This window comes from Pseudorca crassidens, chromosome 21 (genome assembly GCF_039906515.1).
Source record: "Pseudorca crassidens isolate mPseCra1 chromosome 21, mPseCra1.hap1, whole genome shotgun sequence".
Classification (NCBI taxonomy): Eukaryota; Metazoa; Chordata; class Mammalia; order Artiodactyla; family Delphinidae; genus Pseudorca; species Pseudorca crassidens.
The window spans coordinates 16,095,417-16,160,403 of NC_090316.1; the positions used below are offsets into that span (position 1 = coordinate 16,095,417).

The 64,987-nt window shown below is 40.1% G+C and overlaps 1 protein-coding gene across 2 annotated transcripts; it reads right to left on the bottom strand.

Annotated features, from left to right (window-relative positions):
* Window positions 1-31,837: 31,837 nt before the first annotated feature.
* On the bottom strand, window positions 31,838-54,878 carry ERI1 (exoribonuclease 1). Of its 2 annotated transcripts, XR_010939491.1 has the most exons (8): window positions 54,601-54,878; window positions 49,874-50,052; window positions 46,510-46,720; window positions 42,933-43,016; window positions 41,504-41,613; window positions 39,170-39,284; window positions 34,826-35,127; window positions 31,838-32,329 (listed from the first exon to the last, which is right to left on the bottom strand). XR_010939491.1 is itself a non-coding variant. In XM_067721522.1 (7 exons), the coding sequence occupies exons 1-7, from the start codon at window positions 54,706-54,708 to the stop codon at window positions 34,885-34,887; spliced, it is 1,050 nt and encodes a 349-aa protein (XP_067577623.1). In that variant the 5' UTR covers window positions 54,709-54,878; the 3' UTR covers window positions 34,327-34,884. The 2 variants fall into 2 exon arrangements, 1 of the variants encoding a protein (XP_067577623.1); XM_067721522.1 differs by lacking the exon at window positions 31,838-32,329 and having other exon boundaries at window positions 34,327-35,127.
* Between the last annotated feature and the right edge of the window lie 10,109 nt (window positions 54,879-64,987).

The window sequence follows — 64,987 nt, forward strand, 5'->3', positions numbered from 1 at the left end:
AGATGCCACCTTCTCATTGAGGTCTAGCCCCACCACCCTATTCAAAATTGCTGCAGGTGCCCCTCCTCCCCAGTGCTCTCAACACCCCTCACTCAGCTCTTCTTTTCCCCCAACACTTACGCCTTCCAATGTGCAAAATAAGACCTAATATGTTTACTTTCTTCCTCTCCTCACTAGAATGTACACTCCATAAAGGGAGAGATTTTGTCTGCTATTTGTCTGAAACAGTGTGCAGTACATAGAAGGCCCTCAAGAAATATTGGTTGAACGAGTGAATGAATATCATCGATGCCTAATCCTTGTCTTGCACAAGGATTAACACAAATTAGTTAACAAGTGTGATTTCTAAGCATGGACCCCCAAATTATTGGATTTCTGAGCTGTATGCTGGGTCTTCTATGTGCCCACTGAAGCGTTTGCCTTGATTCAACACGCACTGGCCTCATTCTGCAATTGATTCAACACGCATTGGACACGTTTGCCTTGATTCAACACGCATTGGCCTCATTCTGCAATTAGAAGTTATGAACGGAAGAATGGTCCAGAGCTGGGCAACGTATATGAAAAGAATAAACAAGTGGCTAAAAGCACATGAGAAAAGACTATTTTAACTTCCAAGACTAATCGAAGAAACCTATATCAAAGCAATAAGACCAATTTTCAAGTATTATGTTAGCAAAGGTTTCAGTATATCATAACACTCAATACTGGCAAAGCAATGGAGAAAAATGTACTTTTAGACACCACCCTTTAGAAAACAGAGCCGTTTCGGAAAATTATTTGGCTAATGTGTCTAAAGCCTTAAAATATTTAGGAATTAATTGGTACAGTTTTATCCTAAATGTGGAAATAGCTTTATTGGGCAAAGATTTTATCACAGCTGTATTTGTGAAAGCCAAATTTGGAAGCCACCTAAATGGCCACTGTAAGAAAATGATTAAGCGAACTCTACATGGCTCATCAACTCCATTCCATTTTTAATGACTCGTTAGTAGTTTAACAATGTGGGAAAGTCCTAATGTGATGCTATAGAACCTCCACCCCAACAGATTAGGGAAAAAAGGTGGGAAGGAGGTAGGTTGAATATAAACAGAGGCAGGCCCATGACAGAGCAGCGCTCCTGGATTCCAGGCTGTTTGACCCCATCCATCTGATCCCAAATCCTCAGACAGCGTCTTCTGCTTTCCTGCACCTGAGAATAGTAGTTCCAATGCCCAGAAACCTTACTGTTTCCAAACTCTTAGTCACTATCCCTCCTCGGGGCCCCAGGAACCCTAAGCATGTGGGTACCCTGTGATCTGCTCTGAGACCGCATTGTTGCTGAGGGACGGGTATGAATTACAGTGGCCTCACTCCAAATACATAAAAAATAAGCGCAAACAAAAATGTAAGAACAGGGGTGTTAAATAGACAACAAATGTATCTGTAGAAACGTAACGTTGAATCCTATAAAAGAGTAAATCAGAATCAGGACTAACTGGGCACATAACGGTATACTTTGATGGACATAATTTGGCCCTCAGAAGTATTTTGCCATGGGAGTCTGCCAGGCAGATAAGTTCAGTCACAGGTACTTCTAAAATGCCATTACCACTACAATTTATATTACCTTTGATACATCCAATTCCATGGTGGTGTTTTTACACAGTAAGATAATTGGATCCACTCTGGAGCTTCAGCAGGAAAAAACCACAAACCGAATAAATTTCATATATGAACGTGGCCCCGGGCAGGAGCTCATTATCATACCAGGTAGTATATGGGGTCTTAGAACTTGGTAAAGATGTTGTTTACTCACCTATCAATGCTCTATTTTCTTTCACTTCAGAAGGATCTGTTGAAAGTTTTGCTCTGTCTTTAAAGGTTTTGAAGTACTTTCCTGGAGGCAATAGAGGACTGAGTGCTTGGCTGCTTTGCAAAAGAGACTTCCTACAGCCAGTTCCTCCAAAGTTCTTACCTGGTTCCAACAGCGAGTCACTGACACCAACAGGATGTCCTACAATTCAATCCAATGCTGACATTAACTAGCTGGAGTAAGCACTAGACCCTACAAGTGAAGGATTCTGTCTCACGAGACTGCCCCCCTTTCAGATGCCAGCACAAGTGGGGTTGTTAAGCAGGTAAGGTAGGGGGTCCCCAGAGAAAGAGAACCAGGCATAATTTTCTTGACATAAGAGAAGCCATTTTTGGCCTAAGCCATTTTGTGATCTACGCCTGGCTGCAATGTTTGCCCTTGAACACATCTCCATAATTAATAATCTTAAGGGAACAAAGGAATGCAGAAACAGAGAAGTGGTCAAGAAACAAGCCTCCTCATTCCTCCTTGAGGGATATACGTAATGATATGTATCTGATACGTATCTCTGAGTTCCGCAGGAACTAAGGCCCCTGTGCGGAAGATGGTAACTACCTGCTGAAACCCCAGACTGGTCGGAACCTGGGGGATTATGACGTTGACTTCTTCTGACCCTCGTGACTTCAATCAACCAAAGCTTGACTCTGTCCACCGATTCTACGCTGAATTCTCCTCTGCTTAAGCCCCTTCATGAGTATGCATGTACCCTGAGCTTAAAACGTCTATTTTGCTGTTTGGGGAGACACTGGTTTGGGAAAGATCCCCAGTGTTCTCCTTAATTGCTGCAACTAATCAATCCTTCTTTCTCCCCAGTTTGGCTTGGTTGTCTCTTTTGGCTTGACACCGACCAAGAGGCAAACCCAGTTTTTCAGCTAACAGGGTTCCCAGGGCACCAGCACTTCTGTCTTGCTGACTACAAATCTGGGAGTTTCTATACAAATATCAAATCATTATGTCATATACCTGAAACTAATATATGTCAATTATACCTCAATTTAAAAAAATAGTCCAAAAAATTGGAGGGGTTTCCAAGACCCCCCTCAGGTTTGATAATCTGCTGCAAGAACTCAGAGAACCCAGCAAAGAGCTATATTTATAATTACAGTTTTACAAAAACAGCCAAATGAAAGAGATGCAGAGGGTAAGGGGTGGGGTGGGGGTCAGGGCACAGAGCTCCCATCCCCTCCCAGATACTCCACTGTCCCAGAACCAGGATGAGTTCACCAACCTAGAAGCATCTCAGAACCTCACTGTTCAAGAGTTTTTATCGCGGTTTCATTACTTAGGCATGATCGATTAAATCACTGTCCATTAGCGACTGAACTCAATCTCCAGCCCCTCTCCTCTCCCTGGAGGTTGGGTGTGAGGCTGAAAGTTCTAACCCTCTAACCTCAGGCTGGGTCTTTCTGGTGTGGTCAGTCCCTCCCCTGAATCTATCTGAGGGTCCCACCACGAGTCATCTCATTAGCATCAACTCAGATGGTCAGAAAGGAGCCTGGTATGAACAATGAAAGATGCTCCTATCACTCAGAAAAATCCCAAGGAGTTTTGAAGCTCTGTTCCAAGAATCTGGGACAAAGACCAAATACATTTTTTATTAAACCACAGTTCTGAAATGTGTTTTGTGGTGAAATCTCTTTACTTCAGCTTTCTAAAATGTAACCTGAAGTTAACACATTTAACTTCACGGGCAGCTATGACCCAGGTTTCTGCCACTCTGGTTTTACCACAATGCTTAACACAGTTCTTTGTGCAAAGAATGCACCTCAACATGGGTTCTCAATTAATAACCTGATAGTGCTGGTATGTGCCACTTACACCACAACCCTGCTGGTGTTAGTGAGAAAGTATTGCCAGGATCCCAGAAGACCAAGGGCTCGGAAAGAGTTAGACCCATTAAATTAAGAATAGGAGGTGACTGTTCCGACCTAGTGGTGTTCTTCCAGATTCTATTGGCAGCAAGAGACAGAAACTGGACTCAAATTTGCTTAAGGGAGATTTATTGCAAAAAAACCCCAAATTCTCTCTATATAATTATATATATATATATACACACACACATATATATATAAATGTATGTATACGGGTAGCTCATAGAACAAAAAGAAGAGCTCTTTGTTCAACCATAGACAGAAAACCAAGGAACTTCTGGGACTCCAGACATGGGAACCATGTCTCCAATAGCATTTGGTCTCTGTCTCTGACTCTCATGGTCTGTTTCTCTCTGTCTCTGTCTTCTTCCCTCTCTCTTCTCCCCTGCTTTCAAATATTGTTTATTTTTGTACACTTTTTAAATTTTCTTTTTATTTTTGTTAGCTTTCTCTCCTTCTGTTGATCAGCTTCTTCCTTGACACAGCGGCAACAGCTTTTGGGACTAGAGGGCAAAAGAGTCTTCCTGCCATCCCATCTTTTTTTTTTTTTTTAAGATTTATTTATTATTTATTTATTTTATTTTTATTTTTGGCTGCGTCGGGTCTTAGTTGCAGCAACCGGGATCTTCGTTGAGGCATGCAGGATCTCGTTGTGGTGCCCGGGCTTCTCTCTAGTTGTGGCGTGTGGGTTTTCTTTGCTCTAGTTGTGGCGCGCAGGCTCCAGGGTGCGTGAGCTCTGTGGTTTGCGGCACACAGGCTCTCTAGTTGAGGCGTGCAAGCTCAGTAGTCACCCTGGGGCATGTGGGATCTTAGTTCCCTGACTAGGGATCGAACCCGCATCCGCTGCATTGTAAGGCGGATTCTTTACCACTGGACCACCAGGGAAGTCCCCCACCATCCCATCTTAAGAATTGTTAGAAATACCCAAGTCTTGGGCTCCAGATTCTTACTCCTTGATCAATCACTGTAGTTGGGAGATGGAGGGAGGGGTCACATAAGGAGAAAATAATGAAAATATCTAAGATTTATTGAAATTTACCATACGCCCGGCATCATTCTAATCTTTAGTTACCAAACTTATAAAGCACTCGGAATGTGCCCTATTTTAGGTGTGCTGTAAATATTAACCATTAAATCCTCACAACAACCCTTAAGCAGGTGCTATATTATTTCCATTTTACAGGTGAGCCCACTGAGGTGTGAAGAGCTAAGAAACTTGTTCAAGACCACGTGGCTACTAAGTGGTAGAGCTGGGATGTGAACCAGGCAATCTGGTTCTTGAGTTTATGCTTTCAACCACAGTGCTACATCCTCCCCGCACTCTTCATGTTTTAAACTGCACGTGAGGTAAACAGTCTACTTGTCTCCAATTCACAGAGGAAGAAATGAGCGACAAACTGAATCCATAAGGTGGTAGGGTCAGGATTTAAACCCACAGAGTCTGAATCCAAAGCCAGTGCTGTCATGGATTCTGCTGTGCTGCAGAGTTGGCGGCCGATGGGCACAGTGCCTTAAGTGTGGAGACATAAGCAGACACTGCATCCTTTGCACGTAGGACAGAGTGCAGAGCCAGCCACTCTTAGGAATTCTTAGCAGCCCCAACCCTAAGCTGGGGAGTCAGGCATGCTCAGCAGTAGAGGAGCTGTGGCCTCTACAAGGCCAAGTCGAGGTCAAGGTCAAGGAAGAGAGAGCCAACAGAGCCTTGGGAGAAAACCAGGGCTAGGATAAGGGCTGGAGGAAACCCTCCACAAAGAGTGATCGGCCTGGGACGCTGATGGGTACGGCCACCTCTCTGTGAGCGTACATGCAAAAGAGTCCCGAAGGCTGCAGTCAAGAAACAGCTGGAATTCTTTCCGAGCTCCTACTGCACAGGTCTGCCCTAGAAAACCACAGGACTGCGTCAACTTAGAGTCCCTGAGAAATGCCTTCCCTAAGTTATAATTGAATGTCGCGCACTCAGCTTTTATCAAGAATTCAGATAGGAAATAACCATTTAAGGAACATCTTGTATTCTTCGAAAATCTGCCACTGAATTCATTGTTCTTACTTCTTATACAATGAGTCCAATATTCTGCCCACAGTTTAGAGCCAGAGAAAAATTCGCCTCTCCAGGCAAACATGCGTGCTAATTTTTATCAGACAATGTGAATGAACTATGTGGTACAACATGTTTTCCTCTCTGCATTGGCCCCTGCAAACCATAAGTTAAATTTAGTGCTGAATTGTTCCTGTATCATCCTAGGCTCCTGGATGCCTCCAAATGAGTTCTGATTTCCCTTTTTGTCTTGAACCATCTTGGTGTTTTGTTTTTAACTTTTTAATTGTAAAGTAGAACATACAAAAACAAAGGAGTGTACGAAACAAAAACATACAGTACAATGGCTATCTCAAGATAAATACCCACACAACCACCACCCAGGTCAATACACAGGCATTGCCAGCACCCCCAAAGCCCTTTTGTCCTCCTGCCAAACACCACACATCCCTGAAACCGAGCAGACCCTGTGGGGCTTCTGGGCACAAAAGCCTGTGTCCCCCATTTCTTGATTATAGGAGATAGGCTTCATTCAGCTTCCATGCCCTTCCCTGGTTCCAATGGGTAGGTTCAAACAGTTGCTAATCAGGGAAGAGAGGGGATATGGAGACAAGGGAGGAGCGGTCAAGAAACAATAGTGCAGCCTTGGGGCAGGGTCCTGGCTCCCCCTCAAGGAAAACATATAACAATATCTTTGAGCTCTTTTGCAGTTACTGAAACCCCCATCAGGTGGGAGAAATTAATGCTGTGCTGCCCACAAGCACATAGATCCCAGACCGGCTGGAACCAGAAGGTTGATGTCAACTCCCAATTACCTCATCACCAACCAATCTCAGAAGAATGTCCACAAGCTGATCACACAGCCTCTTTGAACCATTATGATAAAAGTCCTCACTATTCCCTCCAGGTCAGGACACACAGTTCTGAGGGCATTAGCCCACTGTGGCCCCCTCTGCCTGGGCAAAGCAATAAAGTTATTCTTTTCCACTTCACCCAAAACTCTGTCTCCGAGATTCAATTTGGTACCGGTGTACAGAGGCCGGATTTCAGCATCATCCGCTCTCCCCACTACCCCTCCCTTATTATTCTGACTGCTTTGTTTCTCTTTCTATTCCTACTACCTAAGAGCTCATCTTTCAACACTATGGTTTAGTGTGGCATTTCTCCTTTTAACTTCACCTAAATAAAATCATGCACTATGTAGCCTTTTGTGACTGTCTAATTTCACTCAATGTTACATTTGGGCATATATATGCAGTCCATGTTATTGTACATATTTGCAGTTCATTCATTTTCACACCTGTATAGTAAGCCGTTACATGATTAGATCACAATTTAGTCATTTATTTTATTGTTGACAGACACTGCATTTTCAAATTTCATGTTCCTTTATTACTAATGTGGCTGAGGACCTTTTCATATGTTTATGGGTCATTTGGAAATTCTCTTTTTTTTCTTCCATAAATTTATTTATTTATTTTTGGCTGCGTTGGGTCTTCGTTGCTGTGTGTGGGCTTTCTCTAGTTGCGGCAAGCGGGGGTTACTCTTTGTTGTGGTGCACGGGCTTCTCATTGTGGTGGCTTCTCTTGCTGCGGAGCACGGGCTCTAGGCACACAAGCTTCAGTAGTTGTGGCACATGGGCTCAGTTGTTACAGCACTTGGGCTTCCGTAGTTGTGGCTCACGGGCTCTAGAGCGCAGGCTCAGTAATTGTGGCACACGGACTTAGTTGCTCCGCAGCATGTGGGATCTTCCCAGACCAGAGCTCGAACCCATGTCCCCTGCATTGGCAGGCAGATTCTTAACCACTGCACCACCAGGGAAGCCCCGGAAATTCTTTTTGAACCAAGAAAACAGATTCTCCTGTAGAGCCTCCAGAAGAAAGACAACGCTGCCAACACCTTGAATTTAGCCCATGAGACCCATTTTGGACTTCTGACCTCCACAACTGTGAATTTATATTGTTTTTAGCCACTAAGTTGTACTGAATAGTAATTTGTTACAAGCAGCAACAGGAGGGAGAAAGACCTCCTGGAATCAGTCTTTCTATATAAGCCTTTCCATTGCCACTGCAAAGAGAGGAAGACGACAAAAAAATAGAGACAAAAACATTGCCAGGAAGTGTGATAGGGAGCAGTAATTGGAATTTATAGAAATTGCCCCATAGAACAAGTTTCAAGCTTCAGAATTGCACAGACCAGTGTGACAGCTAACATGAACAGGGTCAACACAATACCGGTTAACATTTATTGAGTGGTTACTATTCGCTAGGCACTTTATAAACACCCATTCTTACACTTCTCCCTACAACCCTATGAGATCAAGGCTATTGTGCCCCATTTAACAGAGGAAGGCCACTTACTCGGTGGCACTGCATGACATCAGAGCCCATGCTCTCAGTCAATGCCCTGCACTCATTCTCTAATGATGGCTGGAACATGACTCTGCCATTCAAGTTAAAGTTTGAATTATAAGCACCTACAGTCAAAATTATTGAAAATTCTCATGAATTCGTGCATGAGCTTTGAGAAAAAGAAGTGGTCCTTCAAACACATACTCATGAAGAATATGTAACTACATGGGACTTTTAAGAAGATCAAAACATACAAACTCAGGACAGCAAAAGAAGTAGTTGTACTTCTAGGATGAGGAGGAAAACATTTCCCCAGTTCCCTATGGGGAAGTAATATAGTTAAGGCCAGAACTAATGTCTGTTCTCTCTACTTAGAATAAGAATTTGGCAAATAGTAAGTAGTTCATTCCAGGGTCCAAATTTTGTTACTCTCAATTAATCCTTTCTGCTATCATTTTAAAGTCCTGAATAAAGAATCTACTTCCAAGGATTACTGAAGTTCAGTATCAGAACCAGGTGAACTAGTTCAAAGAAATGAGCCCACTTCAAGAATTAGACCTTAACAAAGCGTATTTCCATCTGAGTGGGCAACTCTGAGTGGGCATCTGAGTCGCTCTTGCACCATTTTCTCTTTGATCCCACAACAGGAGAACAACAAGAAAGATACTAACATTTTTATCCTCATTTCATAAGGAAGAAATAAAGAGGCCCAGAAATGTGAAGCGACATAGCTAACTTACACGGCTAACAAGTCCTACACCTGAGACTAGAACCCAGGCTTCTCCATCTCTTCTCTAATCCTGACCTATTTTAGTGACAAATTCCCAGATTTATAAGCAACAAAATTGACTGATTTGGCCCACCCTCTGGTGAGTTATCAGTGAGCAGTGAAATATTCCAAAAGTGGGCTGAGATAAGAAGGTAGAGCTTCTAGAACAGACTTAGAAATGGAATCATCATATAATAATAAATGCCATGTTTTTAGCACTTAGAATGTACCACGCAGTGTCTGAAGCCATTTTCATATATGATGTCATCTCTCCTTAAAACATCCCTGTGAGGAATGTATATTATTGGCTCTACTTTACAGATAAGGGGAACTGAAGGTTAAATGGGTTAACTTACCAAGGGAACAGTAAGGAGCCTTATGACGGGGAATTGTGTGTTCAGGTCCAGAATGCATCCCAGCCTCAAGAATCAACAGACAGGGCCTCCAAGGCTGCCCCTAGTGACAAGGGCTGATCCTGCACTCAGCTCACCCTCTCCCTACCCTCTCTGTGCATGGTTTTCCTCTCTCTCTCTCTCTCTCTCTCTCACCTGCAGGAAATCGCATCTAGGCCTCCATGAGGCTAACATTCTGATGCTTCTGTGTTATTTCCCTCCCTCAATTCAGAAGGATCTGAACAAGCCGAAAAGAAGTTGTTTACTCTTCTTGAGTAAACGATGGGGCCACAAAATTTAAGAAAAATAATACTTTTGTGCAATATTTTTAAAAATCAAAATTAATGCCAAAACATCCATGGGACTTCCCTGGCAGTCCAGTGGTTAAGACTCTGCGCTTCCACTGCAGGGCGCACGGGTTAGATCCCCGGTTGGGAAACTAAGACCCCGCATGCTGCACAGTGTGGTCAAATAAAAACAAACAAACAAACTCAGAAGATCCAAGCCTACACTTGCACCACTCACGCCACTCCCCTCACCCCAGCCCTGTCGGATCCAGTCTATATTTAAATCCTTGACATTCTGTTCACTGTGGGTGTTTTTTGCATTAGTTTTTATTTTTTTAGTATGGCACTAAAATAGTGTTTATCTTGATGACTGAGTTTGGGTTTTTTTTTTGAGTCCCCTTAAATTTGTGCCCAGGGTGAGCACCTCAGTCGCCAATCACAGTCCTGGACTGGGTACATAGCATTCGGAATCACAGACAGTGGGCCCTGATTCCCAGTTTATAGTTTTCCTGCATCCTTTCTCTCTCCCCTACACGTTAGCTGCTCTCCATGCAGACCCACTGAAGTAGAGACCACCACATGCTCTCAAGTTCATAGCTGAGCAGTGGGGGAGAAAGAGGAGCCTGCCGTGTTTCTTTCTCTTTCTGAAAGGACATTTTTTACACCGTCAGTTTTTGCCATGAGGGAAATTCCTATCTTTGACACCCTCAAATCAGTGTTGACATGTAATCTTAATTATTGAATTCCTGTCACTGTTTCTCTAATGCAATGGCTCTCAATCTTTAAAACACAAATCCCTAAGCCCGGGCTGCTCCCCTGATCCAGGAAATCAGTATCTCCGGAGGCGTGAGCCTGGAGTCGGTAATCTTTAAGTCTTCCCAGATGGTTCTGACGTGCAGGCAAGATGGCTTTAGTGAAAGGCTGACACACTATTTTCCTCCCTCCGTTGGTTTTCCCTTTGGTCCTTTCCAGAGACCAATAACAGTGAGGCTCCAGGGTCAGAGGGAGCAGAATTCAATTCCTGGCTTTCCCATATAATAGCTTTGTGACTTTGGACAAGATGCTTGACTTCTGTTTTCTCAATTGTGCTCTGGAGATAACGATAGAACTGTTTGAAGGCACAAGTTAAGGCATCTAAAACACCAAGCACAGTGTCTGGCGTGTGTGCCTGCAGTTCCTCATGCACCTCCACGCCCAGTATGAGCTGTTAGTATTATTAGTTAAGTGTCCATTCTTCCAACCAAATGATGGCAAGTCCAATGAATAAATAAAGGCAGAACTGCTTTTGGATGCCAGGGGTTGGGAGAGACTCAGACCTCACTCTCTCTTCCAGGGGTCTGCAAACCCTTAGGGATTCTAGGAAATAATTTGAAAACCACTAGTATGGGACGTAATGACATTACAGACCCAATTTCACTCTGTTTGGGGTGGCTTTTCCTGCCTTAGAACTGCTGTGGTCCATTTCCAATCTCTCTTCTGGTGGCAGGATCCGGCTGGCTGGATTCAGGGACAGCTCTGTGGCCAGAAGAGCCAGCAGAGTAGGGCTGCTTGGCCAAGTGTCCTCTGTAGCCTCAAGCTCATTAGTGGAATAGGCAGCCACTAACTTAGCCCACTGACCCACCCAAGAGACGCTGCTCTAAAACACCGATCCCCTGGCTGGCTGGATGTCTCTGCTTGGTTTTTAGTTGTGTGGTGGTGGCTAGGAGGCTTGAACCATTTCCTGTTCAAGAGTAGGAGAGCATTTAAGTGCCCTGTGCAGAGAGAGCCTGCGGGCATCCTGGCTTGGCAAGGATGCTCCCTCTGGGAAAGAGTAGTTTGCCTGTTATCCCAACTGAGAACAGCTGTGCTCTATTTGATTCTTGGACAGTGTTGATTGTTTTCAACCCCATGGGTCAAACATCCCGGCCTGGCTCAGGGACCTCTGCCAGCCTTGGTCTGACTCAGAGAGGATGAGGCAGAAGGTACAGATTTGGATTAGCGTAATGGAGGCTGGCTTGGCCTCAGAGATCGTCCATGCACAAAACTGGCTGTAGTCCCCTTTTCCCTTCTGGAGGGCCGTCTGGACCCTGCTGGTTCATGTGTGGCTTCCATCGCTTTCTGTCATTTTCTCCTACCAATATAGCCTCTTTTTCTTTCTTTTTTTTCATAAAGGAGTACTACTTGTCCCAAGTTAATAGCTAAATAAACCACGCAATAGTAAGAGTGGTTTGGTTTTTTTCCTCCCCTGAGCCCATTTCCAGACTTGTTTGAAAAAAGGCTGATATTCTGTACCTGAGCATGTTTAAAGTGTATGCTTGGGGGAGGGATAAAGTAGGAGTTTGAGATTAACGGATACTCACTACTATATATAAAACAGACAAACAACAAGAACCTACTGTAGAGCATAGGGAACTGTATTCAATATCTTGTAATACCCTATAATGGAAAATAATCTGAAAAAATATATATATATAACTGAATCACTCTGCTGTACATCTGAAACTAACACAACATTGTGAATCAACTATACTTCGAAAGAAAGGAAGGAAGGAAGGAAGGAAGGGATTGATTTCTCGACTGTTCTTTAGAGAAACTATTTTAGACTCCTAGTTGTTGGGCTCTTTAATTGCAAGTAACAAAAACAATTTGTGTGGGCTTTAGCCATAGAGGAGAATTTATTATAAGGATAAAGGAACATCTCAGGGAAGCAAAGAAAGGAGTGTGGCCAGGCTTCAGGAAGGGACAGGGGACTGGAAAGCTGCCAGGACACGTCTGCAATGTCTCATCTGCGAAGCTTTGCATATGAGCTGCTTTTGTGTGTCTCTGCTCACTGGCTTCTCTTGCCTCCACCTACGAGAAATGTTGCTACCACTCAGAGGTCAGCACCACCACTTCCCCTCAAGAGCATGACTAGTGTCTTTCGGTATCCATTCTCAGGAAGAACCTGACTGGCCAGGTTCCATCAGCAGCAGTCACTGGACAGTTAGCCCAGTGGCCGTTTTCTCAACCAGGGTTCTCAGATCTGGCTGCTGATTCGAGTCACTTGTGGGAGATTTCTTTTGTTTTAATACAGACCCAGGCTCCATCCTAGCATCTCTTGAGTAGGAGCTGAAACTCTGCATTAAAAATTCCTCAAGCAATTCTGATGATAAATTATATTTGAGAGTCACTGAAACGCAAGACTCTGGTATCCATTAATCTTTCCACTAAGATCTAACGAGAGACTGCCTTTTAAGCTGTCTACTATTTGTGGAGGCTATTACTGTAGGGCTTGAGTGAGCGATTCATTTCAGTGCAAATATACGTGAGTGGGGCGGGGAACTCCCTGAGCCACAGAACACTTGTTGTAGAACCAGTCTAGTGGAAATCTGAGACACCAGCTCAGAGCTGGATCTAACATCACTATTCTTAAAGGCTTCATGGTCAGGACTTTTAGACAAGGTTTCAAGAACACTTCTTACCAAGTGAAATCTGCCTTAATGTTAGCCAAGCAGATGATGCAGGTCAGTGTAAGAGTCCAAAACAGGTTTAGACCCTAGGTCATACTAAAGAAAAATGGAACTCCACTGCGAAAATACCATCTTAAAGAATCAAGTTGTGTTTTACGTTCCCACACCTTTCTTTCTTACACATACTGTTTCTGCTGCTTGGTAATATTGCCTCTTCTAACGTCTATTGGTTTGTTCTTTAAGACTTCACTTGTGTTCCCACTTAGAAGCAGCGTTCTCTGACTCACTAGTCCGTTTATCTTGACTTGTGCCCTTATACTATCCTCTGTGTGCCTCAGCCACATGGATTTAATCATTTTGCGTCTCCATCACCTCCACTTGATGATGCGTAGCTGGCACTTCAGTAAATGAATCTACTTGTATGGGGGTTGGTGGGAACTGTCCTTCTACTGAACTGAGGTAGTGATGTGTCTGCTAATCTGGCCGCTGGCTTCCTTCTGTCCCTCACATCCCCCTTATTCCCACAGTCAGAGCCATTTTGCTTTTGCCAACAATCTCAGTATTATTCCAGGCTCTGGGATCACTCATCTCTTAATCATGGAAAATAAGGTGACCTGTAGGCCTGCATCCATTATGCCGGGCCAATCAGGATTACCCTTTAACACCATGATGAATTTTGCAGATGTTTTATTTGTGTTTTACTCTACAATACTCTAGCTACATCGGCCATAATTCACTAGGCATGATTCAGATATTACCTCATTTAACTCTTGCAACAGGCCTACAAAGAAAGCTTTATACGGAACACTGAGAGTCAGAACGGTTCAGTAACCTGCCTCAGCCACACCACCAGTGTCAGGACAAAGACCAAGACCCAGATCTGACTCCAGATCCTTATGCTCTCAAACACCAGGCTGCACTTGAGGCGACTTGAGAAACCCGCTTTACAGTCAGCTATCTTTCCCTGTGTATGCCTTAATGTCCCAATTAAAATGAAATATTCAATAAGTATAATCATATTGTTATAATTATACTTATTAATTATGGGTATAATTATATATATATATACCCATATATAATTATGGATGGGATGTCATGACCTGAACTCAAAAAAAGAAGTGCCTAACCTTCTCTTACCAACTGCCAAGCGTGGAATGACTTCCTAGAAGCGTCTTTCTTTTCCTCCGTGCCATGCCGTGCAGCATGCAGGATCTTAGTTCCCTCACCCACACCCCCAGCAGTGGAAGCGTGGAGTCTTCAGCACTGGACCGGCAGGGAACTCCCAAGAAATGTCTTTTTAAAAGTTTCCAACAGAATGTGAGCCTAGGCCTATTTGCATCCCAGCTACTTCCCATGGCTGAGAGAAAGAATCCTCTACAGTTGCCTTCATTTTTCATAAAGCATTCTTGAACTCCAAGGAAGCCCTACTTCCATGGTGCTGTTTGTTTTAGGTGGGGCGCTACGTGGTAGTGTCTGAAAATGTGCACGTACTGTATCAAGACAGGGTGATGGGGCCAGTGATGAATCTCAGAGGATTCATCACTGAGTCACAAGAGTCACACATGCCAAGTCTGGAACTGGGCATGGGGGGAGGGCACCACATTCAGTTTCCCAAATATACCATCTACCTACCTGACAGCTCACACAAGAAAGCACTGACCACTTGTCTTAAAGGGGGGATTTTTAAGAAGCTCTATGGGATATCATAAATGACTGACATCAATTATAAGCAGAGAAATACAAAGACGATTTTAAAAAGAAATTCGAATTATGCACCCCCTCCACACCCAAGCATGGTTCAAAGGCCAGAAACCTAAAGAGATGCACTTAGAGTAAAAGCAGAGGCAAACCCCACCTATTCCAACAGAAGAGATGAAAGGCAGACCGCAAGGAGGCAGGGGCCGAGCCATTTCTCTCCAGGGGCTGCAGAGCCTTGCAGGGATGACAGAGGCTCTGGGCAGACAGGTAACACCACACCTGGGAGCAATGGAGTGGGGGCTGATTGGAGCAGGCTCAGGCATCGCCTCCTAAAAGCACAGCACTTCCCTCCAGCTTTGTTAGCAAACTTTTCATTCTAGATGCAAAGGGTGATCACATCTAGGCTTCCTCCAAGAGCAGAAAGCCACAGCAGGCCTGCACTGTGATGAATGAAGCAACCCTTAAGCCCAAAGAACAGGAAACTAGCAGTTTTGCCACAGATTCTGAATGAGTGATGAGCAGGTGGCAGAAGAACAGGCTGGGGTGGGGGGTGCAGAATAGCCATGTGTTTTGTTTTTTTTTTAATGTATTAAACTAAAGATGCTGGTGACACTCATGAAGAACTTATAGAACTCAAGAGAGGTCAGGGCCCTAGATTTTAGAACCTTTTACAGGAAGGTGATAAAATCTTGTGCATCCCAGGCAGAAAATAAAGCAAGGCAAGGACCACGGACACAAGCTTAGGGAGACACAAACTGGATGAGGCACTCTGGTACCCAGTTCCCAAGTCCTTCCTCTTCTTTGTACAGAGAATCCTCTAAGCCTTGAGCAATTCCTAATGCTTATCTTATTCTATTTCCTTCTACCCTGGACAAAAGTAGGAAATTTTGGGACTTTCTTAGTGGTGCAGTGGTTAAGAATCCACCTGCCAATGCAAGGCACACAGGTTCAAGCCCTGGTCTGGGAAGATCCCACGTGCTGTGAAGCAGCTAAGCCCGTGCACCACAGCTACTGAGCCTGCGCTCTAGAACCCACGAGCCACAACTACTGAGCCCACACTCTAGAGCCCATGAGCCACAACTACTGAGCCCACGCGCCTAGAGCCCGTGCTCCGCAACAAGAGTAGCCACCGCAATGAGAAGCCCGTGCACCACAATGAAGAGTAGCCCCCGCTTGCCACAACTAGAGAAAGCCCGCGCACAGCAACAAAGACCCAACGCAGCCAAAAATAAATTAATTAATTAAAAAAAAAAGTAGGAAATTTTCATCCCAATCCTGACAGTCAAATAGAGCCTTGGAATAAATGACTTTACTCAGTAAGCCCATAAAAAGTCTTTTGTAAGAGTGTGGTCTTTGAATGGATTAATAAACTTTCTCAAAAATAAAGAACTGTGTTATCTAAAACAGCATAAGATTCTTATTGTGCACCATTAAATCCAAATATTTGTGCAAAAAATCCCTTATAAGAATGTTTGAAATTATTAGTTGGACTTTTACTAGATTCACTTTTTTAAAGCTCCCCTTCCTTCTCTCCTCCGCAAACACTATTGGTAGAACACAAGGAAGTTGCCTGTATAAGGAATGTAGGATTTAATGGAAGTTTTATGACTTAAGGTTTATTTATTTTATTTTACCTGTCTTTCCTGAATCATCATTAAGTTACTATTTGGAGTTGCCACATTTTTCTCACTATACACAGAGAATGAACAAAAGTCACGGTCATTGTTCCCTGCAGTGCTCTTTACACATTTTAAGCAAGCGAGCAGAAGGGCAGTGTAATCACCAAAACGCTCAGCAGAGTGAGTGATTGTGTTTCAGCTGTCTGCACTGAAAACTGTTTCTTAACATTATGCCTTGTATGTATGCAGTTTCAACACAGCTCCGGACTGAATAAGCACTAGACTTAGGTGGAAAGAATGCTATAACCCAGGTGTTCCTGACATTATCTGATAAAGGGAACTCAAAAGGCTTAGTGTTGCCCAGTTGAAGGATAAGCTTTATGACAGTAATGAGGAAGGGGCAGGTTAGTTTGTTTTACACTCCCCTACGAAAGACTAATCCAGTTTTCTCAGTGCTCACTAAGGAAGTCCTAAATAAGAACTTTCATCAAACGGGAACTCAAAAAAAAAAATAAAAGCACAATGTCACTGATGAAAACATTTTATGAACATATGGAAATAAGAACAGAAATCTTCAACACTCTGGACCAGAGTGTTCATATGGGGTATGTCTAACCCTATGAGGGGCCCTCAGGCCCTTTCAAGGGATCCCTGAGCAAAAGGGTAATTTTAAAGGGAACTTCCTCCACATCTTTACCTTTTGTACACAACTTTCCCTCAAACTGAGCAATCTAAAACACAACAAAATACTGTATCCACAATGTTTCTTCCATTCTATACACTAAAGGCACACTACTCACCTTCCCAGCTCACGCTAGGTTGCACTGCCCTGAGGCATTCAGGGCTTCAGGGTCCACTAGTGTCAGTCCTTGGGGCTGCCTAATGTTCCCTGTTCTATATTTCTGTTAAGGGAGATTTAGAGACGAGATATTTGGGGAATTGTTAAGATGTTCAAAATTTGGATACGTGGTAAAGTGGGGTACTATGGAAGTAATGCTGATTTTTCTTTAACAAGTTGGCTACTTCCATTTCCAGATTCATGCCAAGGAAGAAATAGATCACTCTTGATGGAAACCCTACCAGCAAAGCAAGAAGTACCTGTAAGAGACATTGAATGCTACAAACAGTTTTTCTCATGAGTACTTTACTATTTAAAACATCCTTAGAACAATCACTGACCCCCTAAAAAAGTACCTTTGAACAGAAAAACAGGAATAGTTTAGTAATGCTGATTATTTTAATTATAACTTGGGATATTTTTCAGGACTACCAGAATTTTCATGATGCGTTGAATAAAACCTACAGACAAAACTTTTCATGATCATATCATGAAATACATATTCTAAATAGTCAAATCTCAATTTATTGAATTTTATGAAATGATTAATATTTCCCACCACCTAGTAACAAAATAAATTAGATTCTAGCTGCCACACCAGCTGGTTTTTAGTACCCTATAGAACATTGTATAGAAAAATCTGATCCTAATAAAATTAACGTTATTTTTTGATTCCTAATTCTACCAAAAGCCAAACACACTAGTTCAATATATGCACATACCTTTATTGAAAGATTATCTTGCCTTGTCAACCTACTTCCTTCCTAATAACTTATAGTTTTAGCTAATAGAGGATTGTGACTTGTTAAAAGTTAAATAATGAGAAATTGTATATTGAGTTACATCGTTTTTAAAAAATATATGTGAAGTTTATGGATTTTACACCTTGATTGCTTTTAGTATCTCTTACAAAAGGTGTTCTATGATGTTTTTAATAAGTTTTATAATATTCTTCAAAATTCTTTAACACAACATTTGAACTGTCAAGTCAGACTTTTTCTGACAGAAAGGAAATATGATTTGGTTATCTGATTTAATGATGAAATGGTGGATATTTGACTTGATTTCATTATATGGTAGACATTTAACATAAATTGAATGATTAAACCTGTGGCTCAAAGGTTTTGAATGAATTATACACTTAATGAAATATATATTATGGTAAAACTATATTTAAAGAACTGTATCAAAAAATATTTCTGAAAAGGTGTTTTGAAAGTAACAGGTTGGATTTTCCAGCAGGATTAAATGAAGTTTTTCTAAGTGAAAGAGTAACGGGTATGATTAATAATCATTTGATAGTCTTGGTAAAGCTGTTTGGGTTTATGCCCCCAAATTTGAGAATGAATAACTCTAAGTAACAAACAATTCTAAAAGTTAGAGCTACCAATTCTCTGTTTTCAACAAAAAAAGAACAATAAACTAATCATATTGTCAGTTGAAGGATGATTAAAAACACAATGTGATCTTTGGCATGGAATTTAAAGAACTGAGTAAAATGGTTTCAATAAAGCTACTTCCACACCCATTTCTTTATTTAGGGGCTGTTGTTCAGCATTTACATAGAAATGAAGGACAGAAACAGAACTGACATTCAGCCCTCTTTCATTCTAGCAATGTCACATTTATCCAGGGATAAACTAATCAGAAAATTACTCTCATTAAAAGAGGACTTTCAGGGCTTCCCTGGTGGCGCAGTGGTTGAGAGTCTGCCTGCCGATGCAGGGGACACGGGTTCGTGCCCCGGTCCGGGAAGATCCCACATGTCGCGGAGCAGCTGGGCCCGTGAGCCATGGCCGCTGAGCCTGGGTGTCCGGAGCCTGTGCTCCGCAACAGGAGAGGCCACAACAGTGAGAGGCCCGCGTACCGCAAAAAAAAAAAATTAAAAAAGAGGACTTTCAACAATTTCACATTTCATTATTAAAAAGTATCAAAATTTTAAATATGTTTTGATCAATTATGTAAAATAATTTTAACAACTCAGTATAGAAGAAATTTAGCACAGCCTTAAGGTCACAATAAATAAATTTTAGAATGTTAATTTACATACTTTTTTTTTGTCAAAGATGTATGACAGTATGATCAATATTACTTTGGGGTGTAAAAATATATAGTAAAATCGTATGTCAACGAACTCGAAGAATATGAGAATCTGATCTAATGGACTTGGCCCCATCCTCCAGTCCAGGCCCCTATTCCCAAACGTTTAAGCTTCTCCAGAGAAGGCATGTGCTGGTGGTGGTTAGAAAGCGACTGCCAAGAATTTCCCGGCGGTCCAGTGGTGAGGACGCCACACTTTCACTGCCAAGGGACTGGGTTCAATCACCGGTCGGGGAACTAAGATTCTGCATGCCGTGCACGGCAGGCCTTCCCCGCAAAAGAAAGTGACTGCCTTGTGATCACTGGGGACTTGCTCAGTTCAGTGAATGGTCGGTCAGTTAGTACAATAAATTTCACTACTTTTACTTTTGTCCTCTGTGTGACAATACAGACTAAAATGTACTTTTTTTCTTTCATTATAATTGCAATAACATGACCCTGCATTTTCACAATTAGATTTTTTGTATCCCATCTAGGCATTATGTTGTATTATATTAGGATAAAATTCTGTGGGGAAATTGCAATGAAATACAAGTTCAAGGAGAAAAAGGAAAGATGTAAAATTTTCAATATCTTTATGTATCTTTTATATGGTTGATGGTATTAAATTTCTATGATATTTTGCCTCCATTGGGTATATGTGAAAGAGCAATGTTTTGTTTTAAAATGTCAATATTTATACTATGCTGGAAATTCTATCCTTTGCCAGTATTTAAACTTAGGAACAGCTTTAAATGTACAAAGGAACAGTTTCCTTTTAAGACGATTTCTAAAAAACTATTAGGGAGTACTTGTGCAAAAAAGTTTGCAAATCACTGTTCTAGACGGAAAAGGTTAGCAATGACCTTTTCAAGGCCAAGGATATTTGGAGCAGATTTTTTATCACCAGTGCATAGAGTGAACAACTAAGAAGGAGAGCTTAGCATTTGTTTGCTTTTCCTGGCATCTAGAGGGAAAGCCAAGCATACAGAGGGATTAAACATTCCTGCTATTGAGTCAAAGGCCCTAAAAACTGATTTATGGCACACTGTAAGAGGAAAGGGAACAGCTCTTATCCATAACTCTGCCCAAGCAATAACTTCTTGACCAGAGACTAGACAAGACTTAAACTCTCTCTTTGCAGTTTCAGGAAAAGGTACTGATTTCATGGAATGAAATTTCATGGAATATGTTTTACCACCACTAATTATTTTCAACTGAGCATCCCTTATGAAACAGAAAAAACACTGAGATAAATATGAATCTGTGTAGCACAAATTAAGGGTCCAATGGCTATGATGAAACTGAAATGAACGAATAGATGGAGTTATTGCCAAAGGTCAGGGTGGTCTGGGAAGGAGAGGGCTGGAATCAAATTAGGTCTTAAAAAAAACAAAAAACAACAACAACAAAAAAACAGAATCAAGAGAACAAGATTGATGGGCTAACTTGGTGGGGGCAGAAATAGGACGGTGTAACCCTCAGAATGGGACAAAGTATTTGCAAACGCATCAATGGACAAAGGATTAATCTCAAAAATATATAAACAGCTCATGCAGCTCAATATTAAAAAAAACAAACAACCCAATCCAAAATTGGGCAGAAGACCTAAATTTCTCCAAAGAAGACATACAGATGGCCAAGAAGCACATGAAAAGTTGCTCAACATCACTAATTATTAGAGAAATGCAAATCAAAACTACAATGAGGTATCACCTCACACCAGTTAGAATGGGCATCATCAGAAAATCTACAAACAACAAATGCTGGAGAGGGTGTGGAGAAAAGGGAACCCTCTTGCACTGCTGGTGGGAATGTAAATTGATACAGCCACTATGGAGAACAGTATGGAGGTTCCTTAAAAAACTAAAAATAAAATTACCATATGACCCAGCAATCCCACTACTGGGCATATACCCAGAGGAAACCATAATTCAAAACGACACATGCGGGCTTCCTTGGTGGCGCAGTGGTTGAGAACCTGCCTGCCAATGCAGGGGACACGGGTTCGAGCCCTGGCCTGGGAAGATCCCACATGTCGTGGAGCACTAGGGCCGTGAACCACAACTACTGAGCCTGCGTATCTGGAGCTTGTGCTCCGCAGCAAGAGAGGCCGCGACAGTGAGAGGCCCGCGCACCGTGATGAAGAGTGGCCCCCACTCACTGCAACTAGAGAAAGCCCTCGCACAGAAACGAAGACCCAACACAGCCATAAATAAATAAAATTTAAAATGACACATGCACCCCAATGTTCATTGCAGCACTATTTACAATAGCCAGGTCATGGAAGCAATCTAAATGCCCATCGACAGACGAATGGGTAAAGAAGATGTGGTACATATATATAATGGAATATTACTCAGCCATAAAAAGGAATGAGATTGGGTCATGTGTAGAGATGTGGATGGATCTAGAGACTGTCATACAGAGTAAGTCAGAAAGAGAAAAACAAATATTGTATATTAACGCATATATGTGGAACCTAGAAAAATGGTACAGATGAACTGGTTTGCAGGGCAGAAATAGAGACACAGATGTAGAGAACAAACGTATGGACACCAAGGGGGGAAAGTAGTGGGGGATGGGTGGTGGTGTGATGAACTGGGAGATTGGGATAGACATATATACACTAATATGTATAAAATGGATAACTAATAAGAACCTGCTGTATAAAAAAATAAATAAAATTCAAAAAAAAGGAAATAGGATGGTATACGTGTGATGCAGGTATGACGATGATGGGAACAGTGATTAGCCCAGAACAGATGGCTGCTATAAAAATTGGAAGGTAGCTAGAAACCAGACTGTGGAGGGTCTTAAATGCCAACGAAGAGCTGGCTCTTATCTCACGAGAAATGTGAAGGTTTCTGAGATCACCGTGAGACATTTTAGAGAGCTTTTTTTATGACAGTAGAATGTAGGAAGAGAGAAGAGTCAGTTAAATTTTTAGCAACAGTCTGGGGAACTATGGAAGCAGAGACTGGGGTAAGGATATTGTGACTGGAAAATAATCAAACGACAATTTGCTAAAAGGGGAGGGGGAACCACAAGTAATTCCAAGGTTTCAAGCCTATGTGACTGTGATAATCATGGTCCCACTGACAAAAAACAAATCCAAAGGGAAAGCAGCCTGATGTTCGAAGGAGCAGGGTCAACAAGCAAGAATGGACACATGAAGGGGAAAGTCCAACCTCCAACTCATCTGCCATCACCAGCTCTATGGGAAATCATATGCTTTCTCCCACGTCCTCTTGTTCAACAGGGGAAAAAAGAATTAGTATTCTAAACTGGTAGTGATCATACTACGTGACTTTCTGATTTATTGGTATTCACCCTAAAGGATCATACTGCATGAATTAATGACCCTAAAGAATCAGACTATATGACACAATGATTTACTAGCATTCATTCTAAAGAAATCTAAGGAAAATTTCCTTGAGTATACTCATTTAGCAGTCCAAACGCAGATCTAGCTTAAAGCCTCACAATCATCAGCCTCTTACACAAGTCTTGACACAGAATCCATAAAACCACCACCTCCACCTTCAGCCCCCTCGTCAGCCAAGCTTAAGCCCTCTGACCACTATGTCTCATTACAGACTCATTATAGTCTTTGCCTCCAGAATAATGGGAAAAATTATAAACATAAATCCTTTCCCTTGCTCACTGACCCTCATCCCCAACAAGCCTTCCAAGCTTGTCATCTGTGAACAGTATTTTGTATATTTGTTCCATCCAAAGAATGAACTTCAAATTCTTTCCTGGTATGTAATATTTAGTACAATCAGACACTGGAAATGTCTAATTTAAACTGCAGCTGGAGGACGGACTTCCCTGGTGGTCCAGTGGTTAAGATTCCACACTTCCACTGCAGGAGGCACCGGTTCCATCTCTGGTCAGGGAACTAAGATCCCACATGCCGTGCAGCGCCGCCAAAAAAAAAAAAAAAAAAAACCCAAACTGCAGAAAGATGTTCACACAATGTAGGACAACCTATCTGTTCTTAGAATATCAAGGGAGCTGAAGTCTATAACAGGAGGTGGCATAGCAAAATGGTAGAGTGCAAAGGCTCAAGGCAGACTCCCTAAGTCTCAAACTCCCACTATGTAAACTTTGGCAAGTCAACCTCTCTGTACCTCAATTTTTCCATCTGTAAAATGGAAGTGATAATGCATAGCCTGCAGGCTTCTTGCTAAACATGGAAAGTGCTTTCACAGTGTTCAAAATCAGGTACAATTCTTATTATACCTGGACATCCAGCTCTAGGCGATCATTTACCACAGTTAACTTATTTATTGATGGAACTTACATATTGCTCTAGATCAAGGGGTAGGGGTAAGAGTAAGTGAACTTTTTCTGCAAAGGGCTAGGTAGTAATATTCTCAGCCTTGCTGGCTAGGTGGCCTCCACTGCAACTACTCACTTCCACTATTGTAGCACAAAAGCAGTCAGAGATAACATGCAAACAAATGAACATGGTAGCTGTGTTCCAGTAAAACTTTACTTAAAGTTGAATTCCATATAATTTTCACGCTACCCAATACTTATTCTTTTGATTTTTTTCAACCATTTAGAAATGTAAAAACTATACTTAGTTCGAAGGCCATACAAAAATAGGCAGTGGGCCACACTGGCCCAGGGGTTGGTAGTTTGCTGATCCCTGCTCCACAGTAAACTTAGTAAGTTGATGGGCTTTGGAAGTTTGTGGGGGCAGGCAGTTCTGAAATACGGGTTCGGTCTGTGGCACAGAAAAGGAAACTTCTAAGTATAATAGAAAAAGGATATTTAATGCTGTCATTCACTTATTAACACCGGACTCAGTTATGTGCAGAACATTTTTGGACTCACGCACCGTTGTAGATGTCACAGTGCAATCAAAGATGCAGAAGTCAAAGTCCCTGCTCTCAAGGAGCTTATACTCCACAGTGGCTTAGAAACTGAAAGCCTTCCTTCAAAATACAATACCTCCTATCAGGCTTCTGCAGCATACACAGGCACGCTCAAACAAGAGGCTGGGAGTGTCTTTGGTGACTCCACCCACAGCCCATGCCAAACATGCGCGGATTGTGACCACCCTGCTTCCTCGTCTCCTCAGTAATTTTACGACCAGCGCTCTCCCTTGCCTTCAAATTACTCTGTTTTGCATGATCAGGTTGGGGGTAATATTCATTATGAGGTACTAAAGAGAGCAAGTCAATCAGTCCTGTCTTTAAAAACTGACCATTTAAACTACTCTTCAAAGATACAGTCTCCCTTCTAATAGGTACCATGTTAGTGATTCCATAGTTTTTTACTTCAATCCAGGTAGAAACCTACCCCTGGGAAGCAGGTTAAACAGGTCTATCTTCAGGCAAAAGAAAAACTTCAGGAAAAAGATTTTTCACAGCAAGTGTTTTGAAGTATATTATCTAAAAGAACACAAAATAAACACAGACAAAATACAGTGCTCCCACATACACCTCAGCTGGTTCTAAAGATTGTGGATTTGAAATAATACAGCAGAAACCCAGTATGTCAGTATGTAACCATAAGTGAAAAACAGAGAGCAAGAAATCAACATAGCTAATGATTAGGGAAAAAAACAAATAGTTGTTTGTAAATAATAATTATTTTAAAATATTAACATTCTAGTATATAGTATATATTACAATAATATCATTAATAGAAAACAAAAACTGACAATAAAATATTCCTAATACTGTTGATTTTTTGGAATACTAAACAGCATAAATGCTTAAGAATAAGCATTTTCCGGGCTTCCCTGGTGGCGCAGTGGTTGAGAGACCACCTGCCGATGCAGGGGATGCGGGTTCGTGCCCCAATCCGGGAAGATCCCACATGCCACGGAGCGGCTGGGCCGGTGAGCCATGGCCGCTGAGCCTGCGCGTCCAGAGCCTGTGCTCCGCAACGGGAGAGGCCACAACAGTGAGAGGCCCGCGTACCGCAAAAAAAAAAAAAAAAAGAGAATACGCATTTCCTTGCAAGAATTAGCAGTATTGAATACTTTAAAAACAACAGACCACAACAAAAATCCAAAACAGTACTCTTGATGTTTAAGATCATCTCATCAGAATAGGCAAGATTAGTCTCAACAAAATCCCCCCAAAAAGCCCATATGATACAAGGCATATCACATTGGAGAGGAGGGCAGAGCCTCAACAGAGCAATTAAAAACGGGGTGGCGGCATGAGTAAGATAGAGGGCTAGAAGGTGCTCCCACTCATCTCCCCCAGGAAAACAATAAATCAATTACAAATCGACAAAAACAGGGAAAGCTATGTTTCCTTAAAACAGAGAAAGCTCTGGACTACAACAAAGCAGCAGCGAAAACCCTGTAGAGCTCAAAAACCAAGGATGACCTCACAGAAAAGTGAAGGGAACATTTTAGCTGCGTCCCCTCATCTCTCAGCTCAGAGCAGCTTGGCTCCAGGAAGGAGGCCCTCGAAGGACTTTCACCCCATGGGGAAAAGGAGAGCAGGAGAACCCCAGCGAGCCTCCCTGCCGTGGACATCTGCAGCAGTTGCTACAGAGTCTTCGCCAGCGCTGTCTGGAGTGCCCCCCACTGCATCGGCTCCTGGGGCTGGCACTGCGGTGAGAGCTGCCCCCAGGGAACCCAGCTGTTGCTGTGCCCCACTCTCCAAGATCGGATGCCACAGGGCCTTGCCATATACAAACTAGGGCTGCCACAGCTCTGCACCCGGCTCTCAGCTCCCAGTCACAACTCTGTCCCACCATTTCTGGGATGTCTGTTGCTGTTTCTGCCCCCACCCCACATCACAGCTCTGACCCGTCATCACAGAGGTCAAGCTCCTGCTGCTCAGCAACTGTCCCACCCCCCCCCACTGGGTCCCGGACACATGGCTTTAACAGGCCTCCACCAGGGACATGCCGCTGCTATTCTGAGACTGTCCCCTGGGGCCAGAGTTGGGCTTTTGACCCACTGTTCCCAGCTGCTACTGCACTCTGCTCCCTGGACCCAAGCCACCACTGCACCCCATCATCTCAGGGCCTGTGCTGCTTCTGTATCTCTCCCCCAACCCTGTCTGAGTCACTGAGATGAGCCCCAGAGACCCAGACCTTGGTTCCACAGGATATGTGCACACACCTGCACTTTAGATACCAGCGCCACAGACCCTACAGATGCACCTGGGCCTGAGGACCCAGGCACTGCAGTAGTTCCACATGTGTCTGACCCCAAGACTCTACTCCACTACTAATCTGAGTGCCAGCATGCCAGATCAAATGCCAAGAGGTAGCCCCTTGGCTAGAACTTTCTTCCATGGGAAAAAAAAAAAGAGAGAGAACAGGATGACCCCAGCAATCTTCACCTCTGAGGATCCCAACAGCCCCAGCCACCACAGGACCTCGGCAGCCTTGGCCACAGAAGATCCCATCAGTCTGCACCACAGCTGACTTCTGCTAACAGAGCTACACAGAGACTACACCACTGTGCTCTCCCAGGAACCCAAGATGCTGCATCCCACCCAGTTGGTGCCTGCACAACCAACTTCAGGTGAAGGTCTTTCCCACAGAAGCTAGGCCAAAAAAACTGGAAAAGGTGACTGCTCCCTCAGTGCACAGACACCAAAGCAAAGCCATCAGAAACATGAAAAAGCAAGGAAACATGACACCACCAAAGGAACACAGTAATTTTTCAGTAACTGACACCCCTGAAAACTGAAGATCTGTGAGTTACCTGAAATAAAGATTCAAAACAATCATTTTAAGGAAGTTTAGCAAGATTCAAGAGAACACAGATAGACAACTCAGTGAACTCAGTAAAGCAATGCATGAACAAAATGGAAAGTTCAACAAAAAGAAATCATAAAAAAGAAATAAACAGAAATTTTGAAGCTGCAGAAGACAATGAATGAAATGAAAAATCCATAGAGCTTCAACAGCAGGCTCAGGCAGGCAGAAGAAAGAATCTGCAAACTTAAGACAGATCTCTTACTATTATCCAGAGGATAAAAAAGAAATTAGAATGAAAAAGAGTGAAGACAGTTTATGGGAATTATGGTACATCATCAAGTGAAACAACATTTGTACTATAGGAGTCCAAAAAGAAGAGAGAAAGGGACAGACAACTTATTTAAAGAACCAATGACTGAAAACTTCCCAGATCTGGAGAGAGATATGGCCATGCAGATACATAAAGCTTCAGAGATCCCTAAACAGATTCAACCCAAAGAACTCTATAATAGAGATCTCAAAAATCAAAGAAAAAGAGAAAATTTTGAAAGCAAGAAAAAACTTATTATATACAAGGGAATCCTAATAAGGTATTATCAGACCTCTCAGCAGACACCTCATAGGTTAGAAAGGAGAGGGATAATAAATTCAAAGTGCTAAAAGAAAAAACTGTCAACCAAGAACACTTTACCAGCCAAGCTGTTCTTCAGAAACTAAGGAGAGATACACACTTGCCCAAACAAAAACAGGGATTTATCACCACTAGGCCAGCCTTACAATAAATGCTAAAGGGAGTTCTTCAAGCTGAAATGAAAGGGTGCTAATTGCGAACACTAAAACATATAAAAAATATAAAGTTCACTGGTAAAGGTAAACATATACTCAAATTCAAAATACTCTAATACTGCAATGGTGGTGTGTAGATCAGTTTGGACTCTAGCATATAGATTAAGATATAAAACTGTTAAAAATAACTATAGCTACAATACTTTGTTAATGGATACACAATACAAAAAGATGTAAAATGGAACATCAACAACATAAAATGTGTAGGTGGGGCAAGTAAATGTGAAGACGTTTTTATGCAATTAAGTGCAGCTGTTATCAGCTTGCCTAAAATAGACTACTATACCCATAAGATACACAGGTGACCCTTGAACAACACAGGAGTTACGGTTGCTGACCCTCCGTGTAATTGAAATTCTGTAACTACAGTTGGTCCTCCATATACTTGGTTCCTCTGTATCCACCATTTCACATCTGTGGATTCGACCAAATGCAGACTGTGATGTACTGTAACATTTACTATTGAAAAAAAAATCACTTGTAACTGGACCCACACAGTTCAAACCTGTGTTGTTCAAGGATCAATTATATAATGAAAGCCTTATGGTAATTATAAAGCAAAAACCTATAACATAGAATGGATAAAGAAGACGTGGCACATATATACAATGGAATATTACTCAGCCATAAAAAGAAATGAAATTGAGTTATTTGTAGTGAGGTGGATGGACCTAGAGTCTGTCATACAGAGTGAAGTAAGTCAGAAAGAGAAAAACAAATACCATATGCTCACACATATATATGGAATCTTAAAAAAAAAAAAAAAGGTCATGAAGAACCTAGGGGCAAGATGGGAATAAAGACGCAGACCTACTAAGAGAATGGACTTGAGGACATGGGGGAGGGGGAAGGGTAAGCTGGGACAAAGTGAGAGAGTGGCCCGGACATATGTACACTACCAAATGTAAAACTGATAGCTAGTGGGAAGCAGCCGCATAGCACAGGGAGATCAGCTTGGTGCTTTGTGACCACCTAGAGGGGTGGGATAGGGAGGGTGGGAAGGAGGGAGACGCAAGAGGGAAGAGATATGGGGATATATGTATATGTATAGCTGATTCACTTTGTTATAAAGCAGAAACTAACACACCATTGTAAAGCAATTATACTCCAATAAAAACGTTAAAAAAAACCCTATAATAGATACATAAACGATAAAGCGAAAAGAACCAAAGCATACCACTACAAAAAGTCATCAATTCACAAAGACAAACATAAAGAGAGGAACAAAGGAATTACAAAACAATCAGAAAGCAATGAACAAAATGGAGATGAGTTCTTACCTATCAATAAGTACTCTAAATGTAAATGGTTTTTACAATTAAGACGTAGAGTGGCTGAATAGATACAAAAACAAGACCTAATTATATGCTCACTACAAGAGACTCACTTAAGCTATAAGGACACTCATAGGCTGAAAGTAAAGGTATGGAAAAAGATTCCATTAAAATGGAAAACAAAAGAGAGCAAGAGTAGCTATAATTATATCAAACAAAATAGACTAACTCAAAAGCTGTAACAAAAGACAAAGAAGGTCACTATACAACAATAAAGATGTCTGAATTAACTTCAACAGGATATAACAATTGTAAATATGTACGTACCCAATACTGGAACACCTAAATATACTAAACAATTATTAACAGACCTGAAGGCAAAAATACACAGCAATGCAATAATAGTAGAGGACTTCAATATCCCACTTTCAACAATGGATAGATCATTCAGACAGAAAATCAGTAAGAAAATAATGGACCTGAATGACACTTTAATCAAATGGACCTAGTGCATACATATACAGAACATTCCATCCAACAGCAGCAGAATACAGGCATACCTCATTTTGTTGCATTTTGCTTTACTGTGTCTCACAGGTACTGCACTTTTTACAAACTGAAGGTTTCTAATAACCCTGTGTTAGACAAATCTATTGGTGCTATTATTCCAACAGCATTTGCTCACTTTGTGTCTCTGAGTCATATTTTGGTAATTCTTGCAATATTTCAAATTTTTTCATTGTTATTATATTTGTTACAGTGATCTGTGATCAGTGATCTTTGATATTACTACAGTAATTGTTTTGAAGCACACAAACTGTACCCATATAAGACAGCGAACTTAATAAGTGTTATGTGTGTTCTGACTGCTCCACCAACCAGCTGTTCCCATCTCTCTCCCTCTCTTTGGGCCTCTCTATTCCCTGAAACACAACAATATTGAAATTAGGACAATTAATAACCCTATAATGGCTTATAAGTGTTCAAGTGAAAGGAGGAGTCACACATCTCTTACTTTAAATCAAAAGCTAGAGATGATTAAGTTTAGTGAAAAAGTTATGTCACAGGCTGCGATAGGCCAAAAGCTAGGCCTCTTGCACCAAACAGTCAGCCAAGTTGTGAGTGCAAAGGAAAAGTTCTTGAAGGAAATTAAAAGTGCTACTCCAGTGAACACATGAATTATAAGTTTTATTGTTGTTTAAGTTTTAGCGGTCCGATAGATGAAACTAGCCACAACATTCCCTTAGGCCAAAGCATAATCCAAAATAAGGCCCTAACTCTCTTCAATTCTATGAAGGCTGAGAGAGATGAGGAAGTTGCAAAGGAAAAGTGTGAAGCCAGCAGAGGTTGGGTCATGAGGTTTAAGGAAAGAAGCCATCTCCATAACATCAAAGTGTACAGTGAAACAAGTGCAGATATAGAAGCTGCAGCAAGTTATCCAGAGGATCCAGCTAAGGTAATTAATGAAGGTAGCTATACTGAACAACAGATTTTCAATGTAGACAAAACCACCTTCTATTAGAAAATGCCACCTAGGACTTTGACAGCTAGAGAGGAGAAGTCAATGCCTGGCTTCAAAGGGCAGGCTGACTCCCTTGTTAGGGGCTAATGCAGCTGGTCACTTAAAGCTGAAGCCAAAGCTCACTTACCATCCCGAAAACCCTAGGGACCTCAAGAATGATGATAACCTACTCCGCCTGTGCTCTATAAATGGAACAACAAAGCCTAGAAGACAGCACATGTTTACAACATGGTTTCCTGAATATTTTAAGCCCACTGTTGAGACCTACTACTCAGAAAAAAAGATTTCTTTCAAAATATTACTGCTCATTGACAGTGCACCTACCTGGTCACCCAAGACCTCTGATGGAGATGTACAATAAGATCCACGTTGTCTTCATGCCTACTGACACAACATCCATTCTGCAGCTTATGAATCAAGGAATATTTTGACTTTCAAGTCTTATTCTTTAAGAAATACATTTCCTAAGCATACAGCCGCAATAGATACGGATTCCTCTGATGGCTCTGGGCAAAGTCAACTGAAAGCCTTCTGGAAATGATTCACCATTCTAGATGCCATTAAGAACATCTGTGATTCATGGGAATAGGTCAAAATATCAACATTCACAGGAGTTTGTAAGAAGTTGACTCCAACCCTCATGGATGACTTTGAGAGGTTCAAGACTTCAGCGGAGAAAGTAACTGCTGATATGGTGGAAATAGCAAGAGAACTAGAAGTGGAGCCTGAAGATGTGAATGAACTGCTGAAACCTCATGATAAAACCAATGCATGGGAAGTTGCTTCTTATGGATGAGCAAAGAAAGTGGTTTCTTGAGAAGGAAACTACTCCTGGTGAAGATGTTGTGAAGACTGTTGAAATGACAACAGAGGATTTAGAATATTACATAAGATTAGTTGATAAAGCAGTGTCAGGGTTTGAGAGGACTGACTCCAGTTTTGAAAGGTGGGTAAAATGCTGTCAAACAGCACTGCATGCTACAGAGAAATCATTTGTGAAAGGCAGAGTCGATCGGTTTGATGAACCTCATCACTGTCTTATTATAAGAAATTGTCTCGGCCACCCCAGCCTTCAGCAGCCACCACCCTGATCAGTCAGCAGCCATCAGCATCAAGGAAAGACCCTCCACCAGCAGAAAGGTTATGACTCGCTGAAGGTTCAGATGATGGTTAGCATTTTTCAGCAATAACGTATTTTTTAATTAAGGTATATACATTTTTTAAGACATAATACTATTGCACACTTAATAGACTACAGTATACTGTAAATATACCAAAAAATTCATGTGACTCACGTTACTGTGATAGTCGCTTTACTGTAGTGGTCTGGAACCGAACCTGCACTATCTCTGAGGTACAATTGTACATATTCTTCTCAAGCACACAAAGAACATTCTCAGGATAGATCACAGGTCATAAAAACAGTCTCAACAAATTTAAGATGGCTGAAATCATATCAAGTATCTTTTCTGACCACGATGGTATGAAACTAGAAATCAATAACAGGAGGAAAGCTAGGAAGTCCACAAATATGTGGAAATTATACAACACACTTCTGAGCAACTAATGGCTCAAAGGAGAAGTCAAAAGGGAACTCAAAAAATACCTTGAACAAAAATTGTACACAAACACATACACACACAGAGGAATGTTATTCAGCCATAAAAAAGAAGGAAGTCCTACCATTTGTGACAATGTGATGAACTGGAGGTTTAACTGAAATAAGCCAGACGGAGAAAACAAACACTGTATGGTATCACTTATAGGTGGAATCTAGAAAAAGAAAAAAAAAAAGCACCAATTTCATAGAAACAGAGAATAGAACGACGGTTGCCAACGGCTGGGGACGGCAGAATGGGGCAACAAAGGTCAAAGGATACACATTTTCAGGTATACAAAGAATATTTTCTGAGGATGTAACATACAGCATTATGACTATGGTTAATAGTACCGTACTGTATACCTGAAAATTGCTGAGAGTAGACCTCAAGCATTCTCACCATCAAAAAAAAAAAAAGCTAACTAAATGAGGTGATGTGTCAATTGATCTTGGTACCATTCCACAATGTGCATCAAATCACTACATTTATACTTAAACATATACATTATATTTATCAATTATTCCTCAGTAAAGTTTAAAAAATGTATCAGGACAGTAAAGCATCACCAAATAAAATATTTGGTTGAGCCAAAAGGATACTGAGAGCTTATAATGTTGAAGGTCTTAAAAAGAAATATAAAATGAGCTTGTTTGCACTTGGGTACTTGGCAAAAAGAAAAACAGGCAAAAAGATTAGCAGCTTGACTTAAAAACAAAATAAAGGAGGAGGGCAATGTAGTGGTTCCTTGCCATAGTCAGATTTCCCACTTGCAGTTTTTACCTCTTGTGAGCAACCCTGGAAGCTGGTGAGAGAGGATTCCAGCTTTGCTGCAGCATGAATTTGAATTCTGTGGCGAGGTGGCTATGTGAAAAAGTCGCCTAGGGAGTGTGAGTGGACTGCCCAGCATCCACACCTCACTAGTGATTTCCTATTTTCTACTACTTGGCCCTGGCACAGTACCTCTGTAAGGATTTGAAGGAAATGCTTTAAAACGTCCAGTAATACTTTATGGTATATTGTATGGTGCTATCTGGGATTCACAAAAATCTTAGCATATACCTATTTCACCCCAAGAGTTTCCTGTTTAAACCTAAAACATCTCGATGTCCTTGTTTTACTATAATGTGTATTTTGTCCACCCTTGTGCCTTCTGTTATCCACTTATTTTTTTATTATGCTGATTCTATAACTACTGCTCAAAGGCAGAAATTCATTCTTTTAAGTTAAAAAGCTACAGCACTGGGCTTCCCTGGTGGCGCAGTGGTTGAAAGTCCGCCTGCCAATGCAGGGGACACGGGTTGGTGCCCTGGTCCGGGAGGATCCCACATGCCGCGGAGCAGCTGGGCCCGTGAGCCACGGCTGCTGAGCCTGCGCGTCCGGAGCCTCTGCTCCACAGCGGGAGAGGCCACAACGGTGAGAGGCACACGTACCTCAAAAAAAAAAAAAAAAAAGCTACAGCATTGTGTGGAGAATTCTCATACCAAGAAAAATGCCTAATTTTCTCCTATGCACCAGGGTTGGAAGACCTCTATAAAATTCATTTGATTATAATGTATAAATCATTAAAATAAAGTAGCATCACAATTACTATTAGGAAGTAAACGAAAAGAAGCAAACAATGTTAATGAAATTGTTCTAGGAAAGCTATAGGGGGAAATCCAATTCTGAAAACATGTATTTTTAGCTTCTAGATAAGGAGAGTTTTACTTTCTCAACTCCATAAACACATTTTTGTTTTTAGTATTAGTTAAGAATTAACTATTCAACATTTAGTGGTCACTGTGTAAAATCAGTTTTTAGTAATAGAAATGTAAGATATGGTAGAAAGCATTATTCGACTTTACTAACCTCACTCATAATGTTGAATACAAATGCAAAATTAAGTGGTGACCTTTAATTTTAAATCTAATTCAAAGCATGGTCTCTTAGACTTAAGAAACAAGACAGATAGATATATGTCACAAGGGGGAGGGGAACCAAAAAACCGAATCCAAAAAATCCCAATGATTTATCTATGTATTATAAAGTTCAAGCTGTAGCCCTTATATTCCTTTAAATGGTATTTTCTTTTGAATTTCCATTAACCTCATTAGTAACTGAATTTTTAATCAGACCCTATAATCTATCATGAATCTTCCAATTATAAATTAAAAAAAAAACAAAGGCAGATATGTGTACCAAGTACTTTATGAAATTCACCACTCACAACTGACCTTCACATATACATTTCAAAAATCAAAAGGACACTGACATTCTTAAAACCCAAAGGCTAGATAAGGCCCACCTTTCCAATCTTTTCTGCATTTTAAGAAATGATCTGATCTAATGATGTGTTAATGTAGAAACACATTATATATTTTAACATCAATAAGGTATGACATTCAAGGGGGGAGCCAATAAACCTCTGTATTTTAAAACCAAAAGGAACACATCTTGGACACCTTAAATTACAAAATTCAGTTCTAAGCAGGAACTGTTACTGTGTAACAAATACTGCTCATATCAAAAGTGCTGGTGACAAAGAATTCAACAAAGAATTCAATATGCCCTCCCCACAGAATCTGTTCACATACATATGCATATATCTATAACTGTAACAAGATTTTAAATGATTAAGGTGCTTAAATTTTGCACTGCAGGACTAATTCAATAAGTATTCATCTGCTACCTCTTTGTAGCAGCTCCAGTTAGAGTGAATGATCCACGGGCAAAAGCGCAAAAATGCTGTTATTTTCTGGAATGCGGCATTTGTGGCGCTGGAGTGCCCTCTATTGGTAGTGAAGAGGACACACTCATTAGCTGCCCTGCATGCATCTTCTCATTAACCCGGAGTTCACACCCATCCTGCAGCATTCTAACTGCTATTCGGGCGATGTTCTTAGAGTCATCAAGACCACTGTGAGGCCGCCCATCGTAATCCATTCCGAGTTTTTCAAGCATTATTGTCAGCTTGGTTTGGCTTCTAGGAACCTGAAAAATAAACAGCTCAGTAAGTAATTCTTTAGTATTCTATAAGTCATAGTGAAGTGGAAAAATAAGCTGAAAATGAACAGTAATAGCTAAATAAAGTTAGGCAAAGGGCAAGTACTCTCGGGTCAAATGAAGCAAATAAATAAACCTTCAGAGCTTTAAAAAAATGATCTTAGAGTTTTAGATAAAAATACATATAGGGCTTTCCTGGTGGTGCAGTGGTTGAGAGTCCGCCTGCCGATGCAGGGGACACGGGTTCGTGCCCCGGTCTGGGAAGATCCCACATGCCGTGGAGCGGCTGTGCCCGTGAGCCATGGCCGCTAAGCCTGCGCGTCCGGAGCTTGTTGCTCCGCAACGGGAGAGGCCACAACAGTGAGAGGCCCGCGTACCGCAAAAAAAAAAAAAAAAATACATATAAACAGATGGAATCCTTAAAACATCTAAAAAGTTTGCAGTTTTATAACTTAACAAATAATTTATGAAAGGAAATGCGTTGTTTTGAACATCTAAATTTAACCCAAACCAGTTTTTTGGCATGGTATTTTTCTGTAATGTATTATTTTACTTGACTGACAAAGTTTATAACTTTTATCTATCAAAGGACACTATCAAGAGAGTGAAAAGGCGGCCCACAGAATGGAAGAAAATATTTGCAAATCACATACATGGAAAGGGATTACCATCTAGAATATACAAAGAATTCCTAAAACTCAACAACAAAAAAAGCAAACAACTTGATTTAAAGAACTTGAATAGACATTTCTCCAAAGAATGTAATATACAAATGGGAAGAGGAGAAGAAAATTTTTAAAAAGGAAAATGTAAGTTTCCTCAACTTACACTACTAATCAGCATTATAATTGGTATCTAGTACAAAGGGGGGAAACCACCCAGAAAAGAGCAGCCTAAGAAACTGACCAATATAAACAGATCCACAGAAAAATGTAATTCTCTACTCAAAAAAGCACTGGCAATTCTGCCTTAACGTATCTGAAACTTTCTGATCACTCTAATGTACTATGAGCTGTAGATGTTTTTATGCAGACCTGAAAATTCTTTTATGGTTTTAGTAATTGTTAATAATTATCCTTAGAATAAGTAAATTATTCCTCTAAGTTAAAGGTTGGAGAAAGACCCCTTACATAAGAAAGCATTACCACCTGGGAGTTGTAGCATGAAAAGAATCTAAAGCTGATCAGCCCCTACAAATTTATATGAAATTCAGAGGACAGAGGCACATTTGCAACTATATCACAGGATACAACAAGCAAAATCCAGACTATGGGAAACTATAGGACAAATGGCTCATGTTAGAGGGGGGGAAAAAAAAAACAACTGCTAAAAGGAAAAAGGAGGCGGGAAAGGAATTTATAAATTTAAAAACTTAGGGCTTCGCTGGTGGCGCAGTGGTTAAGAATCTGCCTGCCAGTGCGGGGAACATAAGCTCGAGCCCTGGTCCGGGAGGTTCCCACATGCCGCGGAGCAACTAAGCCCATGCGCCACAACCACTGAGCCTGGGCTCTAGAGCCCGCAAGCCACAACTACTGAAGCCCACGCACCACAACTACTGAAGCCCACGTGCCTAGAGCCCATGCCCCGCAACAAGAGAGGCGACTGCAATGAGAAGCCTGCTCACCGCAACTAGAGAAAGCCCACACACAGCAACGAAGACCCAACGCATCCAAAATAAATAAAATTTATTTTAAAAAATAATTTTAAAAAATTTTAAACTTACGAGACATGTCACCCAACTGCAAATGTCACCCAACTGATCCTCATTCAACACACAAAGGGTAAAAGAAAACAAAATATTTATGATATTTATGATGATTTGATAACATTAAGGAATTACTGTTAATTTTTTTAGGTGTGATAATGGTGTGGTGGTTATATTTTCTAAAAGAGTCATCTTTTGGGGTTACATAATGAAATGTTTACAAAGCAAATGAAATAATGTTTAAGATCTTCTTCAAAATAATAAGGAAAAGGTAAAGTGGGTATGGTTATAGATGAAACAAGGTTGGTCATGAGTTAATAACTGTTGAAACTGAGTCATGAGAGTTCATTGTTATCTGTCTACTTTTGTATATGTTTGTAATTTTTCATAACCAACTTCTTTTAAGAAATCACAAAATTAGTGAAAAATCCACAAAAAAGGAAAAAATATTTACCAAATATAATCAAAGGAAAGAAATCCAAATGACTAATAACATAGGAAAAGGAGCTCAGTTGCATGAGTAATTAGGCAAATGCAAATCAGAACCTCAATGAGATGTCATCACACATCCACCACACTTACAAACATTTTAAATGACTGGCAATACCAGATGCTGGCAAAGACGTGGAGCAATAGTAAATCACACACTCTTCTTGTGAGAGTGCCAACTGGTACAACCACTTTGGAAAACAATTTTTGCATTATCAAGTAATCTCAATGTGGTACATATTCTATAACCCAGCAATTCAACTCCTAGGCTTATACTCTGGAGAAATGAGCATGCAAGGCACCAGAAGATATGCACAGGAATGTTTATAGCACCACTGTTCATAAAAAGCCCCAAACCAAAAACTACCCAAAGTAGATAAACCAACACAATGGAATACTACACAGCAGTAAAATAAATGAACTTCAGCTATATACACAAGAAGGATAAACCTCAAATATAATGTTGAGGAAAAAAGCAAAATAAACAATACAGCCAGTATGATGCTAATTATATCATTTTCAAAACCAGGCAAAACTAAACCATATGCTATAAAGATCAACATATAAATATTAAAGCTATAAGGAAGGGTGGGAGGGAGGCTCAAGAGGGAGGGGATATGGGGACATATGTATGCATATGGCTGATTGACTTTGCTGTACAACAGAAACTAACACAGCATTGTGAAGCAATTATACTCCAATAAAGATGTATAAAAATAATAATTAAAAAATAAAGCTGTAAGGAAAAACAAGAAAATTATCCCCATGAAAGTATGGATTACAGGAGCTCTAGGAGGAAGGAAGAGGGTTAAGTGGGTGGAATTTACAAGGGATTTCACTCTAAAAACAATCTGTCAAAATCCACTTTTCTGTACACATAGTTCTCAATTTTAAAATGCTAAACAAAAAAACAAAAAAAAATGTTTTGAGAGAAAAGCACCTTTTCTCAGGAAAGGATGTGCTTCACCAAAATGTGGTTGTAAAGGGAAAAAGATGACCCAAGATCTAACATGTGATAGAGAAGCAAAGGAAATCTTCTAGGATGATTTTTGAAGAAGCCTGAAGAACAGCTCAGATTAGAACAGGATTAAAGGTTCCAGAAAGCTAGTCTTCAAGGTAAAAAAGGAAAAAAAAGAAAAAAGAAAAATTGACACACCACCTGAGTGTTTTGAGTACTGAAAAGTGATTTACAGTTTGAATGGAGAGTAACAGCATAAGAAAACAACTAAAGAAGTCAATTATTAAATCTGGGGAAAAATGAATGGTAGCTGTTTAATGGTGCTGAACCTTCACTTTGCATTGCAGGAACTCAATAGATACCTCAGACTGAAAATTCAAGAAAGAGCATAAATATATAATCCGGAAACAGGAAAGTTAATATGAGAAGAAACAACTTTAAAAAGTTAAAAGTGTTTGGGAGAATAGGAACCAGTACTGGTGAGGGCCATGGTGGAAGACTGCCATTTGTTATGAGACTTGCAATATTATTTTTAAAAATTTACACTACACACACGTATTAACTTTGATAAAATTAGAATGAAAAATCAGTGGGGAGCATTTGTTCCACAAACAATCCATATATTGAATACCCCTACAGTTTCAAACCTCTGTTACTGAAGATCATACATATATAGTTACCCTATTTAAGTAACAGGCTGAGTGAGGAATATAGCTTATTTTTCTAAACTCACATGAACATAACTATTTGGAATCTGAAGAATAACAACTAATTATATGACCTTTTTCTGTGAAAAGTACCTAGTAAATCATAACTTTATGTACATGCAAAATATAATAAATTTATCAAGAGCAGTATAATCAATATAGAAATCTTACCTTGTAAAAGTTTCCATATGACTTTCGAATATTGATCCACTTTTTGGCAAAAGGTGGATATCTGAGCCTGCTTAGCTGGCACTGAATGTTCAGGAACTTACTCATATCCCATGAACTTAAATCAAAAGAGGAAAAAAATCTGGATTAAATAAATGCTATACCATTCTTAAAAATGAGGATTTTAAGTCATTCTATTTGTTTTTATTTAGACATCACCTTTCTTATATTCACACGTAACATCAAGCTTAGAAAATTAACTTCTCTTCCTCCAAAATAATAATTCAAAAACAAACTTTAAAAAGCAAAGTGGGAGGCTTCCCTGGTGGCGCAGTGGTTGAGAGTCCGCCTGCTGATGCAGGGGGACATGAGTTCGTGCCCGGGTCTGGGAAGATCCCACATACCGCGGAGCGGCTGGGCCCGTAAGCCATGGCCGCTGAGCCTGCACGTCCAGAGCCTGTGCTCCACAACGGGAGAGGCCACAACAGTGAGAGGCCCGCGTACCGCAAAAAAAATTTAAAAAAAAAAAAAAGCAAAGTGGAAGTTGGATATATTAAATTTTTTTTGACAAACTGTCTAATTCTTATTGGGCTCATCTTGACCATTTTTATGGTTCAGATTACCTAAGCACACCTCTATCTTGTTGAGTTTTTTTTTTTTACAACTCTAAAATAACCGCTCAGCTTACTTTTAATGCCAAGTTTATCACATTAGGAAGTTCCTTGAGGGTATGCTTTGAAATAAAACAAAAAACACAAACAAATGAACAAAATACTTGAGAGAAACAAACGTAGCTGATATCAAGTAGTTAGAATGCAATTTGCTCTGCCACAGCATGTTTCTACAACACGAATCAACCTATGTAGTTAAGTAGGAGAATCCTGGCTGTATCATGTAGAAGTTATGTTGCCTCATATGTGGTTTTTCCTTGGCAAAGGGAGTCAGAATTGCAGCAGTAGAAATTATAACCTTCAGCAGGAAAGAAAAAGCTCTCAACTCGGCCGCTGTGCCAGCAACAGGAGTACTTTTAAGAAAATTAAAAACAAGCACCTGCCCCCACAATCCTCTGGCTTCTGTGCCCTTGTAACATCCTCTGAGGTGCCTTCTACAGACCCCGGGAAGCTTGCCTGGGCTGTCCAAATTATTTCTGGGGGTATCAATTATTGTTTTTGTTAGTCCTCTGGTTACAAAATTGCACAGATTTTGAATGATCTGTCCCACAATGTGAGGTTTTTTACAGAATTGCACACACCACGTTATGACAGAAACACCTGTGTACTTTAGCACGAACACTGCTCATTCATGTTGAAAATCAGGAACAGGTTTCTAAAGAGGCCCATCAACATTTTCCCAAACTTCCATTTTTAAGCACAATTATGATAGGCCTAAATTCAATGCTCTTCTCCTATTGCACCTGAGGGCCTCTAAACCCTTCACTTAGGTGACACCTCAGCTTTTGTCCACAATTTGAAACAAGTTCATTAGGACTTTCTTCTTCAACCTTAATAGCATAGGGTATAGGAGGTGGCTCAGCACAATGCTGTTAATCCTGTTTTAATCTCTCTCATCTCCCCACTTGGCTTTTCATTTAACTAATGCTTCTGGAGCATAATTTTGAGCTCAGCACTATAGTAAGCAATATGAAAGACTACAAAGTAGCAAAAATCCTTGCTCTGATCTCCTTGCAAACCTAAGTCTTACACACATGAAGTTTAGACATCAGAGTATTTAGTCAGATGCCAACATGAATGGGACATATCAGAGGCTGTAAGGCTTCAAGAAAAAGGTCAATGTGAGTTGTAGTGTCCAAAATAAAATATGAGGTAGGCTCTGGGTAATAATAAAGAAGAGTCAAGGAAGAGAACCTTCCAGCAGAGAGGAAAGCTGTATGGGTACAGAGAGGAAGGATAAACCGTGTGGTTCATGGGCCAGCCTGACTGGATTAAAAAAGAAAAACGGCAGGAGGATTAGGCTACATGGGCAGGGTGGGATTAGACAACAGAGCCTTGAAAGCCAGACTGAAGAGTCTGGACTTTCTTGAGCAAGGAAGTGTCCTGATAAAAACAGCGTTTCAGTAAAGTCATTTAAGTTTTATACATTAATATTTAATCTTCTTCTAGCACTGGATCAGACTGTTATCTCTGCTTTCCCTCCTCTCTCTGACATCTAGGACTTAAAATTTAACCAGGAATAAGAATGTAAAAGAAAAGCTACTGCCTGTTGTGGGGACTCCTTTAGTAAATAATATTTTTTGTGGTTATTCTAAAAGTTGGATGAGTTAGGACATCTTTAATCTTAAAAAGTAGATTAAAAAAGATAAATTTCCTTAATACTTACCCATCTGTTAATATGGAATATTTATACTTTGTTCCTAATTCCTTCAATTTCATCCAGTCAATGACTTTTTTCAGTACCTGAGGGAAGGTATCCGCTTTGTCTACCTGATCCTGAGGATATGAAAGTAAAATATATAAAAATCTGGGTAGTTACATGTAGTCCTACCCAGAAACAAACACTGGAGGGAAAGAAACAGTAGGAGAAAGTCTTAACTATGATCTTTTAAACTCTTCATGGTTTCCTAGGCTAAGATTCACCTAAAATTCCATTTTTAAGACAGTTAAAAATTGTTTATAGCCAAGTATTAGGGACTGCTTTCAACTGAAGTATAAAACCCTCCCCAGATTAAGATTTAAGATCATCCTCAGGGGTTCTCTTTTTTCAGGCCTCAACCTAGTGGCTTACTGCTTCTCCAGAGGGGAGAAAAGGGAAATCTCTCCTCAGCTGAAAACCACAGCCCTCTACACTGGTTTCCCTATCTCGAAGCTCACATCCAGAACATATTACACATCTGAATGATCCATCACATCACTCGCATACTTAAAACCCTCCAAACACTCCCCAAGGTCTTCCAGACAAAAAGACACACAAGACCCTTCATGATCTATCTCGCCTCTATCACTTCAGCTTTATTTGCGACCATTTTCTCACTAGCCCATAATACACCTGAACCATCCCGAACCACTTACAGTTTTGCCCTTCACACCTGAAATGCCTGCCCAGTCATTCTTTCCCACCTATTTACCTATCATTGACTCGGCCCAAGTTCACCAACTTGAGTTTTGCCCAGGACAGCCCTCCCTTCCCTCTGTCAGAAGGAGGTCTTTCTACAGATGCCCATGACACCCTAATGAAACACTGACTGTCAGTCTTCCTAACCATACTGTGACCAGTGTTTTTTTCTGTCTGTCCCCAACTTACAGATTGTTAAGTGAGCTGAGGAGAGAGATTGCCTTGACCATCTTTGTATCCACCGTAGCTTGGCCAATATTGAATATTATAGCAGGCCCTCAAATATTTGTTGAATGAATGAATAAAGGAACTAAATAAATCAACAAAGGGCCTACCACATTAGAATACAACCAAAAATCAGAGGCCTAAAAAAAATTAAGCTATATATAAAATCAGGTTGTAACAGATACATTTTAAAACTTCATCTCCAAGTTCAACATGGTAACTAACATTTCCTTCACTAATGCTCCATACAAATGAAATGATTACAACTCCTTAAAAGGAAAGGCTAAAAAAAACTTACCAGCTGTAAAATGTGCTTTTCTATTTTTTAAATATTACAATACAAAAGATCTTTACCAAGCTAGGAAAGTATCACATTTAATTATTTACAACAATAATTTTTTTAAACTATGAAATAAATCCCTAATTTCAAAACTTCTTTCAAACTCTAGAAAAAGGAACACAGAATTATAACCTGAGTAATTCCAGTTAGATTGATGCAGAAGTCAGAAAGCTGTGTGTTAATCTCTGGTCTCACATACTGCTGAAACGTATCTTCCTACAAGGGAAGGACAGCAAGTTAAAGTATTTTGAAGTATTTTCTATGACTTAAGATACACGATACATAACGTGACTATGTCAGCCACATAAGGCTGTAATCTTATAGATGGCTCAAGGCACAGACCTGTCTAGAGTTTTAACAATTTAAGGATAATGCCCTATTCCCAAAGTACTCTAATTTTTTAATTAAAAAATTATGCTTCATAGTTTAAAAAAGTTTAAGATAGAACAAGTACCTGAAAGCAAGTCTTCAAGCCAAAGTTTAACCAGAGGAGCAAAATATCAATGATTTTGTTTATAATATTTTGAAACTGTAAAGCCTATTAACACAACCTCTAGTTCAAGATATTAAGAGCTTTTTAAATAACGTAGTATGTTGAAGAAATGCCAGTGAGCAGTTACAAATAAATTAGTTCGGATTCCTGCTCTCCCATTTACTCCTGACTAGTCCTTATTTTTATATTAAGATTCCACTAAACTGAATTCTGAATAAACAAAATTTAACTATATGATATGTAGTCATTTAAAGGGCAATAATACTACTAATTATTTTAGCAATGTTTAACCTCTTCAAGAAGCTTTCATGATTGCCTTCATATTTTATGCTCACAACAACTTTGTGAACTCAGTAAGGACGGCATGGTTATCATCGGGCTCAGGTCTCTAAGCATTTTTTCCTCTGGCCCAATGCTGCCTCCCTAAACCAGATCACACTAAGTCACTTGTTAAAAATTAAGGACAATTTCAAAGCCTAAAGATTTATCAGCAGCAATTATTAATACTAGGTAGCTATGGAGAAAAAGACAAAGAATATTACTTATAGTAGAAGATTAAAAAATTAAGAAAAATCATGTTTATAAAATTCTTTTTACACACTAGTGTATTAAGCAGATGAATTATCAAGTTACTAACAATTATAAAAGAGTAAAAGAACAGCAAAAAACATTTGAACTTCAAAAGTTATAGATGTTCTTTACTTACCAGACATACTGCAGAAGGAAAAATTCTACTTAATTGAATTTCATAGATAAATGAAGTCTATCTTTTTAAATATCAGCATTTTGTTTCATAATTTTAAATGAAAATCTTAAAAAAAAATATGCTGCAACTTCCCTTACCATTGTAAGTAGGTACTACAAAGTATGACATTAATAAAATTGTATTTGCTATTTAATACTTTCAACAGAATGATACCAGAGGACTATGCATTCATTGACCAAATATTTAATAATCACTTAAATAAATTACATAGTAAGTTAAAAGGTGATGAGGGTTCTTAAAAAGTAGAGTAGATAAGAGGGATCAGAAACATTGGGTCTGTGGGGTATTCAAGCTACACTATTGCACAGAGAACCAGTTAGACTTTATTTAGAAGGCAAGAGTTAAGGAATGCCCGGAAGGAAGGAAGTAAAGGCGGAAAGGAGGGAGGAAGGGAATTAGCAGCAAGATCTCTGCAGGAAAGGAATTTGAGCTAAAGCTCTGGGAGGTGAGGGGGTGGAGCATGCCTGGAATTTCTGAGAAAGAGCAAGCAGCTCAATATGGTACAATCAGAGGTAACAAGAAGCCAGATCACATAAGGAATATGACTTTTACTCTGAGTTAAATGGGGAGCCATAAAAGAGTCGTGAGCAGAGGAGTGAAATGCTCTGACTTATATATTATAAGGATCACTCTGGTCACTAGGTTGAGAACTGGCTGCAGGGAATAAGGATAGAAATAGAGACTGGTTAAATGATGAACAAAAGCAGCAAATCCAGACAAGAAATCAGTGGGACTCAGACTACAGTCATAGTAGTGTGGTTAAGTGGCTGGGTTCTGGATATATTTTGAAGGCAGAGCAAACAAGTCACTGATGGCCTGGATGTGTGATGTGAGAGAAACAGGAGTTAAGGATGACTCCAAGCTTTCTGGACTGAGCAATTAGAAAGAGAGAGTTGCTAGCCCTCAAGCTAGGGAGGCTGAAGATAAAACAGGTTGCGGGTAAATTTGGGACACGTTAAGATGTCTGTTTAGATGTCCAAGTAGAGATCGTAAGTAACAGTCTGGATTTGGGACAGAGGACGAGATTGGAGATATGTATTTGGAAGACATCAGCATGTAGTTTCTAAAAGCTATGGAACAAGATGATAGACGAGATCATTAAGGGAGAGGATCTATATAGAGGAGAGGACCTGGGATTGAACCTACAGCATCCTATATTAGGAAGTTGGGAAGAGAAGGAGCAACCAGCGAAGGAAACTGTGAAGGGGAACCCAGTGAGGCTGGCGAAAATGCAGGAGAATGAGGGGTTCTGGCAGTCACTTGAAGGAGACAGTGGTCAATTCCACCAGGACTTAGGTAAAGGTCAAAAATGACACTGAGGAGTGATTTTAGTGGAGTGATGGGCTGGAATACATAAATTAAACCTACAAGTGGTATGGGTTTAACAGAGAATGGGAGGAAACAGACAGAAGCGTATGTAACTTTTACAAAAACCTGCTGTAGAGGAACAAAGAACGGGGTAGCTGGCAGAGAGTGGGATCAAGTGAAGGCTTTTTATGGTGTGAAAAATAACACGTTTGTATGTGATGGGAACGATATAGTAGAAAGCAATGAATCATTCATGTCTAAATGAGGGACGAGAAGGTCTAGAGCCATGTCCCTGAGTGACAGAGAGGAAGTAAGATCTAGTGAGTTATGCAAGATGATTTGCCTTCATAGCTGTCATTTTTTTCTTTTAATTTACTGACCTTTAATCTGCTTTGGACAAGGAAATTATATAAATGGGCTGATTAAGACTATAACTAAAAGAGGCTTCGAACAACAGAAAGAAAAAACTGTACGCATTTTAATGCACCAAAAGCCTTTTTATACTCCCAGTGTGTTGGTGGCAACTGGGGATACCACGGACGTGGTACTTCTGGGTAGATGAGCTGTTACAATCCTTGTTCAGGATTTACAAGGCAAACAGTATTAATTTGGAGGGATCCTGCTGAGTTCCTAAACTAACAATGCACTGACGATGAGTATCTAAAGCAAATATGTTATATGGCTTAGAAGCCAAGGTTACAAGAGTTGTTTCCCCCATAAACTTTTCACCAGAAAGCTAACTAGTTTTAAGTTGAAAGGTAATTTCTATACCTTATCATTTTTATAGATCTGAGTATACATTAGTCTACCACAGTGGTTCTCAACCCTGACTGCATACCAACTGAGAAGCTTTAAAAAAAAAGCTAATGCCAGGGGCCCCACGGAACAACTAAATCAGAATCTCTGGGACAAGGACCAGGCATCAGTTTTTTTTGTTTTTTGTTTGTTTATTTGTTTTAGCTACTGAAAAAGGAGAGGAGCAGACCCTGAGATTATTTTATTATAGCCCATCTATTAAGTATGCAGCAAGAGCAAACACCCCCTCTTTAGAATTCTAATTCTAGCTGAAATAGCAAATGGGACCTTAGTAGCCAACCCCAGAATAGCTGCTGCTAAAAATAAAATTAAAACAATTCACTTACTATTTCTAAGGTATGAGTATTCAGTAAAACAACAGGAAATTCAATTATTTCATGTATGAACTCAGGTGGGTTACCCTCTTCACAAGTGGCTTCGAAGTCAATAACACAAATGTAGTCGTAGTAACTGTCAGCACAATTGCCCTCTTTCAACATCAGCTTCTGCTTCTTATAATAGTTTTTCAGTCTCTTTTTTAGTACATCCTTTACACCTCTAAGGAAAATAAGAATAAAATTAATGCTTAGGTGAATTTTACAGGCAAGAATCTGAACTCTTACCTGCTGGCACTGGGTTGAACACTGACAGCATTATCCCAGCATAATTTAGCAAATGTTAGCCAAAATAAATGTAAAGAAAGCAAAGCTAATTTAGCAAAGAACTAATTAAAACAGAACGTTTCATACAGCATCAATATTTTAATTCACACGTACGTTTTCATTTTTCTAGTACGATATATAAAATATATATTGGTGTTTCAAACCATAACCTTTGTCAGCATACACTACCTACACACCCCTGTTGCCTTATATAATAAGATGACATACATGACACAAAACCCGAAATTAATACTGAATTATTCTGAACAAACACAAATTTCAGAGAATGAAAATTCAGGAAAATTGAACATAGTATGCTCTCTCTTTCCTTTCTTTTGGCTTTTGTAAGTTAGACAACTAAAAAAATCCACATGAATTTGAAAGCATTATGAGCCTAGTAGTATATAAAGTTGAATGTCTCTTAGCTATTTAACTAGGAAAACTAATTTAGGAGACCCTAGAATAAACCATGCCCAGAAGAACACTGTCATAGTCAGTAGAATCTTAATTGCAATTAGATTTCTTCATTTACCGTGGGTAGAATTGGATTCAGGCAATTTCTGTTTTACAGGTATTTTAAAAATATACGTTCCACAAAAGGGAGGTGGGGCAAAGTTGTTCTAAATTTATGACAATGGTGGGTAAAGGCGGTCACATTCATTCGTCAAACAGTATATATTACTTCAAAAAATCAAAAGTCGCAACCATTACTTAGACTTCCTTCACTGTTACTTGGCTGAGTCCTGTAAGGCTTGTAGATTCAAAATGGTAGTAAAAATAAGAGGATCTAAAAACTGTAACTAATGGGAAGTGACAAGGAGGGCATTTTGGCCCCGTCACCAATTAGTGACCGTTAGAAAAAATGTTTCTAACCTTTTGTTTTCCTTTCTAAACTACCACTAAAAAGGAATCTCATCCATGAAAAATCCTGATAATTAACCAGCAAGTTGTTTTAAGACAAAATGTGTTAATATGTTTATTTGCTTGAGATTTTCCAGACTACCAAAACCTAGGAAGGAAACCCTCAACTCCTTTCATATTAAGGTATTGTGCGTGACCTCTGTGTCATGGGACAGCTTTGGATTGCTTTGTCTTAATTTCTTTTCTTTCTTTCTTTCTTTTTTGGAAGAAACTATAGTTTACTAAAGGTGAAACGTTATTTACTAAAAGGCTGTCTGCAAACCTAATGGCAACATAAACACATAACCAACCAGTTACTCCAGAGAGAAAACTTTATCTTTAACATCTCCCTTGCCCCTCCACATCCAAACAATCACCATTTCTGCCAATTCCAACTCAGAGAAACACACAGAATCTGGTTCTCCTGAATTCTCTCCGGTGGGGCTCCCATTAGCTTCCTGGACTCTGGCACACGTCTCCCCTATCACAGCCCTCCTCTTCATTCTTCACCTTGCTCGAGAGCTAAGCACTAGCACCACCTTCCTGCTGAAATATTTCAGTGGCCCCCTTCTGCTTACAGGTAAAATGCAGACTTTAGCACAGAGTTCCTTCACCACTAGGCTACGACCTATCATTTCGTCATCTTCTTCAGATGCTCCCCCTCCCCACAGTACGCTGCACACTGCAGACAAAACACAATACAGGCCATGTCCCGAAAATGGGGCATGCTTTCCTGTTCCATAGCTTTGGTTGTACAAAGAAAAAGCAAGATCATGTAGCAGAAAATATACAAACAGAAATTAGGAGTTTTGATTTCTTTTCGCCCCAAATACCCTCCCCCTCCCTTTTCTGTTTTAAGTCAATTCAAATGTCACTTCTGAATCCCTGAGACAGACTCTTCCGCATTCTCATGCTGCACTTGGCCAGACCTTTGATACAGCTCTGGTCATTCTGTATTGTGATTATTGGTTTGTGTATTTTCCTAAAAGACTGAGATTTCCAAAATAGGGAGTAGATCTGTTTTACCTTTATAACATTATTACCTAGTAAAGTACTTACAATTCAGTGTTTGTTGACTAAATGCATAAACATACATTTGATCTCTCTAGCTCCCATATAAGTCAGGAGTGAGCAACTGATCTTCACACCTGGGAAGAACACACATTTTGCCCAGAAAATCTTAAGTAGGCTACACGTTGTATTCCCAGAATAGAAAAAGTCAGGGGGAAAGGAGGTAAAAATCTTCTTCACAAATTATGGAGTAGACAATCGAGAAGGGGGAAAAAATACATGTGTGCTCTTTTGAAAAGCAGTGAAGCTCTACTTTAAAGCAAAGAGGAAGAATACTGCTTATAAGAGAATAAGGATTCAGGGGGACCTCAAAACAATAAGTTTTCCTCTATTACCTGTAGTTATTTTTTTCTAAATGCCTGGCAATTCTCTTGTGTATCAAGAAGCTACATGTTTTCCTGTATCCCAAAGGTCATTCCTGCCCCATGCCCCAAGTCAAAATAAAGTGATTTGTTTCACAAAAAGTTATTAAAACTTAAGTATGTATACATCTCACTGAAGATACACACACATGCACACGTACACACTCTTGAGCTGGCTAAGCTGCATTATTTTCTCATTCAATATACAATTAAACATAACACTTACTATCATACTGCATATTTTTAGAAACTAAAACAGAAGAAAAAATACTTCCTAGAAGGTGAAAGTTGTTTTTTTTTAATTACCTGGTTTCGAAGAAATCTTCTTTATAAAAATAATACAAATGAACAAGAAAAAGGAAAAATACTCAATCTCGTTAATAAGTTATAATTATCTATCAACCAAATGATCAACTAAAATAATTTTTTAAACATACTCAGTATAAAATGATAGATACTCCTATACACTTCTGGTAGATGATCAAAACGTTCATCAACTTTAACTCAGCAATACTACTCTATTGTCTAAAAGACTGACAGAAATAATCAGAGTCACACAAAGATTCATGGATAAGAATGTAAATTATAGCTGTTATTTGAATTGTTAGTAATGGTTATCTCTTCATAATAGGATTACAGATATTTTTCAGTGTTTTCAAGATTTTCTAGATGAACATGTACTACTTTTAAAATTTTAAAAAGTTATTTTTAATTACCTGGTTTCAAGCTTGAATTCTGAAAGTTTGGCTCTGAGCTCTTCCTTACTCATTCTATTAATGCAACCATTCGTAATAGCAATCTCTTTGTAAACTGGGTCACTGAAATCACTTGCACTGGAGGTAATGAACTTAGATCCTTTTGTTTCTTGGCCATCAAGTCTCCATCGCTGCTTTTTCTACCACACACACAAAAAATACATATATATATATATATAGTTTATAATTAGTACAAACATCTTAAATATTCAAACTCCTAAGGGCTCTTTGTGCTAATATGTTCAATAAAAAGTGCTTAGGAAGAAGGAGGATGTGTTTCCAATATGATTTACCCTGCTCTCTTCTCAGTCACGAGGTTCCTTACAGGAAATGAAGCTAAGTAAAAAGAGCACTGGTTTTGGGAGTCAGAGCAACCTCAGTACAGAGCCAGCTGATTGTTTAATAGTAGCATAACCTTGGGTAATTACTTATTACTCTGATCTTCAGTTTCCTTATCTATAAACTAAGGTATAATAATAACTGTCTCAAATGGTATTTGGTATTGCTAATGATAAACAGTATTTGGGAGAGATTATTATAAGGATTAAATGAGATCAAGTATATCAGGTTCCTGACACCATACCCAGCATGGCTATTAATAAATGGTAACTTTACTAATTACCATCACAGACTGTAGGTCAGACCTCTTCACAAGCAGTATTCTAAAATTTACAAATGAACCAATTTTTAAGTTAACTTTTACAACATTATGCATGTATACATCAGTGCCTTCCTGAGAATTTTTTAACCTGACTTCGTTTCACAAAGTTAACAGAAATTGGCCAATATAAAAATTAAAGGGACCAGAAATCTGATTCAAAGCTTGCTAGTACCCAAGGCAAAGAAGGAAATAAATTCAGTTCCAAAACATGCAATTTCCAAAAGTTACACATATATCAGTTATTCAGGAGAACTATACTTACTATATTATAAACCTTTCCTCCTTTCTTAAATGAAAATCCATGTTAAGAAGACATAATGTGATTCTAATCACACCACAGGTAGTCCCAAATTACTAATACGTTAAGTTCCAAAGATTCATTTACAAGTTATTTTCCACATGCAATGTTACAAATATTAGGTATGTTACAGAATTTTCAAAAATACTTTGGAATTTACTAGCAATCCATACTAAAGCTTGTTAACTTAGTTATAACTTACCACATTGTCCCCATGTGAACTTTAATGACAGATTAAGGAGGGATAACCGTGGATAGGACACAGTGCCTGAGTTGGAACTGATGGTTCAGGGACTATTTCTCACTCTTAGCTCTCAATTTAATACAACACACATTTAGCAGATACTGTGCTAGAATACTTAAGAATTACTCTCTCCCATCTCCTCTGAGGAAAGAGGACAGGAATTCCAATGGATGAACTGTCCATAAATTGAAGAATAATTTTTTAAATAATTTTATTAATTTATTTTTTTTTGGCTGCATTGGGTCTTCATTGCTTTGCGTGGGCCTTCTCTAGTTGCGGCAAGCGGGGGCTACTCTTCGTTGCGGTGCGTGGGCTTCTCACTGCGGTGGCTTCCCCTGCTGCAGAGCACAGGCTCTAGGCACACGAGCTTCAGTAGTTGCAGCACGCAGGCTCAGTAGTTGTGGCTCGTGGGCTCTAGAGCGCAGGCTCAGTAGTTGTGGCGCACGGGTTTGGCTGCTCCGTGACATGTGGGATCTTCCCGGACCAGGGCTTGAACCTGTGTCCCCTGCATTGGCAGTTGGATTCTTAAACACTGCACCACCAGGCAAGTCCCTTGAAGAATAATTATATTGAAGTTCCTTGTTGACCAATGTTTTAAAAACTTTATTACACGGATATTTGACTAAGATAAGAAAATAATTAGCTTTCAATACTACATTAAATTTACAATGCCTGGCTACTTTATCATTAGAATTTAATCAGGATTCCTGATTTATCCTTGTCTTTACACTTACAATGAATTTTAAGCTTCGTCTTCAATTGGGTTAAAATTGGTCAACAACGAGTAACAGTTTGTCTACCAAAACGTCTCATTTAAGCAAATTTTCTCCTTGGTTAAATCCTCCCTCTGACTCACTTGCTTAATTCTTATCTAGAACTGTAGCTACAAATATTACCCACAAGTAACACTTAGGCCTCTTCTAGATATGCTACAAATCATGATTTCTATAAAGAAAGTTCCGCTTCCTCTCCTGGGTCCAACCCTAGCCCTCTTCCTTCAGTGAAGTTTAGGACATGGTGAAGATCCAGTCCTCACAAACTGTGGTCTACACTAATGGTTTCCAAAGAAAACCCACTAAGACAACCCACTAAGGAGCAGAAGGAAAATATTTAAAACCCGGTATGTATTATTAATCTACAAAAACACAAAATTAGTTTACTAAGTAATACATGGATTGATAATGGTGCCCTCCCCAATGTCTGTGTCCATCTGTCACATGTCACAAAGTACCGGCCATACAATGAGGAAAGTAGGGACAGACTCCACCATACAAGGGAGAATATTCACCTTCATGATACTGTGACATTTTGCAATTTTCACACGTCCCAGTAAATGGTTGCACGGTTTATATTATCCCAAATGAGAGAATCTTTACAATATGGAATTGACCATGAAAATCTTTTATACCAAATGGAGGCTGACTATCTTCTGGTAAAGTACTTAAAAGTGCTATTGAACTTACAAATGAGTTACATATTTCCTTTTACAAAACAGTATTCCAAAATTGCTATAATTTTCTGTGATGAGAAAGGGATTAATAAGCTTGATCCTTAAAAGTTTTTTGTTTTTGTTTTTTGCGGTACGCGGGCCTCTCACTGTTGTGGCCTCTTCCGTTGCGGAGCACAGGCTCCGGACGCGCAGGCTCAGCGGCCATGGCTCACGGGCCCAGCCGCTCCGCGGCACGTGGGATCCTCCCGGACCGGGGCATGAACCCGTGTCCCCTGCATCGACAGGCGGACTCTCAACCACTGCGCCACCAGTGAAGACCCTGGTTTTTTTTTTAAATAAACCCTATTTGTTTCAAGATGAAAGAAAATATGTTTTAACAATAACTTAGCAAGTAACTGCTTATCAAGAGAAACCTCTTCTGTGGCAAGAACATTTGGAAAATAGATGTTTTGGAAGTGTTTCCATTATTTTATTGCCAAAAAAAAAAAGAAAACCTGCTCATTACCTATTTAAAAAAAAAAAAAGCCTTTGCATCTACACATAAAAAACAAACAAACTTAGAAGCAGAATTAAACTTGGTTACAATCCTTCCAAAAGAAGAATTCTGATGAAATTTGAACCTACTTGGTTAAAAATATAAAATTGCAACACCTATTAGTTTACAAAAACAATTTTGTTGACATCAAAAATAATGAAAATTTACTTAGCTGAAATCCAACAGAATATTTTGCTTACTTGAGCCTGAAAAAAAAGACTGTATCATTGTTTATTAAAAACATCCAACAACAGGTTTTTAACAAATATGATAGTCACTAACATCAACTAGGAACATAAACTCAGGCCTTAAGTCACTGTATCTCAAAGTTGTAAGACTTCCAAATCTAATGAAGTGTATTCAATCACACTTCTCTCATTAAAAATAAAGTTTTTAAAATTATTTTTAAACCGACTCACTTGATGATGTTATTGACAGTATCTCAAACTGAAGAGGAATGGCGGGGTAGAAGAGCGGTTCTTTAGACAGAAGGAACATGGAGGCCTCTTTGAAAGTAATATCATAAAGCGAAGCAGATAACTATGCAAAAGACCCAGGGGAAGAGCATGCACAGCAAAGGAAGCACACAAAGACCCTTAACAAGAAAGATCATCCGCCATAAAACCGAGTATGCTGGGCACTGAGAGCAAAAGGGAAGAGTTGTACGAGGTGCAGTTAACAATGGAGAAAGGAGCCAGGTCCTGTGGGCAGCAAACTGAAGACTCAGGAGGGGAAAAACCGGTCAGATTCATGTTACTAAAAGTTCATTCTACCTGCTATGTGGGGAATGGGCTGTAGACGGAAAGAACAAGAGCTAGGAAGCTTCCTGCAAGTACCCACACTATGAGGTGCTCCGCATTTGTATGTTATTAACAGAAAATGACCAATTCGGTATTAGATCGTTCACACTCTGCAGCGCCAGTCAACAATAATCGTATGTGTCAAAGAAGATGAATAAAGAAGTTTTAAGACGGTTTTTACAACTCTGCCACTGTAACTAGGATCTATCGGTGAGCTATCAAACTCATTAAAGGTTATCAGTCATACATTACGTTTATATGAGATAGTTGTAAATAGGCGAAAACCAGAGACGAAGCTCCAGCTAACAGGCACAATCTCCTTTTGCCAAGCCTGGGAGCTGGGCTTAAAGGTCTTAAGAAGTGATATAGCTAGAGCTGTGGTGGTATTTCTAAATACATCAACTACCCGCTACAGATTAGGGCTACAGAGAATGACAACAGTAACCGTGCGCCCAGAATGCTTAGAGCAGGGTTCCCACGCAGAGCTAATAAAACCGCGGTTCGCATACTTCTCGTCTGGGCTGTTGACTCACTTCCAGACAGTAACTGGGACCAGAAGGGGCTTACTGACAACCACCCCCGAGTAAAGGCTCCCGGAGTTGGGGCCAGGGAAGGCGGCCAGGGCTGGGGCCCCAGGGCGCACGGGTTGAGGTTCCTGAGGGAAACCCTCGAAGACAAGGGCGCGCGGGCGGATTCTCACCTCGGAATTCGGGCGCTGCGCCTCCTCCCCGCACGCCGACCCCCGCGAGCCGCGCCGCGCGGGAGCCACGGCCTCGCCGCCGGGCTGGTGGCTCTGCTCATCCTCCATGCCGCGTGTCACGTAAGAAGAGAGCTGCTGGGGCCCACCACTCGCTCTCTCACTCGACCAAGCCCGAAAGCCTCACCTTTCTCCGCTGAAAAATTACCGGGCTACCGTTCCCGCGGCGGCGGCCACACAAACTCGAATGGACACCTCCCACTTCCGGGAGCGTGAGGCGTCCACACGCCGCGCAGGCGCGGTGAGCCGGCGCGCGGAACGCCAGCGCCTCCGCCGAGGAAGGCAGTGGGGGGCGGTGGGTAGAAGGAGAGATGGGAGGAGCGAAGCGGGGGGGTGGCGCGCGCGGGAGAAACCGAACGCTGCGTGCGCGGGGTTGAAGCGACGCCAGAGTGCGGGCTGTAGTCCCTAGAGATTCCGCCAGAAGAAATGACCCATCACCATCTCCTGAGAAGTAAGCGAGAAGTATCCGAGAGAGAGGTGAATTTTAACCATAGAGAATAGCATTTATAAAACAATCTACGTTTTTCCATAAGGCGTTTGAGACGCCCACTGCTGGACAAGAAAAAGCAATAGGTCTGGAGTTACTACGAAACTGAACAAAGTAGGTGAAACAACTGTTTTCAGACATTGGACGACAGGTAGTTCCGGACCTTTGTAGCTGAGAGAAGAGAAACAAATGAGATGGGGATTTTTTTTTAGGGAATTTGACGAGGCCAAGTTGGTTGGAATTTATGAGGCGGAGTTTATGGAGAAAAAGCTTCAGAAATCTGCATAGGCACACCCTTGCATCTTTAGCTGAATAAAAATCAGTGAATATGTTCTGTGAAACTCCGCAAGACCAGGAAAGAACAATTATTGGGGAGCAGTAAGCCCAACAATTTTCAGAGCTAACACTGGACTAAGGAATCATTTGAGTTCCCTGGAGCCAGAGTGGAGAGACTGTTGAATACGGTTGTCGAACGGAGTATGCTATAGAGACCCCCGAAGTGTCATGTCTTAGTAGTGAGGTAAACTAGCCCTAGACTCTGGGCTAGTTTAGACCCTTCAGAAGCTTAAAGACAAGCCCTGATAGAGTCAAACTGCTCAGTAAGTAACCGAACTGCCTGCCAAAGCAAAGCCTGATACTCTCTAAAAGACTAGCACAAAATCCGGGATTCAACAACATTATATTCAGTATATCAGGCGTCCAGTCAAAACTGAATAGGCATGCCAAGTACGCAGGAAAATATATAGTCAATAGAACCATATCCAGAAATGACAAAAATGATGGCATTAACAGAAAAGGACTTATGTGCGTAAGATGCTCAAGGATTTAACACAAAATATGACAGGAGAGAAACTGAAGAGTTTTTTAAAAAAGAAGCAAATAGAATTTCTAGAGATGAAAAATATAATATCTGAAAATTTTAAATCTCTACATGGGATGGATAGCACTTTAGGTGCTGCAGGAAAATAAAAAGTAAGCTGAAGACATAGCGATAGAAACAATCCAAAATGACACACAGAAAATAGACTTAAAAAAAAAAAGCAAAAAAAAAACAGGGCTTCAGTAACCTGTGGGACAATATAAAGAGGTCTAATGTATATATAATTACAGACCCAGAAAGAGGATGGGGGTGAAGAAAAAGTATTTGAAGAAATAGTGGACAAAAATGTTCCAAGTGTAATATCTGATATTTGATCCAAGAAGGTCAAAGAAGCACCCAAACAGGGTAAATATAAAGAAAACTACACCAGGTCACATCATAATCACACTGCTGAAAAACTGTGCTAAAGAGAAGATCTTAAAAGCAGCTAGTGAAAAAAGGCACATTATATATAGAGAAATAATAAGAGTTTTCATAGACTTCTCATTAGAAACTGTGCAAGCCAAAAGAAAATTAAATGCAAAAGTGCAAAACACAACTGTCAACTTGGAATTCTATACTCAGCAGGATGAAACAGAGACCTTTTCAGACAAACAAGTCCAGGAAAGCCACATCCTGAAGCAGAGCCATCCCAGCTGACTTGCAGACCTGGAAGGAAGAAAAATAAATGCTTATTGTAAGCCACTGGTGGCTATTCTGCATTATTATAAAAATAATTAATGAGTATAAGATCTCTTCAAGTCACGTGGCAATGGGTGCGGACATATAACTCCCTAACAGCAAAAGGGACACAACTGGAAATCTACCACAGATGTTTTACCTCTGAAATCACCTGCTTCTTTCTAAGTGGACTGTATTTTTTTCTCTTATAATTACAGACTTATCTCTTATAATTACAGACTTTTCTCTTATAATTAAAGACTTATACACGAAAGTTTATGGGCTCAGAAACACAATACAAATACAATACAATACAAAAATTTCTAAGGCACAACTCTGATCATCTCTTTTTGCCAGGATTTATTCATTTTCTCTTCACATAATGATTTTGAGTCCTGACATACAACTGCAGGGAAATTAACAAGAATTGCTAATCGCATCTCTCTCAAAGACGAAAAAATGACCCAGTAAACACTATCAGGATTCACATTATGTGAACATTAATAAGCACTAACTGAAAATTGTTCTGCTCGAACTTTTTGATTTGATACTTAACTGTTAAGTAAAGAAGATTCACTGTCAAGGATTGATTGATCATTTATTTGTACTTCAAACGATGGGCTTATACCTTAGTACTGTTGCCAGTATCTATGGAAAGGCTAAGACACAATAACCATTCATTCATTCAACAAATGTGCCAGGAATGAGCACTGAACAAAATGAAAAAAAACTCTTTGCCCTATGGCATGAGTTTACGTTCAAGAAGTGGAATAAAGACAACAAACGAAAGAAGTAAAATATTTACAGTATGGAGGAAAATTAAGCAGGTAAGGGGAATGGGGGGATGATCCTGTGGGAAACGGGGGGTTGCAATTGTAAATAGAGTGGTTATGGGAGGTCTCTCTGATGGTGTGCTATTTGAGCAAAGACCTGAAGGAGGTGAGGGAGCAAACTGTGAGGCTGTCTGGGGGAAGAGAATTTTAGGCAGTGTAAGGATCAAGTGCAAAGACCCTGAGTTGAGAATGTTCAAGAAATACCACCATGTCCCATACTTTCCTTTGATTGTATGGTATCAGCAAGCAGGAGACCCACATTTCGTATGTGGTGACTGCTGTTACTCTCCATGTACACAGAAGGAGAAGTCCCAATGATGCCAGTGCCTTCTGCCTAAGAAAATAAGTGCCCTAGTTGGACAGCTCAGGGGGAGAGCCTCCCTAAAAGTTTCAGTTATGGCCCAAGCCTAATTTGAGAGGCTCTAGCGTCAGTTATTCTCTTATTAACCCCAGTGAAAAACATACCTGCCTTTCATTTAGCATTAATATTCCTGGATTAATACACTGTTAGTGATAGATCTGTGTATTGAATAGCAGGTTTTGTAAATTGTTCTAGGCTGAACTACAATAAATATATGACCTTTGAAGGGTAGAATGCCATTTGTTTCTAAGTCATTTACCCATGGCTGCCTGGTGCCAATGTATATTTAATTCTATAGGTTCGTATCTGAGTGCCCTGCTCTGTTCTATTGGTCCGTGGTGTCCATTCTTACACCCTTCCCATGTTGTTTTTATTGCTTGTCTCTGCAGTATGTCTTAATATATTGTAAAATAAGTTCCCCCTCTTGAGTCTTCTTTTTCAATACTGGCTTAGCTATTTATGGATTTTTAGCCTTTCACGTACATTTGAGGACAAATTTACTGGTCCTCGAAAATCCAACAAAAATGCTCATTAAAATTGAATTCAGTAGAACCATTTGTGGATAACTGACATAATAATATTGCCTTCCTGTTGAAAAATATAACTGTTTATTCAGATCATGCTGTATGTTTTTAAAATTTTATAATTTTCTCCATAGAGGTCTGGTCCATTCTTGGTTAAGTTAATCCCTAGATACATTATGCTTTTTGTTGTCATTATGAATAGCATATTATTTTATACTGTATTTAAAATTTAGGTTGGTTATTTGTGGTGAGAAAAAATACTATTGATTTTTATCATGCCTAAGCTCCCTTATGAATTTTAATAGTTTTTTTATTCTGTTGGTTTTTGATGGATGATCATATTTCTGTAAATGTTTTAGCTTTATGTTTCCTAACTTTATACCCCTCTATCTTTGTCTTTTCTTACCGCATTGCCCAGAAGCCTTTGGTAGTTTGTTAATAGTAATGATACTAGTGCTGAACTCATGGGAATTGCATATAAAACCTTTCTATTTAAGGCAATGTTTTCTGCAGGTTCCAAGGTCTTTTCCTTTAGTACTTTAAAAATATTACTTTATTTTTTCTTGTATCTAACATTTCTTTGAAAGTCTGATATCGGCATGATTCTTGATCTTTTTAGATATCTGTTCCCTTTCTCTGAGAACTCTGCATATTTTATTTTTGTCATCAACATTCTTAAATTTCATTGTAATGCTTCTAGGTAGGAGATCTTCTTTTTTGTCTGTTTGGTTTTCTTTGATTTCTTTCAATCTGAGACCCTTCATTTTTCTTTAATTTAGGAAAATTTACCTTCATTATCTCTTTAAATATATCTTCTCCAATTTTCCCCCCTCTCTATTTTGAACCCATAAAATCTAGATATTGGCATGATTCTACCTTCCTTACCCTCCATATTACTTATTTTTCCTTTTATGTTTTCCATATCTTTATTTTTTCCTGCAGCCGCCTGGGAAAATTCCTCAATCTGATTTTACAATATCTAACTTACTCTTTAGCTGTATCCTCCGTGCCATTTTTTCCTATTTGTTGCATTTTCCCTCTATTTTGTTTAGTCAAAGAATAACTCAGGGACCTTTAGTTAATTTGCTTCAGCAATTTAGTCACATGAGGAAGGCAGTCATTACACTATTGTTAAAAAACAAAGGCAAAAACAGGATTTAATACACAAAAGAGAGAGGAAAGAGGCCACAGTCTGGAAATAGTGATTGGTGTGCACATATTTGGGGTACAGTTGTCAGCCAGCAGCTTGAATAAGCGCGATAGGGGTATCAAAGAAAACAATTACAGTAGTTTGTGGATTTTCGGAAACCCGTGAGCGCTTAACGAGGGGACCTCATATTTCCACTTTCTAATGATTTTTTGGTTCAGATTGCCAGTATCTTCGTTTATCTCCTTAAGTATATTCATTATGCATCTTTGAAATTCTTGGTTCATCTGTTCTAATAATTCTGATTCAGTTGGTATATGTGATTCAATTTGTTGTCTGCATTTCGCGGTCTCTTTGCTCCCCCACAGGTGCCGGGTTATTTTGGCCTGTGAGCTCCTGTGCCCGTGGGAGTGTCTGGTAATGTGGATTGGGGAGGAGGCATGTGTGATCCTCCAGACGAATTTGAGAAGGAAGCCTGTGAGCCCCTGTCACCACAGCATTAGTGTTAAGCTCTCTTATTTGTTTTCACTCCATTCAACAAAGGCAACTCTGTTCAGGGTTACACTGTTGATCTCTAAGGAAGAAGTAGCTTTGAGAGACCCACTCCCCAGTTCGTAATCCATCAACCCTGGGATTTGGAGGGGGAGGGGCATAGAAGTCAGTGTCAGAGGGGAGCTGGTCAGCCTGTTGTTTTCATCAACCCGTCTCCCCAGCCAAGTGCACTAAATGCTGCTACTCTGATATAAGTTATGGACAGGCTGGGAATGTTGCTGCTGGTTTCTGCTTTCCTCCAGGCCGTCTCATGCCTGCTTCTGGTCACCCACGACCCCAGGCAGAGCCCCGTGCCCCCCAAAAAAACACGTCTACCTCCCACACTATTTCAAAACTGCCTTCAGACTCCCAAGGAGTTTCTTGTTTTGTTGTTTTTATTATCCATTTCTCAAATTCATGTTTTTTCTTAATTCTAGAATTTTTCCAGGGTTCATGGGAGAGAGGGGTTAATAAGTTATGAAGCTACATTATTATTTCTACAACATTAAGATATGTGGTATATTAGTTTACTAGGGCTGCCATAACAAAATAGTACCCCAGACTGGGTGGCTTAAACAACAGAAATTTATTTTCTCACAATCCTGAAGGCTAGGAGACCAAGATCGAGGTGTCTGCAAGGCTGCTTTCTTTGGAGGCCTTTCTCCTTGGCTTGTACGTAGCCATCTTCTCCCTGTGTTTTCACATTTTCTTCCCTCTGTAACTATCAGTGTCCAAATCTCCTGTTCTTATAAGAACATCAATCATATTGGATTAGGGCCCACCCTAATACCTCATTTAACTTAATTATCTCTTTAAAGACCCTGTCTCCAAATACAGTCACATTTTGAAGTACTGGGGATTAGGACTTCAACATATGAATTTGGAGACTCTACAGCTCAGCCCATAATGTATGGCGTTTACATTCCCTTATGGAGCTGTAATTCCACATTCTTGTTATTTTTTTCAATTGTTTTTATAGTTTTAAAATTTATTTTTGGAATTGGAATCAAAATCACATTCATACATTGATGTTAGTGGATGTGACTCTTAAGCCTCTTTAAAAAAATTTTTTTATTGAAATATAGTTAATGTACAATATTTTATCTTACAGGTGTACAATAGTGATTCACAATTTTTAAAGGTTATACTCCATTTATAGTTATAAAATATTGGCTGTATTCCCTGTGTTGTACAATATATCCTTGTAGCTTATTTTATACATAATAGTTTGTACCTCTTAAACTCCTAACCCTATATTGCCCCTCCCCCTTCCCTCTCCCCACTGAAAACCACTAGTTTGTTCTCCCACTGTGAGTCTGTTTCTTTTTTAATTATATTCACTAGTTTATTGTTTTTTTAGATTTCACATGTAAGTGATGTCATACAATATTTTTCTTTCTCTGTCTGACCTATTTCACTTAGCATAATCCTCTCCAAGTCCATCCATGTTGTTGCAAATGGCAAGATTTTATTCTTTTCTATGGCCGAGTAGTGTTCCACTGTATATATATACCACATTTTCTTCATTCATACATTGATGGATACTTAGGTTGTTTCCATATCTTGGCAATTATAAATAATGCTACTATGAACATTGGGGGTGCATGTATCTTTTGGAATTAGCATTTTTGTTTCTTTCAGATATATACCCAGAAGTGGAATTGCTGGATCACATAGTAGTTCTATTTTTGGTTTTTTGGGAAACCTCCATACTGTTTTCCACAGTGGCTGCACCAGTTTACATTCCCACCAACAGAGTATGAGGGTTCCCATTTCTCCACATCCTCACCAACATTTCTTATTTGTGTTCTTTTTGATAACCATTCTGACAGGTCACACCTGTGATATCTCATCGTGGTTTTGATGTGCATTTCCCTGATGATTAGTGATGTTGAGCAACTTTTCATATGCCTGTTAGCCATTTGCATGTCCTCTTTAGAGAAATGTCTATTCAGGTTTTCTGCCCATTTTTTCATCAGATTGTTTTTTTGATGTTGAGTTATATGAACTGTTTATGTATGTTGGATATTAACCCCTTATCAGTCATATCATTTGCAAATATTGTCTCCCATTCAGTAAGTTACTAAAAGCTTTTGCACAGCAACGGCAACCATAGCTTCTCTGATTTTGACTTCCTCCCTCACCAGCAAAGGTCCTACTCCATTATCATAACTAAATCTCTCGCCAATATCCTAAATTTCTTTCCTTGACTAAACCCCCATGATAATAAGTCTGTCTGCCTTCCCTATGCTTGCCCTGAGTTCTGAGAGATGCCTTGGAGATTACAGAACAGGCGGATCATGAGAAATGAATAGTCACCAGCTTCCCTTTGCAGCCCTATCATGCTTCTTTCCCCACCTTGCCTTCTCTCTCCACAACTTCTGTGAACCTCTGCTCTCACCTCCAAACTCCCATCTACTTCCCCACTTACTTTCACCGGACAACCGACCTCACCTCCTGCTTCACAAAGAAAATAGAAACTTTCTGAAGAAAACTATTTTAGCTTTCCACCAGCCAATCTTCACCCACCCATATCTGATCCTGTCCTTGTTTAATACTTTAACATTTTATTCATCATACATTCTTTGCATTAATTTTAATCTGTTTAGAGATTGCACTAAAATAGTGTTTATCTTAATTACGGAGGGTTTATTTTTTTGGTGCCTCCCTAAATTTGATGCCCTAGTTGAGTGCCTTATTCGCCTCACTGTAGCCCCGGCCCTGCTCCATCCCTCACTCCCTCCTTCCTTCTTGCATTTTCTGCTGACTCTCACCACATACTCTGAATTCTGCAACCCCACCTCCTCAGGAGCCTAGAATTTTGTGCTTTCCACTCTCTCTTCTGTATCTTCAATCTTTTGCTTGCAAGTGGACCTTTCCCTTCTGTATTTAAATGAGCTCAACTCAAAATGTTCCAACTAAAAAAGCCAAACCAAAACGAACACCTCCTTCAACTTCAGAACCCCTGCAGCTGCTGCTCACACTCTCTCCTCCCCTTCAGAGCTAAACCTATAGAAAGTAGTGTCTCTTTTCCCATGCCACCCACTCCTGATACAGCCTACCCTAATCTGGATTCCACCCGCACTGCCCAGGGCCTTTCTTGCTCCATCGAGGTCATCAACTATCTCCATGTGGTTAAGCCCTGTAGGCTCTTATCAGAGCTCATCCTGTGTGACCAGCATCCAACATTATTGACCATAATTTATTTACTGAAACACTTTCTTACTTTGGTCTCCATGACAACAAACTTGCCTGGCTTCCTTCCTTTCTCTCCGGCCATTCTTTCTCAGTCTCACTGGTCCGTCACCACTCTTAATCATTGAATGCAGGAATCCTTTCAGGGCTGGATTTTAGACCTTCTTCTCTTCTCTCATATTCTTTTCTCAGTTTAGACTTTTTTAGGTGTTCCTATCCATTCCCAGGTGTTCTTATCCATTCCTCTAGCTTTGTTTACCATCCACTTGCCGATGACTCCTAAACATATATTTCCATCCAAGATCTTGGTGGATCTCAGCACCAGATCCACATGACCAATTGCCTACTCACGAACACCTGCAAGTCCACACATCCAAAAGTGAACTCATCATCTTCACCCCCAAAACCTACTGTCATTTCTTTTCTCAGTAAGTGGTTCTAAAACCACATAGTTGGATTCACTTTGGGGAGTCACTTTTGACTTCTTCACCTTCCTTAATCAAAAGGCTACAAAGCTTCGAGTGATGTGGGTTGTGCTGACCTCTGCAGTTTTAGCAGGAAATACCTTCTATCTCCTTCCATACTTAACTTCTTTGGGTACCTCGACACCCCATGCTTGTTCTTATCTGAAAGTGTTTCCAGCCTAGTTCCTCTCATTGTTTAGATCGAGATTAAACTTCTTCTCCAGAATGTTTCCCTCAAATCCCCAGATTTGGTTAGATTCTGCTCTTTATGAGATCTGCTTCCTTCCTTGGCATGTTCTTTTTTTTTTTTTAGAATAAAGATTCGACTGTGTAAGAAAAAGACCTTAAATGGCAGTGGCTTAAATGACATAGAAGTTTGTCTGGGAAGTTAAACCTTGGCCCTGTAACTCAAAGATGTCCAGGGCCCAGGGCCCTTCTGTCTTGTTGCTCCACTATTCCTAGTATGCCATCTTTATCCCCATATTCCAGACAGCTCAGCACTCTGTGTGCCTTCCAGCCAGTGGAAAGAGGGAAAAATTGAGAGGGAGAATGGGCCTTTCCTCTTAAGGTCACACCCAGAAGTCATGCCCATTATTCATGCTTATATCCCATCTGTTGGAACTTAGTCACATAACCACACACTAGTTGCAGAGGAAACTGAGAAAAATGTTGTTTTGGTTCTGTGGACAGTTAACTATGAACAGTGAAAGTCTATTGTGGTTGAAAAAGGGGAGATCAAATATTCAGACAGCTAACAGTTTCTGCCACAATCCTGGTGAAACCCACGTATCCATGCACACTCTCTTCCTGCACAGAAAGCACACTCATCCCTTCCCCGGTGGAGACCACCCCTGGATTCTATTCAGCAAGTGCATCCAGCTCAGTGTCTACAATCGCTGAGGGATGTGCCATCCTCTTCATCAGGCTCAGATCAGGCTCTTCTTGGTCCAACCACTTCTAAGCCAAATGACACGTTGTCTGCTCTGATCATACCCAATATGAACTAGAAGGAGCAGGATAGATATAATAAGAATGCTTATCTGGGGGAGGAGGAGAAAGAGGAGGAGGAGGAAGGAAGGGAAAACATAGGTAGTCACTGGGCCACAGAAATGACTAATTCTGCTGAGCAGGAACTGGAAAGACTCTGGGCTCAGACTGGTTAAACTCCTGTGGCCAGCACTGTTTCTGCTATCAGAGAGATGGGGCAAGGAGGGGAGTCTCTCCCACCTTTATCTTCTGTGGGTCTCA

What these genes read in the sequence shown, in the direction of transcription:
- ERI1 (XM_067721522.1), bottom strand. Translation starts at nt 54,708, where the DNA reads ATGGAGGATGAGCAGAGCCACCAGCCCGGCGGCGAGGCCGTGGCTCCC. An exon ending in CGCAGCGCCCGAATTCCGAG is followed by an intron (nt 50,053 to 54,600) that starts GTGAGAATCCGC and finishes TGTGTGTGGTAG; the next exon opens with AAAAAGCAGCGATGGAGACT. An exon ending in ATACTCATACCTTAGAAATA is followed by an intron (nt 43,017 to 46,509) that starts GTAAGTGAATTG and finishes CTTCCCTTGTAG; the next exon opens with GAAGATACGTTTCAGCAGTA.